Raw genomic sequence first — 71,860 nt, 5'->3', positions numbered from 1 at the left:
TAAAGAATAGGATCTTCAAAAAAGAAGAAATATAAATGTGGAATAAATGTCTATATAAATGTTTGTACTCACAGTCATTAAAGAAGTGCAGATTGGAAGCACACTGGAATGGTGATTATTAGCCACCATATTGTAACTGAAAATGCTAAGTCTATGATAGCATGGATGCCGTGGAAAGCCCACCTGCTCACTTGACTAGTGTTGAAATTATGAATTAGAGCAATGTGTTTGAAAATTTGAATTTAATAATGCATATCAAAAACATTAAAAATTCTAAAATCTCAGCTCATACTTCACCATTATACAATAGATTCATATACTAGAATTCAATTTATACCCCTTAATTCTACTTAAAAAGAAGGAGGGTAGAGCCAGGTAACATGGCTCATGCCTATAAGCCTAACAATTTGGTAAGCCAAGGCAGGAGGATCCCTTGAGGCCAGGAGTTCAAGACCAGACCGGGCAAGACCCCATCTCTACAAAAAAAAAAAAAAATTATCTGGGCATGGTGTCATGCGTATAGTCCTAGCTACTATAGAAGATGAGGCAGGAGGATCATTTGAGCTCAGAAATCTGAGATTGCAGTGAGCTATGATGACACCATCGCACTCTCCAGCTCAGGCAACAGAGTCAAGACCCTGTCTTTAAAAAGAAAACAAAGAAAATAAAATTCTTTAAATCCTCTGACCTAATAATTCCATTTCTAGCAATATATACAAAAGAAATTAAGTGAAAAGAGGCAAAATTATATCCACGCAGAAATTAGAAGAGTGTTGTTTTTAATGGTCAAAGACTGAGATCAGCCTAAGTAAACAGTAAACTATGGTTCAGTGATGGACTACTATGTAGCCATTAAAAAAGAATTTGTGTAAAGGGCTTTTGAAAGAGGAAACATTTGAGAAAAACTAAAAAGAAAAGCAAATAATTAACTGTGGTGGTTGTGGGAATATGGCTTGGTTTTATTTCTTGCACTTTGCAAAATTTTCCTTGAGGTATTCTTAACCTGGAGTTATGGGCCCCCTACTGGTTGGAGGGGGTCTCAAAAACATTCAGAGTCTGCATATAAAATATTGTGTGTATGCACAATTTTCCCACTTAGGAAACAAGAGCCTAAAATGATGAAATCACTGTTTCCTCTTGGCTCTGACCACTAGGAAAGCTGATACCTTTTTTTCACACACAAAAAAAAGAGCATAAGGAGCTAAGCATCCCTTTCCCTACCACAGGGGCAAAGGAGAGCCCATATGTCTCACCCATCAAGGATCTGCCCCACATAGCAGAGCCTGTAAGCTTGCAAACTGCTGACAAAGGAGAAAGCAGAGTTGCAAAGAAAGACCCACTTTATGTATTTATTTTTTTTTTAGAGACAGAGTCCCACTTTGTAGAGTGCTGTGTAGTCACAGCTCACAACCTCTAGCTCTTGGGCTTAAATGATTCTCTTACCTCAGCCTCCCAAGCAGCTGGGACTACAGGCGTCCACCACAATGCCCGGCTATTTTTTTGTTGCAGTTTGGCCAAGGCTGGTTCAAAACCACCACCCTCGGTATATGGGGCTGGTGCCCTACTCACTGAGCCACAGGCACCGCCCAGAAAGACCCACTTTCTATTTGGCATTCAAAACTCCTTGACACAAGTGTTGCGTGACCGGAGACGTGAACGAACAGCAGCTTTGCCATGGGTGTAAACTCGCTCCTGTAATTATTAAGTCAAGAAACAGACTACACGAAATGGGATGGTGTGTAGCGAAATTCTTTATTCAGGGTTTTGATTTTATACCTTTCTAGTCACGTACACACTTAATCTATCATCTGTTAGTTTCACCATTACCTCATTTTACCTATCTGAAATTAACTTGAAAGGAAATATCCTGTTACCATATCAACACAATCACTTTTGCAGTAAACATCTTCTTCTAGACACTGACTAATCTCTGGGCAGGTATCTAAATAAAGATCACAAAGAAGAAAGTAGCCACAGGGGAACAGAGTTAATGGAAGAGTATCTTCAAGCTTTCACTCAGTTTACTCAGTATGAAGTAACGACTGTGTCTTTATCTCAGGGCAGAGCACCTATAGACCTCTGACAATATGTTATTAACATACGTCAACCCTCTGGCCCGTATCTCTGAGGAAGGGCGGCATGCCCTTGGATCTCAGGCTTCACGGGGTGCACAGCTTCAGAGAATGGGCTTGTGGAATTTTTAACTCCAGGGAAGCCAACTCTACGTGTGTCCCAAGGGGGCCCAGGTCCCTTAAACCTCTGGAAAAAAAGCAAGCCATTGTAAACTCACACTGAGTTCACTTTGTGTGCTTGATGTAGGATATTTTAATTTCTAAATATTATCCTACACACAAGGGCCTGGTTTATCATTGGTTTTTTGTTTGGCTTCAGACTTTATACATTTTGTTTTTGTTTTTGTTTTGTTTTGTTTTGTTTTTGCATATTTTTCAGTAGCAGAGAATTAACTGGCTCATTCCCCTCTGCCTGAAGGAGAAATGAGAAAAGACACAGGTGGAATGTGTATCTGAATTCCTAGTGAAGATTCCTTCAGGGTCCTGACCCTGCAAAATAAATCTCTGCACCTCTTCCTGCTTCATGAAATCATAAGACTAAAGGCGTTAGCAGTCTTGTTTTCTCTATCTCTTTATGAGTTACTCTCAGAATGTCCTAGCAGAGCTTTTAGAGACCCTCCTGCCCTAGAGACCCCAACAGCAGAAGTACACTCCCCACACACCTCCACATTGCTCCTGCTGGGCTGACTGCTCTTGGCCTAGGAGCTCAGTGACCAGAAAAATCAATACAAACGAAAGGAATGAGGAGACACACAGCCTCCAGTGCCCAGCTATGGACTCCACAAAAAATGACCACCAGTAAGTCACTTTTAATCATGAATTTCAATTTTTCAGTGACAAAGTGCCTTACACACCCCAAGTCTTCCTATATGTGTATTTGGTTCTTGCAAGATTGCAGAGCTGCATGGGAAGAGGCTACTCTAGGGCTGTGCTGCCCCGACCACTGTCCTCCATGCTTTTCCGGAGATCAACTTTTTAGGGAGTCGGGTGAAACACATGCATCACTAACAGCAACACTCCTTTCTCTGTGTGCGTCTTCCTCCAGTGAGCAGCTGAGACCTGAGATGGAGTTTGAGAGTTTAAGAGCTGCCCTGTCACACAGGGTGTACTTTAATCTATACCAATACCTACTCCTCCTCCTGACCTCTTAGAGTTAGCATTCTGTCCTACATTGACAGAAATCATTCTGAAACATACCCCAAAATATCAGGACCTTGTCACCATTTGACACTTGGTTAAATCAGGGTTTTCTTTTTTTTTTTTCAGACAGAGCCTCAAGCTGTTGCCCTGGGTAAAGTGCCGTGACATCACAGCTCATAATAACCTCAGACTCTTGGGCTTAAGCAATTCTCTTGCCTCAGCCTCTCAGGTAGCTGAGACTACAGGTGCCTGCCACAACGCCCAGCTATTTTTTTGGTTGTAGTTGTCATTGTTGTTTGCCAGGCCTGGGCTGGATTTGAACCCACCAGCTCTGGTATATGTGGCTGGTGCCTTAGCCACTTGAGCCACAGGTGCTGAGTCTCCATTTTTAATTGTACCATGTGACTTGGTATTAAGTGGTTCCCTTTAAATGTGAGCCTGGCTTTTACCAGAGATATTACTGACTGGGAGACACTTGCCCCATAGGGGGTAAACGAAGTGCCCATCACCTGCTTCCAAAGTGCAGAGAGGCCTGTGGTATCTTTACTCAGCTGGTATGAAGCAATTTCCTCTGTAAAATCTGACTTTTAATTTATATAAATTATATAAATATATTTTATATATATAAATTATATAAATATATTTTATATATATAAATTATATATGCAATATATAATTTCCAACTTACAACAAAGTATAGCTGCCTGCTTTTATAGATGACTCTTGTGAAGTCATATTAAGTAAAAATGAAGAGCCCAAAGTGAAGCTTAAGTCCCACCATCTGGGACATTGCCCACCCCAGCACATAGCTGGTCCACGGCCACCTGCAAGTGCCACACACTTGGCAGTGACTGGGCATCTGAGCTCCCCGCTCTGCCTGGAATCAAGCAAGTCTATTTTGCTGCTAATGTAAGAGTCATTAGAGTAATAGAATTCTGTGTTAAGAACCAACAAGATACTTTTTCAAGACCGTGTGCATCTGCCAAAGGGTCTTCATTCACTGGCAGGCAGAACACGATGGCCCCATGTGGAATGGAGAATTTCTGTTTTTAATGGAATCTTCCAAGTAGCTGAAGGCCTGCATACCCTGTCCTATTCTCCACAGCAAACAGAGTCCTTCTGGAAGATTCATCAAGCTAGCAGCCAACACTCGGACAACAGAAATGTTGAGAGCTTCCCCTCTCCATTACGGCCTCTCTGCAGACTGCCTGGCCTCAGGTGGAGCTTCCTTGCTGGAAAAATCAATAGTGTACAGGACGGCCGCGACCTCTCAGTGGATCCATTATCTGTGTCTTTCTCATTTCCATTTGTAGAATGAAATGCTGCCTCAGTCTCAAATTAGAAAAAGAGACCGTGGCACCAACATAGTGTTGTGTCTGTTAAAATGGTCACTTTGGTGGGAACTCATCATGAAAAGTCTCTGACTCAAGTCACCCCAAAACTCCTAATTCACTTTCCCCTTCCCACCCCCAAGGTAGCAGCAGCACTGGGGGTGTGCACTCTTGAGGAATGTGATTGAGAAGAAACACTGAATTAAAGTGAGGCATGTGCCTCACTTTATATATGACTATAAAGCAGGGCACAGGCATGGGAGTGGGGCCAGCTGCTCCCCTGCTGGGCCCCGCCCTCAGGTGGCCACACAGCATGTCTCCCCAGGTGACCACACACTCTAAGGAACTCTGGAGCTCTTTCCCACTGCCTCTTATTTATTCTAGAGACAGTCTGTCAGCCTTCCTGCCCCTGAAGGGATGGTCCTCTGAGGCATGTGGAGAGAGGGTGATACTGTTAAAAGTGTGGGCCAGGGTGGCGCCTGTGGCTCAGTGGGTAGGGTGTCAGCCCCATATACTGAGGGTGGTGGGTTCGAACCTGTCCCAGCCAGCTAAAACAGCAGTGGCAACTGCCACAAAAATAGCCAGGCATTGTGGCAGGGGCCTATAGTCCCAGCAACTCGGGAGGCTGAGGCAAGAGAATCGCCTAAGCCCAAGAGCTGGAGGTTGCTGTAAGCTGTGATGCCACAGCACTCTACCAAGGGCAACAAAATGAGACTCTGTCTCTAAAAAAAGAAAAAAAGTGTGGACCATACTCAATACTACCCTTTGGCCAAGCTGACAAGTGCCTGATGGAGGTGGGGTACAAGACAGGATCCCCTACCACATACACACACATACCCCAGACATCAGGCCAGGCCAGCAGAGCTTTCTGGGGTGATAACAGGCATGCGTGGGGGCAAGGGGCACATTTAAAACTGGATTTTAGGGCCAGGCATGGTGTCTCACGTCTATAATCCTAACACTCTGGGAGGCCGAGGCGGGGGAATTGCCTGAGTTTACAGTCTTACCAGCCTGAGCAAGAGTGGCACCTTGTCTCTAAAAATAACCAGGTTTTGTGGTGGGCGCCTGTAGTCTCAGCTACTTCGGAAGCTGAGGCAAAAGAATTACTTAAGCCCAAGAGTTGGAGGTTGCTGTGAGCTGTGATGCTACAGCACTCTACTGAGGGCAACGAAGTGAGACTCTCTCAGAAAAAACAAACAGGGGGGAGGATGGATGGAGGGAGGGTAATTAGTGGGACCACACCTATGGTGCATCTTACAAGGGTACATGTGAAATTTACTAAATGTAGAATATTAATTTTTTTTTATTGTTCCCATTTTTTTTATTGTTAAATCACAGCTGTGTACATTAGTGCAATCGCCTGTACCCATGTCTTAACACAATAACTAAGAGGGTGCCGTGATGGCTATGTTAACCAGTTTCATGAAAATATTCCAGATTGTATATGAAACTGGCACATTGTACCCCATGATTGCATTAATGTACACAGCTATGATTTAATAATAAAAAAAAATACACAGAAAATTTGCATGGAACTTGATAAGCTCATTCTAAAGTTCATATAGATGAATAAATGCCAACCACAACCAAGGTGGTTTTGAAATAAATGGTAAAATAATACAATATAAGCCCAGATACACACAAATAGATCAAGGGAAGAGAATAGAAGACTCAGAAACAGTGAAGAACATAAAAAGAAATTTGATATTAGACAATGGTGGCATTGCAAATCTAGAGGGAAATAGATTATTCAATAAAAAAAAATGCTGGGATAATTGGCTATGCATTAGGCAAATTAGATCCCTATCTTTAAACAAAATAAAACTGATAAAGGAAAAAAAAGTACCCAATATGTGAAAAGAAAAATAAAATCAGAATTTCCAAAGGAAAAATAAAACAAATAAAACTGGATTCTACAGGGTATCCCCAAAGTCACCATACATAGGAAAAATTAACAAACTCATGTAAAGTTTTATGATACATTATAGTTCATATTTTTTATATTTATATGTCAACACAGAAATATTTTGTAAAGTTTTGTAATAAATATTTTATAAACAAAGGTACATTTAGCTACAATTTCCCCCATTTTCCCTGTTTATGCACGGCAACTTTCAGGACACCCTGTAGTTAAGAAGAGAAGGGGACCCGGAGCCCCTGCCAGGATCCTGAGTATGTACAGCCTTTCCTCTGTTCCCAGGAACGTTTCCTTTTTTAAACCCCTCTGTCTCCCTAAGTCTGGACCCCTCATCACACCAGAGCAAATCCTGGGATACAGGGTGTCCTAGCAGGACCTGGGCTCCGTGGGAGGAGGCTGCAAGCAGCAGAGCAAAGATCAGAGCTCCCCCCAGGTTCCCACCTGTGACTCTACAGCGGACACAGGCAGCCTCACCCACCGGCAGCCGCAGCCTCAGCCCTAGCCCAGCTCCCCTCGTGCTGCTGGTGTGATGCTGCACCCAACCCTGGCAAGCCACAAGAAAAACTGAGGGAAAACATCCCTGCTGCAGCAGAACCTCAGTTCTGTTCAGAAGTAGATAGGTGCAGTGGCTCACACCTCTAAGTCTAGCACTCTGGGAAGCCGAGGGGGTAGATTGCTTGAGTCAGGAATTGGAGACTAGCCTGAGCAAGAGAGAGACTCTATCTTTACTAAAAATAGAAAAACTAACTAGGCATTATGACAGGTGCCCGTAGTTCCAGCTACTTGGGAGGTTGAGGCAGGAGCATCACTTCAGCCCAGGAGTTTGAGGTTACTGTGAGGTGTGGCACCGTGGCACTCTACCCAGGGCAACAGAGTGAGATTCTGTCTCAAAAAAGAAAAGAAAGAAATGAAAAGAACAGCAACAACAGAAATAGACAAGTCATTCAAGTTAGAAGGAAGGACAATTATTGGGGGAGGGGAGGGCTATCTCTGTGGCTCAGTGAGTAGGGCACCCGCCCCATATACCGAGGGTGGTGGGTTCAAACCCGGCCCTGGCCAAACTGCCACAAAAAATAGCTGGGCATTGTGGCAGGCGCTGTAGTCCCAGCTACTTGGGAGACTGAGGCAAGAGAATCACCTAAGCCCAAAAGCTGGAGGTTGCTATGAGCTGTGTGACGTGACAGCACTCTACCCAGGGCGGCAAAGTGAAACTCTGCCTCAAAAAAAAATAATAATAAAATAAAAAATAAAAACTTGCTGAGAAAATGACAAAACACTATTTTTATAAAAGGAAAGACCTTTGGATATAAAGGTAGACAAACCATCTAGACAGAGAGTTATTTATCTATTTATTTAAAGACAGAGTTTTGCTCTGTTCCCCCTGCTAGAATGCAATTGCATCATCACAGCTCACTGCAACCTTGAACTCCTGGGTTCAAGTGATCCTCCTGCCTTAGCCTCACCAAGTAGCTGGGCCTCAGGTACAAGCCACTATGCCCCACTAAATTTTTTCTGATTTTTGTGGAGACAGGGGTCTCACTCTTGCTCAGGCTGATCTCAAACTCCTGGCTTCAAACAATCCTCCCTCCTTCGCCTCCCCAAGTGCTAGGATTACAGGCTTGAGCTACTGCCCCCTACTGCAGAAAGCTTTAAACTCATAAAGAATAACCACTCTCAAGCCCCAAAGGCTAGCTCCATGTAAAGCAGCCAGATGGATGAGTTGCATAAATGGGAGGAACTAGGAATATCTTTGAATCATTAACTCCAAAGCTCAGGCTTTTATTTACCAACTTGTAATCAGTGAAGACATTATACTACTTTATAGTGGCCTAAAGATACTAATACGTAAAAATTCTGAAAGAAAATTATTTTAAGCCTGAGATTACAGATTCATCAAGGTAAAGGTCATGTGTAAAGATAGACTAAAGACATTTTCATGTATATAAAGATTCATAAGGTAGCCCTTTCTTATACCTTCCTAAGGAACTATTAGAGATAATCTCCAGCAAAATTAGGAAGACAAGGGAGTAAAGAAACAGTGGGTCTAACCCAGGAGAGAAAGAAAAACCGGAACACAGGCCTGGAGAGAAAACAGCCCAGTTTCAATGAGTTTATAAAAGTGTCCAGAAGGGAAGAGTCTTGGCAAAAGGGAGAAATCTAATAGAACAAATGTTAAAAATTGAACATTTGGGGACAATATGAGAATATATGGTGAGAAAATTATACAAGTGAAAAAAAATGAGGCTCTGGGAAAAACAAAAAACTTCACGAGATGGGAAATGTGCACATTTTATATTTACCTCTTGAAGCCTCTATGAATAATGCATGAATAGTTATCCTAATAATGTAAATATAGATCATCAATTCAACTATACCAGAAGATGTAAGAAAACAGAAAAAAACGTGAGGCAAGAAAATATGTCATTACAGAAAGCCATTTGGCAATGTCTAAAATTGATCAAATCTCACAATAGAAAAATAGCCAGGCACCATAGCTGCTGCCTATAGTCCCAGCTACTCTGAGGCTGAGGCAAGATCACTTGAGCCCAAGAGGTTGAGGTTGCCGTGAGCTATGATGATGCCACAGCACCCTACTCCAGGTGACAGAGTGAGACTCTGTCTCAAAAAAATAAAAAGAACTAGGGCAGCAGTTGGAGGTAAAGGTGGTGTCATAAGTGACAGAGGCCACAGGGCAGGGCCTCCAGGGATGGGCACAGGCTAACGCTTAGAGACAGGCATGAGTCCAAGTAGGAGGGAGAGGGAAGGGCTACTTGGGACACCTGGGGAGGTATAATGTCAGATGTGATATCAATTTAGATAGGAAAGTCTTACCTTTAATTCCTTCTTTCTTTATTTTAATTTTTTTTTTGGGGGGGGGAGGGACAGAGCCTCAAGCTGTTGCCCTGGGTAGAGTGCTTTGGCATCACAGCTCACAGCAACCTCCAACTCCTGGGCTCAAGCAATTCTCCTGCCTCCACGTCCCAAGTAGCTGGGACTACAGGCGCCCGCCACAATGCCCAGCTATCCTTTGGTTGCAGCGGTCATTGTTGTTTGGTGGGCCCAGGCTGAATTTGAACCAGCCAGCTCAGGCATACATGGCTGGCGCCTTAGCCACTTGAGCCACAATTGCTGAGCCAATCCTTTCTTTATTCTCTTAAACACTCCTGGTAGATATTTGCTGTTGGTATTCATGGACCAGTGTTTTTCAACCTCTTTTATCTCACAGCACACTTGAACCTATATTAAACTTCCATAGCACACTTAAATTATGTTGATTTTAAAAAAGGGTTTTAAAAAAGAATATGTTAGGCCAGGCGCAGTGGCTCACGCCTATAATCCCAGCACGCTGGGAGGCTGGGGTGGGTAGATTGCTATAGCTCAGGAGTTGGAGACCAGCCTGAGCAAGAGCAAGACCTTTTCTCTAAAATTAGCTGGGCATTGTGGTAGGCGCTTATAGTCCCAGCTACGTGGGAGGTTGAGGCAAGAGAATCACTTGAGCCCAAGAGCTTGAGGTTGTTGTGAGCTATGATGCCATGGCACTCTACTGAGGGTGATAAAGTGAGACTCTGTCTATAAAAGGAAAAAAAAAAAAAGGAGAAGAATGTACTTACTGTGCTTTGAACTTCTTTTGAAAATAATTGAATTAATGATCTGTAAAATTTTTTGAGACACACCTAAGATCCTCTCATGGCATACCAGTTGAAAATCCCTATTCTAAACACCTGCCAGGAAGTAGAATTTGTTTGTAACGTGCTTCTGCTGCATTTATTCACATAATTAGGGAAACTGTGCCACAAAAGCCTGAGAAATATAATTCCCAGTGGTGCGAATAAACGTGGTTTCTGGAGAAAACACTCCATACAACCATCTCATGTTTGTCTGGATTCAAAAGAATGTTAACATAACTTCTCAGGAAAAGAAAAATCATCTAGGATAATTGCACAGAATTGACCTTTTCCAAGACAATGATGACAGAATTTCAGCTCTGTCCGGTTTTAAGTGGTGTGTCCGGCTCCAAAAAAAATTAAGGACATAATTTCTCCATGAGAAACTCAGTTAACATGCTGGGATATGTCTTAATTTCTAATGTACACACACTTGAGAAGAGACATATCTATGTAACACGTACAGGATAAAATGAAATGAGAATATGCTCTCTCATAGTTTTATCAGCAGTTTTGTGATTAATGCCATATAAACAGTGATTTTTGTGTATCTCGCCATTCAAGATTGGGACATCATGAGTTTACATAAAAGTCTTCAAATACAGCTGAAGTTGTTGTGGCAAATCTTTCACCTTTCAGCAGAGCCCACTCCTGAACTACTTTAGAAATGAACTGGAGAAAATACATACCCTTGAACAAACATAACTCCCACCTACAACTCACTGCAGCTCCAGAAACCAGTGCAAAGTGAGCTCCCTAGTCCTTAGAGCTTCTGGAAACTGGGGCTGAGAGCACAGATAACTCAGATTCAAAAGGATTGATCAGAGAGCCTCCCTGTGTGGATGGTGGTCTCTTAGCCTCAGACGTTGTTATTTCTCTCTAGATATTAAATGAGTGTATCAGTCTGTCGGGCTGCCACAACAAAATACCATACAATGGGTGGCTTAAATCACAGACACTCATTTCTCACAGTTCTGGAGGTAGAAGTACAAGATTAAGATGCCTGGAAGGAGGTGGCGCCTGTAGCTCAGTGGGCAGGGCGCCAGCCCCATATACCGAAGGTGGTGGGTTCAAACCCAGCCCCAGCCAAACTTCAACAAAAAAATAGCCAGGCATTGTGGCGGGCACGTATAGTCCCAGCTACTCGGGAGGCTGAGGCAAGAGAATCGTCTAAGCTCAAAAGTTGGAGGTTGCTGTGAGCAGTGCGACGCTCGGCACTCTACCAAGGGCAATAAAGTGAGACTCTGTCTCTACCAAACAAACAAACAAAAAAAGGCTTGGTGCCTGTAGCTCAAGCGGCTAAGGCGCCAGCCACATACACCAGAGCTGGCAGGTTCGAATCCAACCTGGGCCTGCCAAACGACAATGACAACTACAATCAAAAAAATAGCTGGGCATTATGGCAGGTGCCTATAGTCCCAGCTACTTGGGAGGCTGAGGCAAGAGAATCACTTGAACCCAGGAGTTGGAGATTGCTGTGAGTGGTGACGGCACAGCACTCTACACAGGGTGACGGCTTGAGGCAAGGCTCTCCAAAAAAAAGATGCCTGGAGATGCCTGGAAGGATTCATTTCTAGTCAGGGCTCTCTTCCTGGCTTGCAAACAGCCTCCTTCTCACTCACATGGCCTTTCTCCATATATGTACACAGATTTCTATTTCCCTCTTCCTTTTCTTATAAGGACACCAGTCCTTATTGGATTTGGGCTTCCTTATACTTCATTTAACCTTAATTCCTTCCTTACTCCAAACACGGTCAGTGATGAGCTGTGGGACCTCAGGCAAGTCACCCCAACAGGTCTTGGCTTCCTCTGAAATTACTTTATATTTACAAATACTAAAAACAGACTGGCTTTCAGACGAAAGAATTGCTTGGTAGTTCTACCAGCTTCTTCCCTGTGATACTTTCAGACAATTCTACAGGCAATTGAATTGCTTCCACCAGATGGCTTGGAATAGAAAGTGCACACATGGAGAAAAGATAGCAGCATGTCTTAGTTGGCTCAGGCTCCTAAAACAAAATTCTGAGTGCTTATGGATAACAGAAATTTATTTTCTCACAGTTCTGGAGGTAGAGAAGTCCAAGATCAAGGTGTCAGCTGAATTGGTTCCTGGCACTCTTCTTCTTATAAGGTCACAGTTCTGCCAGATTAGAACCCCCTTATGACCTCACTTAGCTATAAGTATCTCTTAAAGACTCTGTGTCCACATACAGTCACGCACACTGGGAGTTAGGGCTTTGACAAATGCATTTGGTAAGTTGGGGGTAGGGCCCAATTCACTTCATAGCAATGATCAAGCCACCAGCAACCCACCACTACCACTACCAAAGTCTAGCCTATTCCAAAGCATCAGAGCAGCTCCATCTCAGCACCATCCTGAAGTTGGATGCTCCCAAAGTGAGGCATGCATGTGTAGGCTGGGGGCCATTGGTGAGGAGTCAGACTCCTCAGTGATGTCAATCACAGCCTAGTGGGGTCCTGGAACTTAATTTAGGGCCAGATTAACATGCAGTTTCCAGTGCCATTACTCCTCCTTGGATCTAAACAAGTAAGCTCTGAACCGGGGAATACAGAGAACTTTCCTTCATGCCCTGCTAAAACAGTCATCCCTGATGTCCCAAGGGAACATAAGAAAATAACACTCAGTGAGTCTGTCAATATGCCAGGCAGTAGGGCTTTTGTACATATTTGTATTAGAGCAATAGCAAACATGATGCAAGCAGAAATTTTAGGGTTGCTGGATATGCTTGGACTCCCAAGACCATTGTGAGAATAAACCCAGCCAGGCCTGCTGCTAGAGGACAAGAGGCTACCAGAAACCAAACCAAGGTGTCCTGGCTGCCCATCTGCCACAGACATATGGGTTGTCCAGCAGAGGCTGTTGAGTTGGCCCAAACTAGAAGAAATGCCCAACCTACTCATAAATGAGTAAGCTGAAGAAATGAGTATTCTGGGCCAGGCATAGTGTCTCATACCTGTAATCCCAGCACTCTGGGAGGCCAAAGCAGGTGGATTGCCCGAGCTCACGGGTTGGAGACCAGCCTGAGCAAGAGTGAGACCCCCATCTCTAAAAATAGCTGGGTGTTGTTACAGGCGCCTGTAGTCCCAGCTACCCAGGAGACTGAGGCAAGAGAATTGCTTGAGCCCAAGGTTTTGAGGTTGCCTTTAGCTATGACACCACCACGGCATTCTACTGAGGGTGACAAATTGAGACTCTGTCTCAAAAAAAGAAAAAGAAAAAAAGAGAGGAAAGGAAAGGAAAGAAAAATGAATATTCTGGCTGGGCGCAGTGGCTCATGCCTGCAATCCTGGCACTCTGGCAGGCCAAGGCAGATGGATTACTTGAGCTCAGGGATTCAAGACCAGCCTGAGCAAGGGTGAGACCCTGTCTCTCCTAAAAACAGAAAAAAATAGCTGGGCATTAGAGTGGACATCTGCAGTCCCAGCTACTCCCGAGGCTAAGGCAGGAGAATTGCCCGAACCTCAGAGTTTGAGGTTGCTGTGAGCTCTGACACCAGTGTCAGTCTAGCCTGGGGCACCAGAGTGAGACTCTGTTTCAAAAAAAAAGAGTATTGTTTTAAGCCTTTAAGCTTTGGGATGTTTTGTTACACGGCAAAAGCTAACAACAGTGGCTTGGCGCCTGTAGGTTAGGCGCCAGGCACATACAACGGAGATCACAGATTCAAATCCAGCCAGGGCCTGCCAAAACAACAATGACAACTACAACAAAATAATAGCTGGGTGTTGTGGCAAGCACCTGTACTTGGAAGGCTGAGGCAAGAGAATCACTTAAGCCCAGGAGTTGGAAGTTGCTGTAAGCCGTGATCCATGGCACTCTACCCAGAACGACAGCCTGAGGCTCTGTCTCAAAAAAAAAAAGCTAACAGCAGTGTAATTGTCCACTGAGATGGCTTTTCTAATAAAGAACATCTTCCCCTTTATTAGAAAAGAAACAAAGAAACAAAAGAAACAAAAAGAAAATTCTGTTTTTTTTTTTTAACAAAGATGTGATAAGAGACTAGCAAAATCTTCTGCAATTCAAATTTTCTTCTAGAGCCCAGCTGAGGAACAAGAGAGGCAGTGAAGGAGAACTCAGAGGGAGCTCTGAGGAGGGGTCATGGTGACAGGAAAGGAAGCAGGACCTTCTATGAGGAGATGTGCCAAAATCCTGTCCTCTCCACAGGCTTGCCTCCACGGGTGCAAGCAACAGATGCTGTCGTCTTGCCCTTGGGTAGACTCATATTGAAAAACAGAAGCTTCTCAGCTATAGAGAAAAGCTTAGAAGACCAATTCAAAGCATGCTTCTATTGATCTGGAGACAATACAAACACAAATAAATGGGTTAATAATCAGTTACCCATTTAAAATCAGGCATGGGTGGCGCCTGTAGCTGAAAAGAGTAGGCACCGGCCCCATATACCGGAGATGGTGTGTTCAAACCTGGCCCTGGCCAAAAACTGCAAAAAATAAATAAATAAATAAAATAAAATGCAGGCATGCTCACCAATACCAAGTCCTCATCCCCCAAAACATGGTATATTTTGCTTTATCTTTGGGGATTGTTTGTTTGATTGTTTTTGAGACAGAGTCTCACTTTGTAACCCTCGGTAGAGTGCCGTGGTATCATCATAACTCACAGCAACTTGAAACTTCTGTGCCCAAGTGATCCTTTTGCCTCAGCCTCCCTAGTAGCTGGGAATACAGGCCCCTACCACAACCCCTGAATATTTTTTAAGGACCGGGTCTCGCTCTTCCTCAGGCTGGTCTCGACCTCCTGAGCTCAAGCAATCTACCTGCCTCGACTTCTCAGAGTGCTGGGATTACAGGCATGAGCCACTGCACCTGGCCCTGCTTTATCTTTGAACCACCTGGTGTTGGAGCTCATTAATTAGGAACTCCAGGATGATCCTCCACTTTGTCCTTTGTCCTTTGGCTTCCATGCAGTTCCAGCTGCACTTGCCCCTTTCCTGCTGGGGGCCTGAGCACAGAAGTTTCATCGGAGGGTCTGAGGGAGTAGTCAAGACAGCAGCTGAAAGACTAAACTTTCAGATATTGTAAATCAGTGCATCGAAAGGCCAGTGTTGCGATGCAAATTAATTACAAAGGGGAAAATAACAATACAGATGTTGCCAAACCAAGGAGTATGTCCACTTGTCACCCAAGCTAATCAATGGAAAAGTGGACGAGAGATCAACAGTTTCACTTTTATTTAGAGAAAAGCCAGCAAGTCTGGAGAACAGCTAGGATATCTCCTTAAAGAGGTGCTCTACCTTCCTATTTCTTTTTGTTATTTTTATACCCTCACAGTAATAGTATACATCAAGCAATGTTATTAATCAGCATAGTATACATTAAACACAAATTTCCCCCTTTATAGCTCACCAAGTCAAAATATCTCCTGCTTTCAAAGTGACTTTATCTTCAAAGTATTTCTAGTTAGACTAAATTTACAGCCAGTTAACACTTCCCTGAGTGCACAGAGTACCCTAGATCCTTGACTACCCTGTTTCCCCCAAAATAAGACATCCTCCGAAAATAAGACCTACTTACAGGAAAGATAAGACATCCCCTGAAAATAAGACCTAGCGCATCTTTGGGAGCACACCTTAAAATAAGACACTGTCTTATTTTCGGGGAAACAGGGTAGGACCACGGAGTTCCCAACTTATCTATGACAGTAGGCCTTAGACGTGCATAAACAATCTCCAGATGTTGACACGTAGGCTCACCCTGCCTTGTTAGGGCCTGACTGGCAGCACCCTACATGAAAGATTAACAGTACCTATTAACACAGAGAGAAACCTGAAGGCACCACCTTAACCAGGTAGTCGAGGTTAGCATCACCAGTCATACAACATATAGGCCTCATAAGCCTTGTGATATCATGCAATGAGAAGGACATAATATCACTTTTATGATATTCTTTCCAAAAATGTATAACATAAGTGTAATCAGGAGAAAACATCATACAAACCCAAACTGAGGGATGTGCTACAAAATCCTAGCCAGTACTCTTTAAAAGTCTAAAGGTAGGCTGGGCGCCTGTGGCTCAAGTGGCTAAGGCGCCAGCCACGTACACCTGAGCTGGTGGGTTCGAATCCAGCCCCGCCCGCCAAAAAACAATGATGGCTGCAACCAAAAAATAGCCGAGTGTTGTGGCGAGCACCTGTAGTCCCAGCTACCTGGGAGGTGGAGGCAGGAGACTCGCTTGAGCCCAGAAGTTGGAGGTTGCTGTGAGCTGTGATGCCACAGCACTCTACCCAGGGTGACAGCTTGAGGCTTTATCTCAAAATAAATAAATAAGTAAAAAATTTAAAGGTAATTGAAGACAGAAAAGTTTGGGAACCATTCCAAACTAAAAGAGACCAAGGACATTTGATGTCTTAAATGCAGCATAAGCTAGTAGACTAGGTCCTGACCCAAGAAAAGACATCAGTGGAACCCTAGACAACATTTTTATTTATTTATTTATTTATTTTTATTTTTTATTATTATTATTTATTATTTTTTTTTTTTTGCAGTTTTTGGCCAGGGATGGGTTTGAACCCACCACCTGCGGTTATAGGGCCAACGCCCTACTCCTTTGAGCCACAGGTGCCACCCTCTTATTTATTTTATTTTGAGACAGTCTCACTATGTCATCCTCTGTAGAGTGCTGTGTCATCGCAGCTGACAGCAACCTCAAACTCTTGGGCTTAGCAATTCTCTTGCCTCAGGCTCCCAAGTAGCTGTGACTACAGGTGCCTGCCATAACACCAGGCTATTTTTGGTTGGAGTTGTCATTGTTGTTTGGCAGGCCTGGGTTGGGTTCGAACCTGACAACTCTGGGGTATGTAGCTGGCACCCTAGCCACTGAGCTACAAGTGCCGAGCCCATGGATGACATTTGAATAAGGTGGGTGGATTCATTAATAGTATAGCATCAATGCTAATTCTCTGGGTTTGACTGTCATGATGTGATTATGTGAGGTACAAACATTAGGGAAACTGGGTTAAGGCATATGGGAATTCTTTGTACTATTTTTACAATGTTAAGTTCAAAGTTATTTTAAAATCAAAAGTCAAAAAAGTAAAATCTCTGCAAAAATTAACAAGAAATAAAAAGAAAAAGACAAGCCACCTCCATTGTTGACTGACATCTATTTCCTTTAAATTTAGTGAGAAGGGACAGCCATATAGTGAACATTTGGGGCCGCCTGCATCTAGTCTCCTTTTTGGTGTCTTGCCCTGAGTTTCCACTAAAGGATCCATTCTTCCCTTGACTTGCACTCCCTGGGACTTTGATGACAACCCTGCTGACAACAGCTATAGAAAAAAACGCCTGTGGCCCAACTCTACTCAGGGCACATTCTGCCTCCTTGACCCCAGGAACACTCCAGGAAGGGCATGTGACCCCAGGAAGGAGACTTGATTCTGGGAGTTTTGCATAAGCCATCAGGAAGCCACTCGTGCTCCCAGCCCCATCTCCACAGACTCGAATGTAAGATGTGAGTCTGTCCAGGGAAGGAGCTGGCCCTGAAGGTGCAGAAATCGGTCCTGCTGACTACACAGCAGACCACACCTGATGCTCATCCACCCCATGGACTTTAGTTATAGGAGCTAGTGAAGCCCCTCTGTCCCCTGGTCACTTTGGATTGCCATTGCCACCCATGACTCAGGGCTTGTTTAGCTGCCTCATCTACTGATGAGAAAGTACACACAGCTGAATGACACACCAAGACGTTCTGGGTCATAAAAGTCTGCATCAGTGAAGCGGCAAAAACAGGAGGAAGGGGCAAAGAGGCCACCTGTGTGTCCCCCAGCTCTGCCCTGGGAGAATAAATGTGCCCCATTGGCCAGCACGCCCCCCAAAACTTGATGTTCTGAGAACCCACCCACTTAATCAGCAGGAAATTCAGCTTTTCTGTGATCCACATATCCATTCTTCCTTTCCAAGTTCCCGGGTAGGGAGCAGGGTGTCTGTCACATAGACACAGATGCAGGTTGCCCACCTGCCACCATCTGCTGCATCTACTACTGTCTGGACAGCCTGGGGAGTGCTCCTCTGTCTGGGGCCCACGCTGATGCTCCTTGGAGAGGCCCCCAGGAAGCCCTCGGCGTGATAGCCTTTTTTCCCCATGGGTCAGAGTTCTGCATGGACTCGGTGGCCAAAAAGGCCCGTGGATCATGTCTGAGGTGCAAGACAGACTGAGCTCCTCGCCAAGCCCCTGCAAGGTCGGAGGTGCTGTCCCGCGGATGACCGCCAAGGGGCAGTGCGGCGCCCGGCTGAGCGCACCTCGCCCTCCGCCCTCCGCCCTCAAGCCTCTGAGACTGAGAAAGTTACAGCGCATTGTTGAGGCCGAGCAGACTTTGGTACCGTGCGTGGCAGCTGGAGCTGACTGAGACAGTTCTCTCAGCCCCTAATAGAGGCTCACGCTGTGTTGTGCGGGGCTGTCGCGCAGCCCCTGCCCCAGGATGTGCTGCAAACACCTGCAGCGCATCACAGTCCCGACACTCCCAGCCACGAACACGCAGACGCCCCTGTCCATTGACAGTAGAAATAAGCAAGGAGGAAAGGATTTGAGAGGTTAATTTCTCTTCCTAATGACAAGAATTGTTTGGAAATCCCTGCACTTCCAATCCCTTGCCCAGTTCACTGCTGACAGCTGACCTCCTCACTGCTTCTCTCTGTGAGCTTCAACAGGTTTCCGCATCAACCCCACCCCCACCCCCAGTGAGGACACCTAGCAGCTGACCCCGGACTCAGGATCCTCCCTCACCCTCTGCCACGAGGTCACAGCAGCAAGCGGTGGCCCAGGGCTTGAGCCATGGGAGCTGGAACTCCCCACCACCACAACATGGGAATGGCTAATCCCACTTGGTGAGGCTGCAGGGGACACACTGCTGGGGCCTTTAGACGTGGCCAAGGACAGGCGGTTCATGGAGACCCTCAGACAGAAGCATGGCAGGCTTCTGCCTCCCAGACAGCCCAGGAGTGCAGGGCAGATCTGGAAGATGGGGTCCTAGCTCCCAGCACTGGCTGCCTTTAGTCTTTCTACCCCACAGTCCCAGGAAAACAAAGCTCTGCATCTTCCCTTTAGGGGTGGAAAGGATGGGTTCCATCCAAGAAAACATTTGTTGAAAAGCATTCTCCAGGTCTGCAGGTTGCAAGGAAGAGGTGTGGCTGGCTCTCCTGCCTCTTCCTATTCTCCCCTAGCTGCACCAGCAGACGTGTCCCCCTTGTCACCTGCTGGCAAACTGGGAAGCCTCTCCCTCCATCAGTGACCAGCTCTTTGCTCACCCTGCAGGGTGAGAGTGTGGGAAACCCACCTGTCCCAGGTAGGATCGGGGACGGGGGGTGGGGGGGATGGCAGGGGCCAGGGCCACTGCACATCTCCAGCCCTGAAATGAGAAAGGAGAAGCCAGCTGCCAAAGTGGTACAAAAGCAGTTGGGAAACCTTGAAGACAATTCCAGGTCCATAGCTCTCAGTGCGCTTGTCAGGAGACTCCAGCGCATTATTTATTGAACATAAACTCCCAGGACGTAGGACAGGGACAGGCTGGGAGGGCACAGCTTCACTCTCAGGGTCCAACCCCCCTTGCATTTGGCATGAGAATAAAGGAAAGGGTGAGCTTAATGTCAAACCTTTCGGTTATCTTTTTTTAAGCTTAAAAATGTGGTTTCATTGCTGTGAGCTGTGTGACGCCACGGCACTCTCTAACGAGGGCGATAAAGTGAAACTGTCTCTACAAAAAAAAAAATAAAAAAATGTGGTTTCATGGCTCAGTGTCTGTAGCACAGTAGTCACAGCACCGGCCTCATACACTCAGGCAGCGGGTTCAAACCCAGCCCGAGCCAGCTAAACAACAATGACAACTGCAACAAAAAATAGCGGGGCATTGTGGCAGGCGCCTGTAGTCCCAGATACTTGGGAGGCTGAGGCAAAAGAATTGCGTAAGCCCAAGAATTTGAGGTTGTGAGCTGAGACGCCACGGTACTCTACCAAGGGCAACAGAGTGAGACCCTGTCTCAGAAAAAAAAACAAAAAAATTGGTTTCAGAATCAATTAAAAAAATCCTACAGGAAGAAATAATTTAAAGTAAGTTATCTGACATGTACCCTTTGGAGGGATATTTCTGTCTTTAGAGTTATGTCCTCAGGATGGCAGGGACACATATGCTCAGAGCTACTAGCCTCTGACAGGATCCCCAACTCTGGCCCTCAGCAAGCTTCCAGTCCTTGCAAAAATTCATTCAAGTCTGGAAAACATTCTCATTTCCACCTCCACCTCTCTTCATCCCTACCTCTTCCAGAAGCCTGGCTCCTTCCCTTCTAAAAATTTTCTTACTGGCTCAGTGGTTACAGTGCCAGCCACATACACCCAGCCTGGCTGGTTCAGACCCAACCCGGGCCAGCTAAACAACAATGACAACTGCAACAAAAAATTCCTGGACATTGTGGTGGGCGCCTGTAGTCCCAGCTACTTGGAAGGCTGAGGCAAGAGAATCGCTTATGCCCAAGAGTTGGAGTTTGCCATGAGCTGTGACACTACAGCATTCTACCGAGGGTGACATAGTAAGACTCTGTCTCCAAAAACAAACAAACAAAAAATTAATTAAAAAAATAAAATAAATTTAAAAAAAAATCCTCTTCCTAGGAAGCCAGCCCTGCCTATGCTATATGAGGAAAGTCCCCAGCTCAAAATTTATCATACCCTATTTCTTTCCCCTGTAATACTCAACACTGTTGAGCTTTTTTTTTTTTTTTTTAAGAGATAGAATCTTGCTCTGTCATCCAGGTTGAAGTGTAGTGGCCTGAATATAGCTCACTGCAGCTTCAAACTTCTGGCTCAAAAACTCCTCCTGTCTCCACCTCTCATGTAGTTGGAACTATACCACCACACCTGGCTAATTTTTTTTTTTTTTTTTTTTTGGTAGGGGCAGGGTCTTGCCCAGGCTGGTCTTGAACTCCTGACCTTGTAGGGCCAAAGGAAAATTACCCTTTCTTCTTGAAAGTTCACTGAAAAATCAACTCACAACTCAGGCAGATTAAAAAGAAAAATATTTATTTCCAAATACCATGTGCAAGGGGAGAATCACAAGAGTGATTACCTAATGTCTCAGTGATGGTCAGATACTTTATAGCTGCCTTTTTGAAGGGAGGGGAAAATGTGGAGTATAGTGCAGCAAGTGGTTGCTAGGGAGAGTGAGTAGATGGGGGAAACAGACTGATTTGTAAATTACCTGAGAGACAAGTATTGTGTGATTTGGGCCAGGTCTGCTAGCATTCTTGTTCTTTACTGCAAATACTGAGATAACAGAGAGAGGAAGGGAGGTCAGTTGCCCCATTTGACCTTTTGATCAGGTCAGTCAGGTTTTTTGTTTGTTTTTGCAGTTTTTGGCAGGGGCTGGGTTTCAGCATATGAGGCTGGAGCCCTACTCCTTTGAGCCACAGGCGCCACCCCAGGTGAGTCAGGTTTTATGTAGACAGGGTAAAGGTTCTTCCAAATGGTTTCTGTTCTCCGTCCTTTTTTTTTTTTTTTTTTAACTTTTTTTTTTTTATTGTTGGGGATTCATTGAGGGTACAATAAGCCAGGTTACACTGATTGCAATTGTTAGGTAAAGTCCCTCTTGCAATCACGTCTTGCCCCCATATGTTCTCCATCCTTTAATTCAAAATATTCTTCTTGGCTCGGTGCCTGTAGCTAAAGTTGCTAAGGCACCAGCCACATACACCTGAGCTGGTGGGTTCGAATCCAGCCCAGGCCTGCCAAACAACAATGATAACTGGAACCAAAAAATAGCCTGGCATTATGGCAGGCACGTGTAGTCCCAGCTACTTGGGAGGCTGAGGTGAGAGAATTGCTTAAGCCTAGGAGTTGGAAGTTGCTGTGAGCTTTGATACCATAGCACTCTACCCAGGGCAACAGCTTGAGGCTCTGTCTGAAAAATATATATATATATATTATTATTCTTTATAACAAGTAGTTATATTTTGGGATGGCATTTCCTTAGCAACTTCAACCTCAATTTATCCTCCTGCCTTGACCTTCCAAGGCATGAGTCACTGAGCTGGACCAGGGACGAGCCAACCCAAATGTGATGCATTCTATAGGAAAGTGAGGTAAAGAGGGCTGAGGGATAGGAGAAACCACCTTCCCTGGGCACACCTCCCCAGCCTCAGGACAGCTACTCTCTTTCTCCATTTGTTTGGGGACCAGAATCTACTTATGACTATAAGGAAGAATTGAACATAAACCCACATAGACTTCAAGTTGGACACTCTGTAATTGAGCTATATTCCACAGTCAGTACCATCTATTTTCAAATCCCTCCCAGAGCGCCCTCTGATGGTGAAAGGTTTTTACACCTGGTACTGGCCGGGCACAGTGACTCACGCCTGTAATCCTAGCACTCTGGGAGGCCAAGGCGGGTGGATTATTCACAGGTTCCAGACCAGCCTGTGCCAGAGTGAGATCCTCATCTCTAAAAATAGCCAGGCCTTCTGGCCAGTGCCTGTAATTCCAGCTCCTTGGGAGGCTAAGACAAGAGAATCACTTGAGGCCAAGAGTTTGAGGTTGCTGTGAGCTATGATGCCACAGCATTCTACCAAGGGTGACAAAATGAGGTTTTGTCTCAAAAAATAATTAATTAATTAATTAATTAATTGACATAGGCCTTATCTCCTGGCTGAAGGTCTCCACAGACATTTAATGTGCAAGGCACAATTGTGAAGAAGTCTGGCCTGTACGCCATCTTGCCTGGTGAGATGTCTCCATATGCTCAAGGCTTTGTGAATGATGTGGGACTGAACTAAAGCCACTGATGCAGAAGTTGGCCACTGAGTTTATTTAATTCAACCCTTGCTTGGAAACAGAGCTCTTGCCATAGCAACAGCCACATGGCAGGGTTCCCTGCCCACCCTCACACTTGCACTATGGTTAATAGTCCAAACTGGTAGGAGAGAAAGAGGATTTCAATTGAGAAAATAAAACACCAGGCTCCGCGCCTATGGCTCAAGCAGCTAAGGCGCCAGCCACATACACCTGAGCTGATGGGTTCGAATCCATCAACAATGGATTGCCAAACAACAATGACAACTGCAACCAAAAAATAGACAGGCATTGTGGCAGGTGCCTGTAGTCCCAGGTACTTGGGAGGCGGAGGCAAGAGAATCGCTTGAGCCCAGGAGTTGGAGGTTGCTGTGAGCTGTGATGCCACGACACTCTACCCAGGGCAATAGCTTGAGGCTCTGTCTCAAAAAAATAAATTAATTAATTAAACACTAGTTCTGATTCTGCCAGCCGGTGCTAAGATTTTTTAGGTCTTTAAGATTTTCCCCTCCACAGTCTTCAGTATTCAGGCCTAAAGAATGAAGGCATCTTCCAAGGCACCCACAGCTCCAAGCTCTGGTCATTTGAAGGCATCCAAATGATACTGGCAACTTCTAGTGCTTGGAATTCTCTGAGGCTAACCAAGTGAGTAACAGCTTTAATGATAATAGCATTATCATTAATTTCACTGGGTGCCAGTGAAATTCCCCTTACAAATTGATGAAGGCGTGCAAAGCTAGAGTAAGGGTCCTAAAACTCTATGAAGAAACAGGCCTAGCTAAAATAATGATAATAGTCAGCCACTGTCCTCTTATTTGCTTTCCTATAATTGCTACTCTAGAGGCCACAAGTGATAGCCTTAAATATTTTTAACTTTTCTCCATAGATAATATCACTCTCCCTGTTCTAAAAGTAGGGGTTTGGCTCAACACCTGTGGCTCAAGCGGCTAAGGCGCCAGCCACATACACCTGAGCTGGCGGGTTGGAATAAAGATCGAGCCCACCAAACAACAATGATGGCTGCAACAAAAAAATAGCCGGGCATTGTGGCAGGCACCTGTAGTCTCAACTACCTGGGAGGCAGAGGCAGGAGAATCGCATGAGCCCCGGAGTTGGAGGTTGCTATGAGCTGTGATGCCACGACACTCTACCCAGGGCAACAGCTTGAGGTTCTGTCTCAATTAAATAAATATAAATAAAAGTAGGGGTAATTTTTGAGATGCTTCATTCCAGTGCATTAGCTGACCCACCCAAATGGTGGCCCATAGCAAAGGACTGCTGATTCTGCCTGAAAACCAACCAATTAGCAGACTCTGATTGCCTAACCCTCAGCCCACCCAAGTGTCATTTAAAAACCCTGTTCTCACAGAGGCAGATTTGAGAAATTCTTCTTGTCTCCTGTCTCCCCACTTTGCACTTTGCTGTGTTGTGAATCCTGTTGTCTCTGGGTTTTGGCTTCCTCTTGGGCAGCGGGCAGATGAACCTGACTGGGTAGCAACACCAGACTGAGTACCAGCTTCCCGAGTAGCTGGGACCACAGGTGCCGGTGACAACACCTGGCTAGTATTTCTATTTTTAGTAGAGATGTGGTATTACTCTTGCTCAGGCTGGTCATGAACTCCTGATCTCAAGCATCCTTCTGAAAGCATGCTGAAAGTTTAAACCATGGGTTCTTGGGTACTCAGAAGAAAGAATTGAAAGACATACCACCAACAAACACTAAAACAGACCAGGGCGGGCAGAATAAACCCCTCCCTAGGCCTGGTCCCTGTTACAAGAATGACGGCCTCAGTAGGAAAAAGTACAGAGAAAAGCCTTGGTTGCCACCCTATCAGGCTACTGACCACTTGCCTTCTGCGAGGCACCATTTGAGAAATACCAGGGAGTACCCTGGACTCTGGCCACTGGAACCTTTCTTTGGAGCAGACAGGACAACCAGGATGAAATAGAAGACACTCACTACATTAAGACGTTCAGAGTTTATAGAAAGACAGAAAAGCTCTACAAAGTGAAAACAAAGCTCACCAGTAGAGGGGTGGCAGAAGGGGCTCATGACCTCCAGTCCAAATGCTTCTTACATATCCTATAAGTTACATCTATTTTTAGCATCTATTGTAACATTCTTACTTAATCTCTATTTTACATCTTCATTACTTCTTGTAGGGGGTGGTCAGTGCTAGCACCATCTGACCTGTGGTTCAGCCTCTTATCTCCATTCTTAGATAAATTCTTCCCTATGCTGAAATACCAGATTGTTCTTGCCTCAGCCTTCCAAATAGCTGAGATTACAGGCACCCACCATGCACCCAGCTAGTTTTTCTGTTTTTAGTAGAGATGGGGGTCTCACTTTTACTCAGGCTGGTCTTGAACCTCTGAGCTCAAGGGATCCTCCCATCTACACCTCCCAGAGTGCTGGAATTACAGGTGTAAGCCACCATGCCTGGCCCTAATGTGTATACTTTTTATTGTGTATAGTTCTGTTTGCGTGTGTCCTTTCCACGTATGTGGGGCTTTTTTGTATGTATATATATTTTTAATTGCAGAAATGATAATGTTGCATACCTACCCCTTATCTGTTTATTTCATTTCTTCTTCTTCTCCTTCTTCTTTGTTTTTTTTTTTTTGGCTTTCTTCTCTTAGCATGATGTTTCCAAAAGCCATCCCTGCTGCTGTGTGCTCAGGTTACTGGTGAAAACATGATGATAACTCAGCCCAGGGCTCCCTTCTCCAGTGGACACTGTGATTCTAGGGAGTGAACCTGCAATGACATCTCCAGGCTCCAGGCCAATGGCCTCCTCTGTCCTCCTTTTCTGTCCACCCTTCTGTGACCTGCTCAATCCAGATCCCTCTCTATGCTCATCTCTGACTGACACAGACAGGATGGTTTCCCCTTCATCATTGACTCTCACTCCATTAAACATCCAGTCCATTGTCTGGACTGCAGCCACCACAGGTGCCTTGGTGAGTACTAGGGTCTCTTCCCACTCCACGGAGACCTTTAGGATCCACTTCCCTGATGACCCATAAGGTTTAACATCCCCTCATGGGGTTGCCAACATTCCTGTCTCCTCTTCTGGGACTCACAGAGCCTGTCTTGTTGCTGGGCCAGAGCTCCACGTGTGACGTGGAGAGGAGCCCCTTGGTTTCCATTGTTATCAACATCTCTGTCTTTTGTGCTGTACGTTACTTGTGTCTCAGAAATACTCATTTTTTAAGCAGACCAGAGTCATGAAAGTCTTCTCAGTCCTCTCTGCTTTGGATAGGTGTTTGAGCAGTTCTTCTACACAGCCTGGGAAGGACATCCTGTGGTGTCCTGCCAGCCTATGGCTTTAGGCCATGGACCTGTTCCTTCTGCTATCCAGGGCTCTGCAGGAATCTGGGTCTCACACCTGAGGGGTCTGGGCCCTTCAGCAAGCACTGTGGTTGTGGTGTTGCCGCCCAACCAGGTTCATCTGCCCACTGTCCAAGAGAAAGACAATACCCAGAAACAGCAGAGAGCAAAGAAAGAGTGTATTCCCATAGCACTAAGTGGGAAGATAGAGGAATTTCTCAGATCTGCCTCCCTGAGAATTGGGGGAACAGGGCTTTTTGTTTCTTTGTTTGTTCGTTTGTTTTTAAGACAGAGTCTCAAGTTGTCACCCTTGAGCCTTGTATGCCACGGCATCATAGCTCACAGCAACCTCCAACTCTTGGGCTCAAGGGATCCTCTTGCCTCAATTTTTCTATTCTTGGTAGAGACAGGGTCTCACTCTTGCTCAGGCTGATCTCGAACTTGTAAGCTCCAACAATTCACCCATCTTGGCCTCCCAGAATGCTAGGATTATAGGCGTGAGCTACTACACCTGGCTGGGAACAGGATTTTTTGTTTGTTTGTTCATTTGTTTTGAGACAAGAGTCTTACTATATCACCTTCAGTAGAGTGCTATAGCGTCACAGCTCACAGCAACCTCCAGCTCTCGGGCTTAAGCCATTATCTTGCCTCAGCCTCCCAAGTAGCTGAGACTACAGGTGCCCATCACAATGCCTGGCTATTTTTTGTTGCAGTTGTCATTCTTGTTTAGCTGACCCCGTCTGGTTTCACATTCTTTTTTTTTTGGTTTCAAACCCACCAGCCTGGCTGGCGCCATAACCACTGCTACGGGCGCTGAGCCTGGGAACAGGGTTTTTATTTTTTATTTTATTTATTTTTCTTTTTTTAATTTTTTTTTATTAAATCATAGCTGTGTACATTAAGGCAATCATGGGGTACAATGTGCTGGTTTTATATACAATCTGAAATATTTTCATCAAATAATTTCATCATTCACTGCACCCTCTTAGTATTTGTTTTACTTTTTTTTGTGACGGAGTCTCACTATGTCACCCTCGGTAGAGTGTCATGGTGTCACAGCTCACGGCAACCTCCAACTCTTGGGCTTAAGCGATTCTTTTGCCTCAACCTCCCAAGTAGCTGGGACTACAGGCGCCGCCCCTACCCAGCTATTTTTTGTTGCAGTTGTCATTGTTGTTTAGCTGGCCAGGGCCAGGTTCCAACCTGCCAGCCTGGTTGTATGTGGCTGGCGCCATAACCACTGTGCTATGGGCGCCGAGCCTGGACCTTTTCTTTACATCATCTTCATTGAGGCCAGAATTTACTGAAAATTGTTTGAACTGCTGCCTGAGGACATACACGTGGTTCTTGATGATAAAAACCAAAAAGTGATTATTCCTGGAGAAAACTGCAGACTCCTCTCCTGCAAACCCCAGACAAGCCTTGTTCCCAAGGTTTCCACCAGTTGGGGCTTTTCCCAGTGGGGGTGATACAGGGTTCCCCCATTCAGGGCTAAACAGGGATCTCCCATTTTCTAGGCCTGGACAAACAGAGGTTCTCCAGAAGACGCTGGACGCAAACAGGATCAGAGAAAAGCAGCCTGACTAATATCTCATCTGGATGGCCCTTCCTGAAGAGAAAAACATACACCCGGTGGCTTTGCCTGGGATGGACATTCATTTGCTAATCAACGTGGGCAGGATGTTTTCTGCCTGCCAGCTCAAGACCAAGTGTTTCACACATTCCCAAGACTCCCCCCACCTCCCTTGTCCTGGTTGCAAGCATTATATGAACACCTAGACAAAAGACTTGTTGTGCTCAGGAGTTCCACAAAGACCACACTGCCAAACAAGCCAAATTTACAGCAGAGTCCTTTTATTGAAGAGCCAGCCAGCAACTGCCTCAGTGTCCCAACATGGGGTTTCTGAGAGCAGCCCGAGTGCTTAAGGGGTCGGGTTTTTAAGGCTTAATCTACATCCCTGTTGGCAGGCAGGCTGTCCAGGTGCATTCCGGTGGGGGGGAGTAGCAAGCAACCATTGCACAGAAGCAGAATTTTGCTGTTAGTTAGCCATATGTCATACACCTTTGTTTTAACATTTTCCCATACATCTTAGTTCCAGTACTTTTCCTCCATACGCTTTTGTCTCAGTATTTATACATCTTTGTCTCAGTATTCTCTCCACCTGGTATTGTCTACAGGTCAGTCTGGGGACAGTCGGTTGGTTTCCCAGGCCCGGGAGTTAGTCAAGCAAGAAGTTAGTGAGTACTTTCCCATCTACCTTGGGAGTGAACCACACTTACTCCGTTTTGTTGAGGGCATGCAGCCCAGGAATTTGTCGAGGGTTAACTGGTATTTTTCCATTTATAGCCTAGCCCTAACAGACTCATGTGGGGTTTCACATGTGGGAATCTCCCCTCCACTGCCAGAGGCTTTGTTGTTTTTGATTTTGGTTTTTTGAGACAGAGTCTCACTTTGTCACCCTCAAGTAGAGTGCTGTCACATCAGCCTAGCTCACAGCAACCTCCAACTCTTGGGCTCAAGCTATCCTCTTGCCTCAGCCTCCCAAGTAGCTGGGACTACAGGCACCTACCACAACATCTGGCTATTTTTAGAGATGGAGGGGGTCTTGCTCTTGCTCAGGCTGGTCTCAAACTCCAGAGCTCAAGTGATCCACCTGCCTCAGCCTCCCAGAGTGCTAGGATTACAGGCCTGAGCCACCTTGCCTGCCTTGCCACCAGCTTTGTTACCCTTCTGCTTATTCACGTGGTCTGCAGTTTCATTCCTGAATGTCCAAATCAAGTAACCACTGGAGAGAAAAATATAGGTAACAGGGGGTCCTTCTGCAGGTGTTCCACCTCCCTGCTGAGAGTCTGAGTGGAGTGAGCGGCTATGCCGCTCCAGAAGGAACACCAAGCAGCAGGCATTCAAGTTCACTTAGAAAGTTTCTAGAGCCTTCCCAGGCTGTAAAACAGCAAGTGTTTTATTTTAGCCAAACCCTTTATGTTCTGAGGACAGACTGACCACAAAACCCACATCACAGTAACTTTGTTCTGTGTGAGGAGTGAAGTGTCCAGAGAGCAGGAAGAGTGGGAGCCAGTCCATCTTAAAGGAGAGACACACATGGTCTTTCTACTGATTCTGTTTGCTTTGCAATTTCCAGTTTCAGGATAGAAGGACTCACTTATCATGGTGGTTGTTCTGATGTGTGGAATTTAAACAAACTGGGTGAGCTGAAGGAGGTTCAGACAGGCCAGCAGTGCATGGAGTATCCCAGGGGCCTGTGCAGTAGCTGGAGGCCCACAGCCATGAGTCCCCACTGGACATTACAAGACTCGAAGGCTTGTTGAGGGCAAGGATGGGCTCCAGCAAGTGAAAGTGCTTGAGAAGGAGGAGACCCCTTGCAATTATTGCAGCCAAATACCAATCATTGGTATTTCTGGGTCTCAAGAGGAAGAGCTCCTAGCACAGCCACTTTGGAATAACATCACTTTGAAAGCACATGTAGTAGAATAAAATGGAATCAGGCAGGCTGGAACCAACACAGCACAGCTAGTCTGGTCAGTTTAGGTCCTGCCTGACCTTCACCCCCTGTCTCCCATGCTTAGTTTTGTAAATTTAGCTCCCACCCTAAAAATGTCTATCTTGAATAGTTTAGGTAGGTCTGTTCTCATGCTTAGTTTTGTAAATTTAGCTCCTACCCTAAAGATGCCTACTTTGAGTAGTTTTGTTGCAGGAAGATGAGGCACAATGGAGAGAGAAGAGAGCACCCAAACACCGTATTTAAGAGGAAAACAGCTTTTATTTCAGCTGGGGAAGTTTAGGGCACAGAAGAATTCAAAATGATCACTCTCCCCTACTGGCTTGTTCTTTCCCTTTTTATCTCCATTCCAACCCACAGGTATCTTTCTCATTGGTCAGTTTGAATCAAGCGGGAGATGCTATTCCAGCCCCCACAGAACTACAAGATTTCACAGAAGTAGAAATTTCCAGGTATCAGGAAGTTTAGTCTACAAATTCCTAAGAGCTGAGTTACCATGCAGAGGACCCTGCAGGTATATCCTTGGGGTCCCCTTGAGAAGACCTCTGTTCTGGACTTCACCCTTCCCAGGTATCCTCTCTCAGTCTAGGTAGATTGATTGAGGAGATTAACTTCTAAATTGGAATGTTGTTTTGGGTCATGGGTTATATTGACTATTGTTTACTATGCGTCATGGGTTCTGCTGATTATTGTTTAAGAGAGGGTTAACATGGTTTTCACTTTGAACTTTAATGTATAAAATTGTAATTTTGAAAATGGAAGAACAGAACAGTCTTGGAGAGGCTACTCTCAACTGTTCCTCCAGAATCCTGGCCTTCTGACAAAGTTTGGCTGCATATTGGCTGACAGTGACAAGTGGGCAGACCCTCTTTGTCCAGTAACAACTTCCCTGGGATCTCATTAAAAAATGGCATCTTGAGTGCCTAAATCAGCCTCCAGAGGGCTGCTGCTGCTGCTCCTTCACTCTCCCATGTTACCTGCAGGCTGTGAGCAAGTTCTCCTCCTGGTTCCTGAGCAAACACCGTCCTAATGAGAGAGGATACCTGAGAAAGGTGAGGTCAAGAGAACAGGTCTTCCCAAGGAGACCACAAGGATACAGGGTCCTCTCCATGGACTCAGCTCTTGGGAATTTGTAAACTTAACTTGGAAATTTCCACTTCTGTGAAAACCTGTAATTAATTCTGGGGGGGCTGGAATAGCATCTCCTGCTTGATTCAAACTGGCCAATGAGAAAGATAACTGTGGGTTGGAACTTTTTGACGGGAGATAAAAAGGGAAAAACCAAGACAGTCGGGGAGCTCAGCCATTTGGAATTCTTCTATACTGTAAGCTCCCGGCCAGTGAATGGCCCTTCCTCTTACAAACATGGTATTTGGGTGCTGTTTCTCTCCATTGGGCCTTGTCTTCCTACAACACTAACAGATCAGAGGCACCAAGCCCCTTGTCCCTAAACCCTGAGAGACCACCTAGGGGAAAGGATAGGAGAGTAGGCAATGGTCCTGAGGGAAAGGTAGGCGGGGAGCCTGAAAACGCTCCAGACCCTGTCTTTTCTGTGTTGTCTGCATCTGTTGGGAAACACAGAAATGTGTCTATTTGCTCAGCACAGAGGGTGGGTGTGAGGGAGGTTGAGGCTGGGATGGGGACACCAGCCAGCACTGGGGGACCAGATCCTGGAACCAGAGGGAATTGTCTACACCTGCCATCTCTCTCCTTGGGACCTAAGTCCTGGAGGGCAGACGGAAGATAAAAGATAAAAACCAAGGTGTTTTTCCTACTTTCACATACCCTTGTCAACCTAAAGGAAGAAACTGAGGAACTAAATACAACCTAAAGGAAGAAACTGAGGGTAGAAGTTGAGGACTGCAGTTCCGGAGACATAAATTCAAATTGCCCTGAATATATATGCTTCCAATTAGCAATTGTTACAATCGGTGTTCATGTGTTTTGTTTTTGTTGTTGTTGTTTGTTTGTTTGTTATGAGACAGTTTCAAGCTGTCACTCTGGTTAGAATGCCATAGCATCATAGCTCACAGCAACCTCCAATTCTTGGGCTCAAGGGATCCTCTTGCTCCAGTTTTTCTATTTTTAGTACAGCCCAGGGGTCTTGCTTTTGCTCAGGCTGGTCTCAAACTCGCGAGTTTAAGCAATCCACCTGCCTCAGCCTCCCACAGCATTAGGATTACAGGCATGAGTGCCCCACCTACAACTGGGTTTTTAAAGGAAAAAGAAAGGGCAGTTCTTAAATTGCTTACCAAGAAGTTACATTGGTTCATTAAAATAACATCAGCTATTAATTGGCTATACATTGTTCTTTGTATCACCAATTCCAGGGTCATGAAGATCAGAGTCACACTGTACAACTTGTGGTAGGAATATACAAGTCTGGGAACTGCTGGGAAAGAAAAAAAGAACAAAGTGCCTTTAGACAATTACTCCTGGGCAGGGCTGCAGGACCTCCTGCTCCCTTCCCCCCCCTCCCGGGGCCTGATAACTTTCACATATCTCACATTCCTCAAGCTGCTCCTAGCCACATTTCTTTCTCACCACTCACTTTTTACACCACATGTAGGGGGCTCGGAGTTCTCCCCATTTAAACTATTCAGCAGTGGACACCAGCTAGGAATCCTATATATTAGGGGCCTAGGGCCTAGACACTTCCGTCACAACTCCTCCCAGAACAAAAGGCCTACCTGACCTCAAGAGGTCTGAGGGAAAGACCCTAGCCCACCAAAGCCCCCAACCACTCTCAGTGCAGCCGCCATCTTTACCCAAGCGAGTCTCAGTCCCCTTTCATTAAATTTTGCCCGACTCTGTCCTGATCTCCTTTCCGAGCACACTGCCAAACCCCTTTCACTGTAGTTCAATTTTGTTCTGACATCACCCACTTGGAGGTAGCCTCACATCCCACAGGTTAGGGATCAGTCCCACAGGACTGGCCAGCCCTCTTCAGACAAGACCCAGGCTGTTTTACCTGTGCTGCTGGCCAACCTGCTATGAATCAGAGTTCCCACCATGCCCTCCATAAATTTGTTTAATTTGCTAGGATGACTCACGAAACACAGAAAAACATTCCTTTTACTTTCACGCATTTATTATAAAGGACATTTGCAAAAGCTTCAGATGAACTGGCTGGCAGAGAGATGCACAGGAGGCATGGGGGAGGGGAGAGGAGCTCAGGGGCGGGGCCCTGGAGACCTCCACTGGCTCAGCAATCTGCAAACTCTGGAAAACTCAGTCCCAGAAGGCTTCCTCTTGCAAGCACGATTGATTAAAGATTAAATCTTTGGCCATTGTGGATGAGTAAAAACTCTCCCCTTCCCAGAGGTCTGGGGTGGGGCTGAAAGTTCCAATTCTCTACAGGGTTGGTTTCCTAGGCAACCAGCCCGGAGGGCTCCCAGCCTCTGGTCATCTCACTGGCACACAAAAGGACCCATCCGTGTGGAGGTTCCTAGTGTTTTCTGAGCCCTGTGCCAGGAAACGCATCTAGACAAAATGAATGCTGTGTACATTTCGCTGAGTCACACAGGCACAATCCTTTTCCCACTGAACAAGTTCTCAATGATGTCTGTCAAATGAAGCAAGGGCGGAAAAACTGCTGAAGGGGAAATTTCCTGGAATCAAGAGAAAGAAAGCCCTTCCTTGCAACAGTGTGTTCCCAAATCTGAGGGTGAGCTGATCCCTCCTGTGAATTAGACTCCCTCTAACCTGCAGGTTCTCTATGCCTGAGGGTCCTGCCGTGGGCGTGCTTGTCTGTGGGAGGGGTTCCTGACCGGCGAGTAGTGTGAAGGACAAAAATCACAGCTGTAAGTGAAGGTCGCCAGTCAATGTTCATTTCCTGACAAAGGCCAGCAGTCCAGAAATTAGATTATTCCTGCCGCCTGTCTCGGGCCATTGGTGGCTCCACTTCGCAGGAACGCTGCGGACAGGAAAGACATTCCCAGCCCATTGACTCTGCAGACTGGAGTGGAGACTGAAAGGTCACAGGTGAAGGTTTGCTGGGTCAGGTTGCTCTACCTTCGCCTGTGAGCGCTCCAGTCAACGCTGAGTCAACGGCGCAGGAACCTCCACTGTGAAAAGTTCTAAGGTCACTTTAATGTCCGGCCCGAAAAGGGAGACACCCAAGTCTACAGTTTCAAAGGATCTCGGAAGCTGATTTACCCTAAGTGTCCTGTAGGGGTGAGGGGCGGAGGGTACAGGCCCTTGATCTGGTGAGACTCATAATGGAGATAGTAGCCTGCAAAAGGAATTTGCTCCTGTTAAAGATGTTTCTCTTTTCCCATCATCCAGAATCCTGGTAAATCTTTTTCCCATAAAATTTGTTAACACGAACTGGAAACATTCCTACCCCAGCCCCTATTCTCCTGTCCACCTGGGGTTTTATTTAACCCATTGTTATGTTGATTATTTTGATTATTTCAGGGAAAACTCACCCAAGAGCCATACGTATGGCTTAGAGTCTCACTTTGGCACCCTCAATAGAGTGCTATCCCGTCACAGCTCACAGCAACCTCCAGCTCTTGGGCTTAGGCGATTCTCTTGCCTCAGCCTCCTGAGTAGCTGGGACTACAGGTGCCCACCACAATGCCTGGCTATTTTTTGTTGCAGTTTGGCAGAGGCCGGGTTTGAACCTGCCACCCTCATTATATGGGCCGGCACACTACTCACTGAGCCACAGGCGCCGCCCTAGTGCTGGTTTTGGGGTTTTGTTGTGTTTCTTTTTTTTTTTTTTTAAACAGTCTCACTTTGTCACCCTAGGTAGAATGCCATGGTGTCATAGCTCACAGAAACCTCTAACTCTTGGGCTCAAGTGATTCTCTTGTCTCAACCTCCCCAGTAGCTAGGAGTACAGGCACCTGCCACACAATGCCCGCTTTTGCTCATTCTGGTCTCAAACCTGTGATATCAAGCAATCCTCCCATCTCGGCCTCCCAGAGTAATGGGATTACAGGCACCATGCCAGGCTCATGCTGGGTTTTTGTAGTTTCTTTAGTGAATCTGTTTTGAGAACAGGTCAGGGAGCAAAACCTGTTTATAAAGGGAAAGAAAGTGGGGGGTGAAGTGGCTCACATTAGACTCCCTCTAACCTGCAGGTTCTCTAGCACTCTGGGAGGCTGAGGCAGGTGGATTGCTTGAGTTCAGGAGTTCAAGATCAGCCTGAGCAAGCCAGAACAGAACTGGTCTCTAAAGAAAAAAAAAAAAAAAAACCCAAGTGTGGCTCAGCACCCATAGGTAAGTGGTTAGGGCACTGGCCACATACACTAGGGCTGGCAGGCCTGCTAAACAATGACAACTACAACAAAAAAATAGCTGGGCATTGTGGTGGGCATCTGTAGTCCCAGCTACTTGGGAGGCTGAGGCAAGATAATCGCTTAAGCCCAAGAGTTTGAGGTTGCTGTGAGCCGTGACACCACGGCACTCTACCAAGGGCCATATAGTGAGACTTTGTCTAAAAAAAAAAAAAAATACCCAGGAGTTGCGGCGGGTGCCTGTAGTCCCATCAGGAGGCTGAGGCAAGAGGATGGCTTCAACCCAAATGCGTTTGGTTGTTGTGAGCTATGATGCCATGGCACTCTACTGGGGCCACAATGTGAAACTCTGTTTCTCAAAAGAGAGAGAGAGAGAGAAATCCAGAGCCTTGTCCTGCGTGACTCAGCTGTCCTTTAGCCTATGCCGCAATGTTGTCTCAAAAACTACTCCAGGTAAAGAAGCAAACAGAGGGAACAATGATTATTATCAAGCAAATGAGGGGACAGTGGCTGACTATCATCATTATTCATTTCACTCCTTCTCAGAGTCCTGGGGGCTTTTACTCTAGTTCTCATCTTGTACCCCTTCGTCAATTTGTAAGGGTGGTTTTGACAGTACGCGTAGTGAGAATACGATGGTGTCAGTCATGGTGGGGCCAAGATGACACAGCTTGTCTGGCCGGTTTAGGGCCTACATGACTTCCACCTCATGTCTTCCATCCTTGTTATCGAAAATTCAGCTTTAATTAAAAAAAAAAAGAAAAGAAAGAAAATTCAACTTTAACCTAAAAGTTGTCGACAGAAAAGAAGCCATACTCAGTAAAATAATTTAAGGAGGTTTATTCTGAGCCAAATTTGAGGACCATGAACCTAGATCACCCCCAAGAAATCTTGAAGTGGTGGGGTTACAGTTCAGTTTTATACATTTTAGGGAGACAGGAATTATAGGTGAAGTCATAAATCAATATGGAAAACACATTGGTTTGGCCCCAAAAGGTGGGACATTTGAAAGGGGAGAGGCTTACAGGTGATAGGTGGGTTTAAAGATTCTTTAGTTGAAAATTGGCTGAAAGAATTAGGTTTTGTCTAAAAGATCAGGAGTCAGTGAAAAGGAATGCTTAGGATAAAGGGTCTGTTAATCAAAGACAAACAAATTAAGTGGTTTATGTATGTTCAGGACCTGCAGGTAGGTCTTTCATAGCTAACTTACAGGTCTTGCATAGCTGTTAGTGAGTGGGAGGACTTCTCTAAAAAGGGGAGGGGACATGATGAGAAATGTCTGATTTCCTTTCTCAAAGCTAGCAAACTCAGTTTTAGAGATCCTCTTGGCCAAAAGGAGATACAGTCAGTCTCTGAAGGGGGAGCCTTAAAATTTTATTTTACTTTACCCAGTGTGTATCTTGAGAAGTTCAGGGTAATTGATTTAGAAGGTTAACTTTTAAATTAGAAATGTTATTTTGGGTCATGGGTTATGCTGATTATTGTTGTTTAAGATTGAGAGAGGATACCCGGGAAGTGTGAGATCTAGAACAGAGGTCTTCTCGAGGAGACCCAAGGATACACCTGCAGGGTCCTCTCCATGGTGACTCAGCTCTTAGGAATTTGTAGACTTAACTTCCTAATACCTGGAAATTTCCACTTCTGTGATATCTTGTAGTTCTGTGGGGGCTGGAACAGCATCTTCCACTTGATTCAAACTGAACAATTTGAAAGATACCTGTGGGTTGGAACTTTTTGAATGGAGATAAAAAGGGAAATACCAAGCCAGTAGGGAAGCATGACCAATTTGAATTCTTCTGTGCCACAAGTTCTGCTGGCTGAAATAAAAGCCTTTTTCCTCTTAAATACAGTGTTTGGGTGCTCTTTCTCTTCATTGGGCTGCATCTTCCTGCAGCAAGATAAGGGTTAATATGGTTTTTGCTTTGAACTTTTATGTATAAAACTGTGGTTTTATAAATAGAAGAAGAGCTCTTTTCCTCCCTTGAGTGCCTAAGGATCACTAGCCATCGTGAATGACACAGTAACTATCCGGACCAGGAAGTAAGTTCATGACCAACCGACTACTTCAGAGGAAACAAGTGATCATTGATGTCATTCACCCTGGGAAGGCTACAGTACCAGAGACAGAAATTAAGGGAGAACTAGCCAAAATGTACAAGACCACACCTGATGTCATCTTCCTATTTGGATTCAGAACTCATTTTGGGGGTTGCAAGACAATAGGTTTTGGCATGATTTACGGTTCCTTGGATTATGCAAAGAAAAATAAACCCATAGATTTGCAAATGGCCTGTATGAAAAGAGAAAGACCTCAAGAAAGCAGTGACAGGAACACAAGAATGGAACGAAGAAAGTCAGGGGGACTGCAAAGGCTCATGTTGGTCCCAGCAAAAAGTGAACTGGAGATTGGATAATAAGCCAAGGAGTAAGGACTCTACAATGACATTAACTGCAGCCATTGTGTAGATTTTTCGCAAGATTAAAAAGAAAAGAAAAGAAATGGAAGAACAGAACAATCCTGGAGAGGCCACTCTCACTGTTCCCCAGAGTTGCTGGCCTTCTACTAATAAAGATTGGTTAGAGGTGGCGCCTGTAGCTCAAGTGGCTAAGGCGCCAGCCACATATGCCAAAGCCTGTGGATTTGAACCCAGCCCAGGCCTGCCAAACAATGACAACTACAACCAAAAAATAGCCGGGCATTGTGGGAGGCACCTGTAATCCCACTACTCAGGAGGCTGAGGCAAGAGAATCACTTAAGCCCAGGAGTTGGAAGTTGCTGTGAGCTGTGACGCCATGGCACTCTACCCAGGGCGACAGCTTGAGGCTCTGTCTCAAAAAAAAAGATTAGTTGGATCCTCCATTCTTTATGTTTGTGTTGTCCTAACCCTATCTCTGCATATGCCAATATTGGCTGACAGTGACAGGAGGCTGGACCCTCTTCATCCCCTGACAGTTTGAATATCCACGACTCTGCAATACAGAAAAATCTTCCTAAATTATTTCTTTCAGTGCAGGCAATTCTCTGTCCAACTCACAGCATATGGTTGTTATTAACATAAAGACAAAAATCCCTCCCCTGGCAGTGGCCTCAGCCTTGCTATCTAAGGAGGGTCATCCAGATCTTCCTTAAGACTGCCACACTAGAAAAAAAATTTTTTTCCTTGGAGCCACAATGTTTTATTAGGTACATGTGAGTTATATATGTTTCACAAAGCCCAAGGCTCAAAACTAGCATAAGTTAAATACAACTCACATGGCAGTTAATGTGTTGAAGGGCCAAGGTGGCTGGGCAGTGGCTCACGCCTGTATTCCTAGCACTCTGGGAGGCCCAGGTGGATGGATTACTTGAGTTCATGAGTTCAAGATCAGCCTGAGCCACAGCGAGACCCCATCTCTAAAAATAGTGGAGTGTTGTGGTGAGCACTTGTAGTCCCAGCTACTTAGGAGACAGAAGATCACTTGAGCCCAAGAGTTTGAGGTTGCTGTGAGCTATGCCACCACCACACTGTACTCAGGGCAACAAAGTGAGACTCTGTCTCAAAAATAAATAAATAAAGGGCCAAGTTGTCAAAAGTAAGCATTTTTCCTTGCCTATCCTGTAAGGCCAAGCCTCCTCCCTTCCTCTCTGAGTCTTACTTCCTCTTCAGGCCCTGACTCCACCACCTCCTCACGTACCATTATAATGAAGAGACGACCACCAAATGTTTGTTGAATGAATGGATGAGTAAATGAATGAATGTCTGAAAATTTGTACTAATATAATACATTTTTCCAAAGATGATTATTTATAACAAATACAATTATGGCAACACATACATAAGGAAAGGAGGATAAGGATAATGACTTTCCTATTTCAGAAAGAGAAAATAGGAAAACAAAAGAATTAGGAAAGCAAAATGACATATCTTATGCCTTATCACTATAAAAGTTTACCCCCCCAAATCGTAAGGACTTAATCCTGGAAACTTATATTTACCTGGAATAATAAGAGACTTTTTATATGAAATATAAAGCTGTAAAGGAGGTTGGGTGTGCTGGCTCATACCTGTAATCCCAGCACTTAGGGAGGCTGAGGCAGGAGGATCACTCAAGACCAGCCTGGGCAACATAGCAAGACCCCTATCTACAAAAAAAAATTAAAAATTAGCCTGGTGTAGTGGTACTTGCATATAGTCCTGGCTACTCAGGAGTGTGAGGGAAGAGGATCATTTATTCCCAGGCCTCCAAAGTGCAGTGATCTATGATTGTGCCTGTGAATAGGCACTGTACTCTAGCCTGGGTGACAGAGCAAGACCCTGTCTGAAAAAAAAAAAAAAAAACAGGCAGCACCTGTGGCTCACTGAGTAGGGCACTGGCCCCATATACTGAGGTTGGTGGGTTCAAACCCGGCCCCAGCCTAACTGCAACAAAAAGTAGCCGGGCACTGTGGCAGGCGCCTGTAGTCCCAGCTACTCAAGAGGCTGAGGCAAGAGAATCGCCTAAGCCCAAGAGCTGGAGGTTGCTGTGAGCTGTGATGCCACAGCACTCTACCAAGGGCAACAAAGTGAGACTGTCTCTAAAAAAAAAAAAAATAGAGCCTCACCAAGAGAGAGAGCCTCACCAAGAGAGAAGGCTGAAGAACGCACATCAACACCGCTGAGGCAAGTTGTGATCACAAGGACGCAAACAAAAGCTGAGACTTCAAGCCAGAGTAGAAGTTGCAATAGGATCGAACAGAAACCAGCTGAAAACAAGACAGAACCACTTTGCTCCACCACACCAGACAGGGCCGCAGTTTCTCAGGCCACAACACTGTACGGGCCCTCGATAAAACCCCAGGGGAAAAACCAAAGGGAGTAAACCATGGGGCGGAATCAGCGGAAAAACTCTGGTAACATGAATAACCAGAATAGATCAACCCCCCCAAGAAAAGATACGGCAGATGTGATTGAAGATCCCATTCATAAACAACTGGCTGAGATGTCAGAAGTCGAATTCAGAATTTGGTTTGCAGACAAGATTAATAAAATGGAATTAGGAATTCGAGGAGAAATTCAAAAATTTTCTCAAGAATTTAACGAATTTAAAGACAAAACCACCAAAGACTTAGACACACTGAAACAAGAACTTACAGCCCTCAAAGATATGAAAAATACAGTAGAATCCCTCAGTAACAGACTGGAGCAAGCAGAAGAAAGGATTTCTGACATTGAAGATAAAGTCTTCGAACGCTCCCAATCTCTCAAAGAGGAAGAGAAATGGAGAGCAAAAACGGATCACTCACTCAGAGAGCTCTCAGATAATTCGAAAAAAAACAACATAAGGGTTATAGGAATTTCGGAGAATGATGAAGTAGCTGCCAAGGACACAGAGGCCCTTCTACATGAAATTATGAAAGAAAATTTTCCAGACATGCCTAGAGAATCTGAAATTCAGATAGCAGACAGCTTCAGAACCCCAGCACGATTCAACCCCAATAAGCCATCTCCCAGACATATCATAATTAGCTTCACTAAAGTTAACATGAAAGAGAAGATTCTCAAAGCAGCCCGGCGAAAGAAAACTATAACGTACAAAGGTAAGAATATTAGAATAACTGCAGATCTCTCTGCTGAAACTTTTCAAGCAAGAAGAGGCTGGTCATCAACTTTTAATCTCCTAAAGCAAAAAAACTTTCAACCCAGGATCTTGTATCCAGCTAAACTGAGTTTCATCTATGATGGAGAAATTAAATACTTCAATGACATTCATATGTTGAAAAAATTTGCCATAAGTAAACCAGCTCTTCAGGATGTTCTCAGACCTATCCTCCACAATGACCAACCCAATCCTATACCACAAAAGTAAACTCACTCAGAAACTTCGGATCAAACTCCAACTTCCACACTGGCGAAAGGATTAAAAATGTCCACTGGACCTTTGAAAAACTCGATACCCAAAATTCCACCAGACTTATCAATACTCTCCATCAATGTGAATGGCTTAAACTGTCCTCTAAAGAGGCATAGGTTAGCTGACTGGATACAAAAACTCAAGCCAGATATTTGTTGCATACAAGAGTCACATCTCAACTTAAAAGACAAATACAGACTCAGGGTGAAAGGATGGTCATCCATATTTCAGGCAAATGGTAATCAGAAAAAAGCAGGTGTTGCAATTTTATTTGCAGATACAGTAGGCTTTAAACCGTCAAAAGTAAGGAAGGACAAGAATGGTCACTTCATATTTGTTAAGGGTAATACTCAATATGACGAGATCTCAATTATTAATATCTATGCACCCAACCAGAATGCACCTCAATTTATAAGAGAAACTCTAACAGACATGAGTAACTTGATTTCCTCCAGCTCCATAATCGTTGGAGATTTCAACACTCCCTTGGCAGTGTTGGATTGATCCTCCAGAAAGAAGCTGAGCAAAGAAATCTTAGATTTAAACCTAACCATCCAATATTTAGATTTAGCAGACATCTACAGAACATTTCATCCCAACAAAACTGAATACACATACTTCTCATCAGCCCACGGAACTTACTCCAAAACTGATCACATTTTAGGTCACAAGTCTAACCTCAGTAAATTTAAAGGAATAGAAATTATTCCATGCATCTTCTCGGACCATCATGGAATAAAACTTGAATTGAGTAACAACAGGAATCTGCATACCCATACAAAAACATGGAAGTTAAATAACCTTATGCTGAATGATAGCTGGGTCAGAGATGAGATTAAGAAAGAAATCACCAATTTTTTGGAACAAAATGACAATGAAGACACAAGCTATCAGAACCTCTGGGACACTGCAAAGGCAGTTCTAAGAGGGAAATTTATAGCACTGCAAGCCTTCCTCAAGAGAACGGAAAGAGAGGAAGTTAACAACTTAATGGGACATCTCACGCAACTGGAAAAGGAAGAACATTCCAACCCCAAACCCAGTAGAAGAAAAGAAATAACCAAAATTAGAGCAGAATTAAATGAAATTGAAAACAAAAGAATAATACAACAGATCAATAAATCAAAAAGCTGGTTTTTTGAAAAGGTCAATAAAATAGATAAACCTCTGGCCAACCTAATCAGGAAAAAAAGAGTAAAATCTCTAATATCATCAATCAGAAACAACAAAGACGAAATAACCACAGACTCATCAGAAATCCAAAAAATCCTTAATGAATATTACAAGAAACTTTATTCTCAGAAATATGAAAATCTGAAGGAAATAGACCGATACTTGGAAGCACGCCACCTTCCAAGACTTAACCAGAATCAAGTGGAAATGTTGAACAGACCCATATCAAGTTCAGAAATAGCACCAACTATACAAAACCTCCCTAAAAAGAAAAGCCCGGGACCAGATGGTTTCACGTCAGAATTCTACCAAACCTTTAAAGAGGAATTAGTACCTATATTACTCAACCTGTTCCAAAATGTAGAAAAAGAAGGAAGACTACCCAACACGTTCTATGAAGCAAATATCACCCTGATCCCCAAACCAGGAAAAGACCCAACAAGAAAAGAAAATTATAGACCGATATCACTAATGAATATAGATGCAAAAATATTCAACAAGATCCTAACAAACAGAATCCAACAACACATCAAACAAATTATACATCATGACCAAGTTGGTTTTATCCCAGGGTCTCAAGGCTGGTTCAATATACGTAAATCTATAAATGTAATTCAGCACATAAACAAATTAAAAAACAAAGACCATATGATTCTCTCAATTGATGCAGAAAAAGCTTTTGATAATATCCAGCATCCCTTCATGATCAGAACACTCAAGAAAATTGGTCTAGAAGGGACTTTTCTTAAACTGATAGAGGCTATCTACAGCAAACCCACAGCCAATATCATATTGAATGGAGTTAAATTGGAATCGTTTCCACTCAGATCAGGAACCAGACAAGGCTGCCCATTGTCTCCATTGCTTTTCAACATTGTAATGGAAGTTTTAGCCACCGCAATTAGGGAAGAAAAGGCGATCAAGGGTATCCATATAGGGTCAGAAGAGATCAAACTCTCGCTCTTCGCAGATGATATGATTGTGTATCTGGAAAACACTAGGGACTCTACTACAAAACTCCTAGAAGTGATCAAGGAATACAGCAGCGTCTCAGGTTACAAAATCAACATTCATAAATCGGTAGCCTTTATATACACCAACAACAGTCAAATTGAAAAAGCAGTTAAGGACTCTATCCCATTCACAGTAGTGCCAAAGAAGATGAAATATTTGGGAATTTACCTAACAAAAGACGTGAAAGATCTCTATAAAGAGAACTATGAAACTCTAAGAAAAGAAATAGCTGAAAATGTTAACAAATGGAAAAACATACCATGCTCATGGCTAGGAAGAATCAACATTATCAAAATGTCCATACTACCCAAAGCAATATATAATTTCAACGCACTCCCTATTAAAGCTCCACTGTCATATTTTAAAGATCTTGAAAAAACATTACTTCGTTTTATATGGAATCAGAAAAAACCTCGAATAGCCAAGACATTACTCAGAAATAAAAACAAAACAGGAGGAATCACACTACCAGACCTCAGACTTTACTACAAATCGATAGTGATCAAAACAGCATGGTATTGGCACAAAAACAGAGAAGTAGATATCTGGAATAGAATAGAGAACCAAGAGATGAATCCAGCTACTTACCGCTATTTGATTTTTGACAAGCCAATTAAAAACATTCAGTGGGGAGAAGATTCCCTATTTAACAAATGGTGCTGGGTGAACTGGCTGGCAACCTGCAGAAGACTGAAATTGGACCCACACCTTTCACCATTAACTAAGATAGACTCTCATTGGATTAAAGATTTAAACTTAAGACATGAAACTATAAAAATACTAGAGGAGAATGCAGGGAAAACCCTTGAAGAAATTGGTCTGGGTGAGTATTTCATGAGGAGAACTCCCCGGGCAATTGAAGCAGCTTCAAAAATACACTACTGGGACTTGATCAAACTAAAAAGCTTCTGCACAGCTAAGAACACAGTAAGCAGAGCAAGCAGACAGCCCTCAGAATGGGAGAAGATATTTGCAGGGTATAACTCTGACAAAGGTTTAATAACCAGAATCCACAGAGAACTCAAACACATCAGCAAGAAAAAAACAAGGGATCCCATCGCAGGCTGGGCAAGGGATTTGAAGAGAAACTTCTCTGAAGAAGACAGGCGCACGGCCTTCAGACATATGAAAAAATGCTCATCATCTTTAATCATCAGAGAAATGCAAATCAAAACTACTTTGAGATATCATCTAACTCCAATGAGACTAGCCTATATCACAAAATCTCAAGACCAGAGATGTTGGCGTGGATGTGGAGAAAAGGGAACACTTCTGCACTGCTGGTGGGAATGCAAATTAATACATTCCTTTTGGAAAGATATATGGAGAACACTCAGAGATCTAAAAATAGATCTGCCATTCAATCCTGTAATTCCTCTGCTGGGCATATACCCAGAAGACCAAAAATCACAACATAACAAAGATATTTGTACCAGAATGTTTATTGCAGCCCAATTCATAATAGCTAAGTCATGGAAAAAGCCCAAGTGCCCATCGATCCACGAATGGATTAATAAATTGTGGTATATGTATACCATGGAATACTATGCAGCCTTAAAGAAAGATGGAGACTTTACCTCTTTCATGTTTACATGGATGGAGCTGGAACATATTCTTCTTAGTAAAGTATCCCAAGAATGGAAGAAAAAATACCCAATGTACACAGCCCTACTATGAAACTAATTTGGAACTCGCACATGAAAGCTATAACCCAGCTACAACTTAACAATAGGGGGAAGTGGGAAAGGGGGGGTGGGTAGAGGGAGGGGAATCGGTGGGATCACACCTGTGGTGCATATTACAGGGGTATTTGCGAAACTTGGTAAATGTAGAATGTAAATGTTTTGGCACAGTAACTGAGATAACGCCGGAAAGGCTATGTTAACCACTGTGATAAAAATGTGTCAAATGGTTTATGAAGTGAGTGTATGATGCCCCATAATCATATCATTGTATACAGTTATGATTTAATAAAAAAATTAAAAAAAAAATAGATAAAGGAAACATTCTTACTCAACGTATAGCAAAAAAGAAAAATTTTCTCTTTGCCTGGTAAGACTTTCTACTTCCCCTCTGCCCCCCTACTACCTTGTTTCCCCAAAAATAAGACGGTGTCTTATTTTAAGGTGTGCTCCCAAAGATGCGCTAGGTCTTATTTTCAGGGGATGTCTTATCTTTCCTGTAAGTAGGTCTTATTTTCGGAGGATGTCTTATTTTCGGGAAAACGGGGTAGGAAAATCCTCTGGGTCAGACCAGTCCAGCATTAGGAGAACAAGCGAAGCAGTGCAGATTCAACCAGATGTGCTACTTCTTGCTGTTGTAGCAAGGAGTCCAGTGAGAAGGGGAGCAGAGCCATGTGGGCTGGGCCTCAGGGATGAGTAGAAGACTCTGGAGAGAGATTTGGGGAAAAGACAGGAGAATTTTAGATAATGTAGCCATGAGTTGTTATTATTTTTCAACTGATGGAAGGAATAATTGGAATGTCTTTTTAATTACTATGGCCTACCAGGTTGTTTGAAGGCAGGACTGGGCCCCATGGGAGACTGGATTATAGGTGGATTTCACATGGAGTAGAGGGATTATCACCCAGGATTTTAGACTTTACAAGTCGTGGTACCCACATTAAAATTGTTCTTTGGGATCTTAGTTATGGGCAACTGTGCCACTCACTTACCACCTTTGATGTAAAGTAGTTGGGTTCAATTGGTACAATTATTCTCTCTCTCTATTTTTTTTTTTTTTTTGAGACAGAGCCTCAAGCTGTCACGCTGGGTAGAGTGCTATGCCATCACAGCTCACAGCAACCTCCAACTCCTGGGCTCAAGTGATTCTCCTGCCCCTACCTCCCAAGTAGCTGGGATTATAGGTGCCTGCTACAAGGCCCGGCTACTTTTTGGTTGCAGCCATCATTGTTGTTTGGCAGGCCCAGGCTGGATTCGAACCCGCCAGCTCAGGTGTATGTGGCTGGTGCCTTAGCTGCTTGAGCCACAGGCACCAAGTCTTTCTTTTTTTTTTTTTTTTTAGAGACAGAGTCTCACTTTGTCACCCTAGGTAAAGTGCCATGGCATCACAGCTCACAGCAACCTCCAGCTCTTGGGGGCTTAAGCGATTCTCTTATCTCAGCTTCCAGAGTAGCTGGGACCACAGGTGCCCACCACAACACCCAGCAATTTTTTGTTGAAGTTTGGCCAGGGCCGGGTTTGAACCCACTACCCTCGGTATATGGGGCCGGCGCCCTACTAACTGAGCCACAGGCACCACCCGGTGCAATTATTCTCATTCTTACACTCCAATGGCAAATTCAGATAGATACTATGGAAATAAACACTGAACTTGTCATCGCAATGTGGAGACATTGGGAAGGTTAGGCATGCACATTCAAAGCAGGAAAAGAGATTCATGTGGCATTTCATCAGTTCATTAAATTAAATAAAATTTTAAAAGAAATCTTCCTTGTGGCATTGCAAACATAAAATTAAATTTTCTCAACAATCAAGCAAATAGGCAGTTTGAACACATGCAAGTAATTTCACTCCTTAATAGAGCCATAAAAATAAAAACAGATTTTTTTTTTTTAAGTGATGGTAAAAACAAAAGAGGAAACAAGAACAAAAACATGTTTAGAGCTGACTCTACAGCCCCACAAGAGTGGTCCTGGCTGCCTGAGAAACGCAAGAACCAATTGGTTTATTCCAAGGAATCCTGAAAGGCATGGGCCAATTAGGGAGGTTGCTCATGAAGCTGCTAGATCACTAGGCTCCTTCCCACCTCCAGACCCTGAACGACTAGCATTTACCACCCTTGGGGAGACAAATGGGGCTGTCTTGGCTGGGAAATATGTAGCTGAAAGTTGAGAGGTTCTGGCATAGAACCAGGGTGGAGTGAGGGTCCATAAGAAAGGAGAGGAGGCCAGTGTAGAGACAAGGAAAGACTTTATTTATTATTTTATTTATTTATTTTGAGACAGAGTCTCACTATTTTTCCCTCAGTAGAATGCTCTGGCATCATAGCTCACAGCAACCTCAAACTCTTGGGCTTAAGTGATTCTCTTGCCTCAGCCTCCCAAGTAGCTGGGGCTACAGGTGCCCACCACAACACTTGCTATTTTCTTGTAGTTGTCATTGTTCTTTGGCAGGCCCAGGCCAGCTTCAGTGTATGTGACTGGCACTGTAACCACTGTGCTACGGGAGCTGAGCCACAAGGAAAGACTTTAATAGAGGGAAAAGGAGAATGAAGACTGACCAGGTGTTAGCTCAACTCCCACTCAGTTGCAAAAGGCTTTTATTACCCTTATCGATATAGCTGAAATGGGAAAGTGAGCCTGGAGTACCGCCCAGGGCTCTTCTCTAATTTGGGCCAGAATTATAGGCATAGCTTTAGGGTAAAGATTATGGGTAGAGGGCAGTGCCTGTGCCTCAAAGGAGTAGGGCCCCGGCCGCATATGCCAGAGGTGGCGGGTTCAAATCCAGCCCCAGCCAAAAAACTGCACACACACACAAAAATATTATGGGTAGGGTGTTTCCAAGAACTCTGGCCTTGCACTCCAGGAATCTGGGGAGGGGATTGCTGATTTCTGACCTGATTTTCTAAAATGCCTGTACTTCTATCTGGGTTTTGAGAATTCCTTACTCACAAAAGTAAGGATACCAAAGTAAAATCAGGATAATTTCATGAAAATGTGTGCTTCTAGCCAGCTCCCTGAATACTGGCAGCCAAAATAGGGAACCAGAAGGCACTGTTTAACACAGAGACAAAAGTCCATAACCACCCTGATCAAAAACAGGATATGGGCTCAGCACCCTGTAGCACAGTGAGTTACGGCATCAGGCATCAGCCACATACAACGAGGCTGTTGAGTTCGAACCCAGCCCTGGCCAGCTAAGCAATAATGACAACTGCAACAGAAAAATAGCCAGGCTTTGTGGCAGGTGCCTATAGTCCCAGCTACTTGGGAGGCTGACGCAAGAGAATCACTTAAGCCCAAGATTTGGAGGTTGCTGTGATTGTCGGCATACTACTGAGGGCGACATAGTGAGACTCTATGACAAAACAAAACAAAACAGGATGTGGTGAGAGAACAAGTGGAGACCCGGTAGAAACCAAGATGGCAAGGAAATTGACCTGCATCTCTTCATACCTTAGTCATAATATGTTAGCATGCTAAAGAAATCCCCATCAATGACACCATGACAGTTCCAGAAAGAACCTTCTAAAGAAAGGGAAGGGTTCCCAGTTCTAGGAAATCACTAGCCCCTTTAGAAATAATGTAAATAATCTTTCCCTGCTTAGCTTATAATTAAACCTTTGCTTAGTTTTTTTTTTAAGACAAAGTCTCACTTTCTTTGCCTTGGTGTCATAGCTCACAGCAACCTCAAACTCTTGAGCTCAAGTGATCCTCTTGCCTCAGCCTCCCGAGTAGCTGGAACCATAGGCGCCCGCACACCCCGGGCAATTTTTTTTTTTTTTTTTTTTTTAGAGATGGGGTGCCCTCTTGCTCAGACTGGTCTCCAACTTCTGAGCTCAAGCAATCCACCTGCCTCAGGCTACCAGTGTGCTGGGATTATAGGACTAAGCCACCATGCCCAGCCATCCTTAGCTTAAATAAAAAAAAAAAAAAAATGAAAAGAACCAAAGGAACTGTCCTTCCCAGCAGGGAGAACTAGCCTGTACTCTGTGGAGCAGATCACCTACCTTCTTGGATTTATTTATTTATATTTTTTGCAGTTTTGGTGGGGGCTGGGCTTGAACCTGCCACCACGAGTATATGGGGCCGGCACCCTACTCTTTGAGCCACAGGCACCACCCTAATCACCTACCTTTTGAATAAAACTTACTTTCACTTGAATTCTTTCTCACAGGAAGCCAAGGACCCAGTTGAATTCCAAATGGATCCCTTTTTGGTGAACCACTTTCCTGTAGCACCTCCTTATAGTGTTGCAGGAAGATGAGGCCCAATGGAGAGAAAGAGCACCCAAAACCATGTCTATAGAATGAAGGGCTCTATTTCAACTGGCAGAGCAAATGACATAGAATAATTTGAAACAGCCGCACTCCCAACTGGCTTGGTCTTTCCCGTTTGATCTCAAGTCAAAAAGTTTCAAGCCACAGGTACCTTTCTCATTGGTCAGTTTGAATTAAGGGGGGGATGCTGTTCTAGTCCCCACAGAACTACAGGATTTCACAGAAGTGGAAATTTCCAGGTTCCAGGAATTTAAGTCTACAAACTCCTAAGAGCTGAGTCACCATGGAGAGGACCCTGTAGGTGTATCCTCAGGGTCTCCTTGAGAAGATGTCTGCTGTCCTAGAACTCACCTTTCCCAGGTATCCTCTCTCAATAGAAGATAGGATTTTTTTTTTGAAGACAGAGCCTCAAGCTGTCACTCTGGGTAGAGTGCTATGACATCATAGCTCACAGCAACTTCCAACTCCTGGCGTAAGCGATTCTCTTGCCTCAGCCTCACAAGTAGCCAGGACCACCACAACGCCTGGCTAGTTTTTGGTTGTAGTTATCGTTGTTGGGCAGGCCCGGGCTGGATTCGAACCTGCCAGCTCTGGTATATGTGGCTGGCACCTTAGCTGCTTGAGCTACAGGTGCTGAGCCAGGATTTTTTTTTTTTTTCCTAATATGACCAGTCAGAAAGAGAAATCTCTGCCAATAAGAGGCCCTCAGCAAAATCACTAAGGACTAAGGATGTTGAGCACCTTTTATCATGCTATTGGACTTTTGCCTATCTCCTTTGGATAAATGTCTATTCAGATCTTTTGCTTACATTTAAATTATCATGTTATTTTTGAACTGTTTGAGCCTGAGCCAGAGTGAGACCATGTCTCTAAAAGTAGCTGGGCACTGTGGTCAGTGCCTGTAGTCCCAGCTACTTGGGAGGCTGAGGCAAGAGAATCACTTGAGCCCACGACTTTGAGGTTGCTGTGAGCTGTGACATCACAGCACACTACCTAGGGTGACAAAGTAAGATTTTGTGTCAAACAAAAAAAAAATCACTTTACGGGAGAGTTCAGAGTTACCAAACCCACTGAGTGACTCAGCCCCTCACAAAATAAATGGGAGGGAGAACAAAGGAGGAGAGGGAAGCAACTCAGGCTAACAGAAACTACGCTAACATAGTTAGCAAACAAAACATATTTAACAATATGGTTTTAACCCATAGCACAGTGGTTACAGCGCCAGCCACATACACAAGGGAGCCAGGTTTGAATCTGGCCCAGGCCAGCTAAATGACAATGACAACAACAAAAAATAGCTGGGTGTAGTGACGGCACTGTAGTCCCAGCTATCTGAGAGGCTGAGGCAAGAGAATCGCTTAAGCCAGGAGTTTGAGGTTGCTGTGAGCTGTGATGCTACAGCACTCTACCAAGCGTAACATAGCAAGACTGTGTCTCAAGTATGATGAAGAATCTTAGAGAGAAACAATATACTGCTTTCATAGAACTGGAACAGAATGCTATGAAAGAAAGGAAGAGAAAGAGGGAAAGAAGGGAGAGACAGAAACCACTCAGAAAACAACTCTTTTTTTTTTTTAATTTTTTTATAGAGACAGAGTCTCACTTTATCGCCCTCGGTAGAGTGCCGTGGCATCACAACTCACAGCAACCTCCAACTCCTAGGCTTAGGTGACTCTCTTGCTTCAGCCTCCTGAGTAGCTGGGACCACCGGTGCCCACACAACACCCAACTATTTTTTTGTTGCAGTTTGACCGGGGCTGGGTTCAAACCCACCACCCTCTATATATGGGGCTGGCACCCTGCCCACTGAGCCACAGGCGCTGCCCAGGAAACAACTCTTTATATTAAAATTGTGACAGCACTCTAGACTTAAAACCCCTAGATAAAAGAGTCCACGTGGAGACTCCTGAAGTTCTTTGGTTCTTCCCCCTTCCAGAAGCTCTGGTGCTTTCTACTTCTTCTGTATTCCTTTCTAACTTCTTTTTTTTGTAGAGACAGAGTCTCACTTTATGGTCCTCGGGTAGAGTGCCGTGGCATCACACAGCTCACAGCAACCTCCAACTCCTGGGCTTAAGCGATTCTCTTGCCTCAGCCTCCCGAGTAGCTGGGACTACAGGTGCCCGCCACAATACCCGGCTATTTTTTGGTTGCAGTTTGGCCGGGGCCGGGTTTGAACCCACCACCCTCGGTATATGGGGCCGGCACCTTACCGACTGAGCCACAGGCGCCGCCCCCTTTCTAACTTCTAATAAAAGTCCTACCTTACCACTAAAAAAAGAAAAAAAGAAAAAAAATTGTGATAGCAGATAAAAAGGCTGGTAGATAAATTTGAGGAAATCTCCCGCAAAGTAGAACAAAAATGAAAAGAGATGGCAGACAGAAAAGAAAAATTAAGGAAATTAGAAGACCAGTCTGGAAAGACGAACGTACAAATACCATGAGCTGCAGAAAGACAAAACCAAGAAACAGAAGAGGGAAAAACTAACGAAATACTTCTGTAACATTTCCTAGAGATAAAGTTGTGTGTTTCCAGATTGAATAACTCTCCAGAGCCAGGCACTAGGGTAAAAATAGAGGCTCCCTAAGGTATCATGAAAGTGTAGAACTTTCTCTCTTTTTGGAGAGAAGTATGGAGAATCCACAAAGATCTAAAAGTAGACCTTCCAACTTGGCACCTGTCGCTCAATGAGTAGGGCACTGGCCGCATGTATCGAGGCTGAAGGGTTCGAGCCTGGTCCAGGCCTGCTAAAGAACAATGACAACTGCAACAAAAAAAATAACAAGATGTTGTGGCGGGCGCCTGTAGTCCCAGCTACTTGGGAGGCTGAGTCAAGAGAATGGCTTAAGAGGAGTTGGAGATGGAACAGTGATGCCACGGCACTCTACCCAGGGGACATAGTGAGACTCTGTCTTAAAAAAATAAAATAAAATAAAATACAAAAAAAAAAAAAATAAAAGTAGATCTTCCATTTTATCCTGCAATCCCATTACTAGGTATCTACCCAGAAGAACAAAAATCATTTTAACACAAAGACATTTGTACCAGAATGTTTATCGTGGCTCAATTCATAATTGCCAAGTCATGGAAGCAACCTAAGTACCCATCAACTCATGAATGGATCAACAAACTGTGGTATATGTATGCCATGGAATATCATTCAGCCATTAAAAAAAGATGGAGACTTTATATCTTTTACATTTACCTGGATGGAGTTGAAATACGTTCTTAGACAGCACCTATGGCTCAAAGGGGTAGGGTGCCGGCCCCATATGCCGGAGGCAGCGGGTTCAAACCCAGCCCCGGCTGAAAAAAAAAAAAGAAAAGAAAAGAAATACATTCTTCTTAGTGAAGTATTGAAAGAATGGAAAAATAAATATCCAATGTACTCCATACTAATATGAAATCAATACATAAACAATCACACGCTCATAAGAACAATAAAACACAAATATAGTCTGATATGGGGGTAGAAGGAGGCGGGAAGGGGAGGGCGATTGGCAGAAGGAGGGAGGGCATGAGGTGGAATCTCACCTAATGTGCACACTGTGATGGTGTATAACACGTCCCCTGAATGAGAGGCTCTTTTACAAATGGAACTTTACCCTGGAAGTGAGAATGATGTAACCTAAATATTTGTACCCTCATATTAATTTGAAATAAAAAATATATTTTAAAAAATGGAAGTGCAGAACCACAGGCAGGAAAAAATCTGATGAGTTTGAACAGAGAGGAAAAGGCCACACTCACGGGGTCAGGGGTCTTGGTATAGCCAGACCTCTCACCCAGAACAAGGAAACAAGAAAACCATGGGAAAGTGCCTTCAAATCACTGAAGGAAAAGTACTATCAAGCTAGATTTGACACCAGCCGAGCATGCAATATGTATGTGTACATTGAAGGCATTTCAGATACTTAAGGCCTCAAAAAGTTTGCCTTGCCTATCACCTTCCTAGGAAGTTAATTAAAGGATGTATTCCAACAAAACAAGGGAATAAACCAAGAAAGAGAATAACAAGAACAAGGAACTCCAGGCAGGAGAGAGAGATGTGGAATAGCCCTGAGATAGTTCCAAAGGCCAGGTTGACAGCCAAGGCACCCAGCACATGTTCACCAGAACCACAGAGATGTCAAAAGACTCCAGAAGAGATTTGCTTAAGAAGGTGGAATAAGCAGACCACGTGATGTGTCTGAGTATCTCAAGAGGAGATTTAGATGACCAGTGGAAGGCTTGGCTTGGACTACTTATAGGTAGTGTCTTAGTTAGCAGTTCAGGCTGCTACATGTAGAATAATACTAAACAAGGATATTTATACTCATAGGAATTTATTGTTAATAGTCCAAGGTAAAGGTGCCAGCAGATTTAGTATCTGGTGAGGACCTGCTTTTGTTGTTGTTTTTCTTTTCTTTTTTGGGGGGAAGGGGGAGACAAAGTCTCAGTTGGTCACCCCTGATAGAGTGCCATGGTGTCACAGCTCACAGCAACCTCAAATTCTTGGGCTCAAGTGATTCTCTTGCCTCAGTCTCCCAAGTACCTGGGACTATGGGCGCCTGCCACAACACCCAGCTATTTTTAAAGACAAAGTCTTGCTCTCCCTCAGGCTGGTCTTGAACCCGTGAGTTCAGGCAATCTACCCAACTTGCCCTCCCAGAGTGCTAGGATGACAGGCATGAACCACCATGCCTGGCGCTAAAAGCCTGCTTTTGGTTCACAGATATTACCTTCTCATCTATGTTCTCAAACGGTGGAAGGAATGAGGGGTGTCTCAGGGGCATTTTTTTATATGGGCACTAATCTCATTCATGAGGGCTCCACTCTCCTGACCTTATCACCTCCTAATATCATCACCTTGGGGGTTAGGGCTTCAACATACAAATTATAGTGGATAGAAACACTCAGACCATAGCAGGCCCATAGAAAAGAAAAGAATTAAATAAAAAACAAAGCAAATAATCAGATAAGAAAATTCTTAACCAAAAATGCAGGTAAGGAAAGTAATCCCACTTTACAAAGTGACTCAAAAGCTCTGGACAGCTTATAAAGTGAAGATTGTTTAAAAAAAAATTGGCATAGGCTCGGCGCCTGTAGGTCAGCGGCTAGGGCGCTGGCCACACACACTGGGGCTGCTGGGTTCGAACTTGGCCCAGGACCTGCCAAACAACAATGACAACTACAACCAAAAAATAATAGCCGGGTGAGGGTGGTGCCTGTGGCTCAAAGGAGAAGGGTGCTGGCCCAATATACTGGAGGTGGTTGGGTTCAGACCCAGCGCCGGCCAAAAACTGCAAAAAAAGAAAAAAATAGCCGGGTGTTGTGGTGGGCACCTGTAGTCTCAGCTACTTGAGAGACTGAGGCAAGAGAATCACTTAAGCCCAGGAGTTGGAGGCTGCTGTGAGCTGTGTGAGGCCATGGCACTCTACCAATGGCCATAAAGTGAGACTCTGTCTCTACAAAAAAAAAAAAAAAAAAAAAATAGCATAAGATACCCTAATGGAAGGAGAGCATCTTAAGAAAAAACAGTATATTACTATGTTTGCAAGTCAGCCTAAGCCAGTCCAGCCCAGCAGAGTGTGGGTTCTCCTAATTACCAACCCTCTGTCATCCTTCTTCCTTCCTCTAGGGATGCCTATGTGATGTGTGTGTGATGGGGTTGTGTGTTTTCTCTCAATAGCTGCCCCCACCCCCGAAGTACACAGAGCCAGTCTTTCTGGGGTTTGCACGTGATCCCTCTGGGCCACCAGCAGCTGGGCCTCTCCTGAAAGAGAGAGATGGTCCGGCTGGGCATGGAGGCTAAAGATTGTAATCCCAGCACTTGGGAGGCCCAGAAGGTGGATTGCCTGAGCTCCTGGGTTCGAGACCAGCCTGAGCCAGAGCAAGACTCTGTCTCTAAAAAATAGCTGGGTGTTGTGGTGGGTGCCTATAGTACCAGCGCTACTTAGGAGGCTGAGGCAAGAGGATCACTTGAACCCAAGAGTTTGAGGTTGCTGTGAGTTAAGACACTAAGATGTCACATACCACTCTACCTAGGGTGACTGAGACTCTGTCTCAAAAAAAAAAAAAAAAAAGCAATGCACACAATGTGAAAAGGTACATGCCAGTAGTGGGACCTACAGATGCACTAAAACATGCCTAGCGGCTCTGGATGGTAGGATTGTTTTCTTTTTTCTTTCTTTCTTTTTTAGAGACAGAGTTTTACTTTGTCGCCCTTGATAGACTTCTGTGACGTCACAGCTCACAGAAACCTCCAGCTCTTGGGCTTAGGCCATGATCTTAGCTCAGCCTCCCGAGTAGCCAGGACTACAGGCGCCTGCCACAACACCCGGCTATTTTTTTGTTGCAGTTTGGCCATGCCGGGTTTGAACCCTCCACCCTCAGAATATGGGACCAGCGCCCTACTCACTGAGCCACCAGCACTGCCCGACCAATAGGACTGTTTTCTACAACAATCATGCACTGCTTTTGTAATACAAATGGCACAAGGGACCTGTAGAAATGGCCACAAGAGGGCGACTCTCTTCCTGTAGCGGAAGAAGGCTCAAATCCTCTTCCCTCCCTCCACACGCCCCAAAGTCAGATGCTCCAGTCCTCGGTAATCAGCATGGTTCTTGGATTCCGTGTGGTACTTACAAGCATATTTAACAGGAGAGATATTTCTCCACATGTGAAGAAAAGTCTGGGCATGTGGTTTACACACACACACAGTTTGTGGACATCCTACAGGCAAGCTATGTCTACCCATCCCCCAAGAACATATGACTAAAAAATGCTGAAATTAAATAAATAGGTTTTGGAAGAAAATTGAATTCCCACATAATTTATTCTTGAAGCAAGATGATTAAATTAGCTCAAATACATCTTTAGTCGTCAACCCACAGTGCCCCAGTGAGGTCAGATCTCAGTTTTCACTGGAGGGAAGTTAACCTAGGGTGGGGTGGGGGTGATTGTTCTAATTAACAGCTTATGTCTTTTTGTTTTGTTTTTTTTTTTGAGACAGAGTCTCGCTATGTCGCCCTTGGGTAGAGTGCTGTGGCATCACAGCTTACAGCAACCTCAAACTGTTGGGCTTAAGCGATTCTCTTGCCCCAGCCTTCCAAGTAGCTGGGATTACAGGCACCCGCCACAATACCTAGCTATTTTTTTATTGCAGTTGTCATCATTATTTAGTTGGCTTGGGCCAGGTTCGAACCCACCAGCCTGGGTGTAAGTGGCCGGCACCCTACCCACTGAGCTACTGGAGCCTCCAACAGCTTACGTCTTAACCAAAAATGCAGAGCAAAAGCTGCCACCACGGCATGGCCCAGCTCACAGAGTGCAAACCTTTCCACAGCCGCCTCATTTGAGGAACACTGCTATTCCTGGGCCCTACTGGGAGTCAGCTTTGCTCCACATTCCCAGCTGAGGGACCCAGAAAGCTGACCAGATCAGCAATTGGTAACTGGGCTAGAGGTGGCTATCCAGTATTCTTACAACCAGATCAGCGTGATGTTGGAAACCAGAATGACCAGCCAGCCAGCCAGCGAGGGGCCACAGAGGCGGCTGGTAATTTGAACTTTTGACAATTTTCCTCTTTCTATAGTAGAACTTCTGCAAGTTGACCAGCCAAGGGACTGTAATTAACTGGTCAATATACGGAGGTCATTAACATAAGGAACTAGGCCTACTGTGCTGATATGTACATATAGTGCATGTCTGATCTATGAAAATTAGGTCAAGTTAAAGAGGTGGTCAATGTAGGGAGGTAGCTAAGTACAGGGGCTCTACTGTGCTAGTAAAGATTGTGTATGGATGCAACGTACTACCTTTTAGGAAATGTTGAGGTTGGATCTTGAAGATGCAAATTTTTTTTCACATTTCATTACTTTCTAGGACATGGCAATGCTATTAAAAATAAGTACAAGAAAAGAAAACAAGGAGAAGAAAATTCCAAGACAACACATAATTAAAAACTACATAAATAAAACAAATAGTTTACACATGATACTTGTTGCCTAACTCTTTTTCCTCCTGTTGGCATTTTGTTTGGAATGAAAAAGAAGGCAATTAGGGCTGCTCAAGGTGGAAACAGACTTGTTTATTAGAGCGTACAATCTAAAAACTTTTTCAATACAGTAGTAAAAGCATACTATTAAAATAGATTATAAGAAATATATCAATAAATACATCATTTTACCTGAAGAGATCTGTACAAATAAATGTTTTGCATAGATTTCAGATAGCTCAGTGTAAAGACATGAGGGTCCTTCTTAAGCACAGGATAAAGCTATGCAAAGAATAAAGAAGTAACTACAAACAGGCTGTAGAATCAAAACAGGGAGGGCATTATTTCCTGAGCAACAGCTGACTTACTTTCTACCCCAGCTTGGTGTTTCTGCTCTGATACTACAATGGAGTAACGCAAACAGAGGAGGGGAAACCAACACGCTCCTCTGCAGCACCTGTCCTGGCCCTCTGAGATCCCTCCCAGTTCAGCTGGAGAAATTCTGAAAGATGTCGGCAGCCTCCACCCAGTTCTGGAAGCAAGCCAGCCCCCACTCCCGGATCTGCTTGCGCCCTTTGTTGGTGATGACCTCCCCATTCTGTTTCACAACCACAAGCTTGGGGATGGCCGTGATGTTGTACCTCTTCCTCAGCTCACTGCAGGAGAGAAGAGGGGCACCAGAGGGTTAGCACTTCGACACCCACCCTTGCCCCACCCACTGCTCCCCTCCCACCCCCCCACCCCCTCCACTCCCGTGTGGCTAGGGGACTCCTTTTCTTCTTGGTGCTGTCCTTTCTAACTGGGCCCTGCCCCTAGAGAACCGCCTGTAGTCATGAATTCACAGTAATCAGCCACCCACAGCCAGGGAGCACTCCAAATGAGGCACTCCAAATAAGGAACTGAAGCTTTCATTTTAATTAACTTTTTTTTTAAATTATTATTATTAATTTATTTCCATTTTAATTAACCTTTGATTTAAGTGTAATTGCTAACAAGTGATGAGTGGTTACCAGATTAGACAATACAGGTCTAAACCCAGAAATAAACCAATAATTTGTTATATCCTTCCCAACATTTTTTTTTTTGAGACAGTCTCACTATGTTGCCTTTGGTAGAGTGCTGTGGCGTCACAGCTTGCAGCAACCTCAAACTCCTGGGTAGCTGGGACTACAGGCACCCGCCACAACACCTGGCTACTTTTTGGTTGTAGTTGTCATTGCTGTTTGGTAGGCCTTGGCTGGGTTCAAACCCGCTAGCTCTGGTGTATGTGGCTGGCACCCTAGCTGCTGAGCTACAGGCACCGAGCCCTTTCCCAACATCTTAAGAGGTTGGAAAATATTGAGTACATATAATGGCAAAAGTTAAATTTCCTTAAGTTCTAAATGAATCCAAAGTCTTATTATCAGACTTTCTACTCTACAAATTCAATGATGCACCAAGTAGCATTATTATAGATGCTACATTTCTTAGCTACATTTTACCATCCTCTGTGAGTGGCCTCTTCAAAGAATTATCTGTATTCACTTAGAGAAAGGAGCATTTTCCATCTTAGTCTTGCAATTCACCCCATAAACTTTACAGGATTGCCTCCCTGAAAACAGGGCAGCTGAGGGAAAAATCCCTATCCTGTTTACCACGGCCAGGTCAAAAGGGCCTCAATGATTGGGGTAATCTGATTTCCCCAATCTGTGAACCTGATAACTGTGAAGCTGAGCACAGAAGGAAAAACATAGTTGAGACTCTCCTACTGCTAAATTTCCCCTTGATACATCCATCAAGGACTGCTTATATGGTCCCCTGCACTCAAGTAAGACAATATATTTTGTTTCCAAACAATCCATGAAGCTTTGACAAAACCAATCATGTTCTCAGTTACAAAGGAAATCTTTTTTTTTTTTTTTTTTGAGACAGTCTCATTTTGTTGCCCTGCTAGAATGCTGTGGCATCACAGCTCACAGCAACCTCAAACCCTTGGACTCAAGAGATCCTCTTGCCTCAGCCTCTCTAGTAGCTAGGACTAGAGGTGCTTGCTACAACGCCAGCTAATTTTTCTATTCTTAGTAGAGATGGGGTCTTGCTCTTACTCAGGTTATCCACCGACCTTGGCCTCTCAGAGTGCTAGGATTACAGGTGGGAGTCACTGCACCCCGCTACAAAGGAAATCTTTTTTTTTTTTTTTTTTTTTGTAGAGACAGAGTCTCACTTTATGGCCCTCGGTTGAGTGCCGTGGCCTCACCCAGCTCACAGCAACCTCCAACTCCTGGGCTTAAGCAATTCTCTTGCCTCAGCCTCCTGAGTAGCTGGGACCACAGGCGCCCACTACAACGCCCGGCTATTTTTTGGTTGCAGTTTGGCCGGGGCCGGGTTTGAACCCGCCACCCTCGGTATATGGGGCCGGCGCCTTACCGACTGAGCCACAGGCGCCGCTCACACAAAGGAAATCTTAATAAATAAATTTTAAGTGATCAATGATAAGCAGACCACTGAATAAGATCATAAAGTATAAAGGAACTGGAACCCAGTAAGAAATCATTTTTAAGGATTAGTTTAAAAACTAATTATATGGTATATGTTAAATGCCAATGTAGATGACAAAATATTTAAAATAAATAGAATAATGTGAGATATACTACAAATCCCAAAGTGTAAATTCATTTAAACACACTTATCTAAAACTCATCCATAGATGACTTATGAATTTAATTAAAAAGCCAGAAAAATAAAGGTGGAGCAAACACAAAGAAAGAAAGATATTGGGGGCGGGACACAATAATAAGAGGGACTTTATCTAACAAATGCAATCAGTGTAACCTAATTCTTTGTACCCTCAATGAATCCCAAACAATAATAAGAAAAAAAAAAGATAGCAAAATAAGATTGAGAACAGAAAGTACAGAAATAGGTAATGAACCAGTGAAAATCAACATGGGGTAAGGATGGTTCTTAAGAAAACTAAAATACAAAATAAATCTCTACTGAGATAGACCTAAGAAAAAAAGAGAAGGCACAAGGATGTCAGGAATCCAGCAGGGCTGGTTACTATACAGGCCCAGTGTAGACTGAACCCTCTTCAAAGGGACGCTGCAGGAGGGCCACAGCCTTTCACTGGACACACGACAGCTGACAGGACAGGCCCATTCCCAAAGAACCAGCATGCACGGCCCCCACCTGAGCAGCTCCAGAAGCTGTTTCCCATGGTGTCCAAGCACTCCCATGAGGAGGGAAAGAAAAAGTGGGATGAAGAAACATGTAAACTACTCTATAAAAACTGCCACACAAAATACAAAAGACACGTTTAGCAGTAGTAATAAACCAAAGCCTCAAACACAGAGCAGACACAAATTTGTATCAAATGGTAGGTTTAGGGGATACTGACCTATTCCTGAGCAGCCGCAAGAGCTCAAGATAGAGGTACTAGAAACCCAAGCCCAGGGATCTCAGCAGGGCGGAGCCTGCACAGGTCTGGCAACCACAGCAGTGGGCATGAGAGATATGGCAGAGATGATGTCCCCTTCTAGTTTTTTCGTTTGTTTGTCTGTCTGTTTGGAGACAGAGTCTCACTTTGTCACCCTCAGTAGAATGCCTTGGCCTCATAGCTCACAGCAACCTCAAACTCATGGGCTCAAGCAATCCTCTTGCCTCAGCCTCCCAAGTAATTGGGACTATAGGCGCCACCACAACACCTAGCTATTTTTAGAGATGGGTCTCACTCTTGCTCAGGCTGGTCTCAAACCTATGAATTCAGGCAATCCTCCCGCCTCAGCCTCCCAGAGTGCTGGGATTACAGGTGTGAGTCACTGTATCCAGCCTTCCTTCTAGTGTTTTAAGAATCCTGCACTGCACCTGAAATTTGAAATGCCAAAGAAATTAGCTTTCCCAAGGGCATAGGACAAAAATGTGAAAAAAAAAATTTAAACAAGCTAAAGTAGGTCTTTGTTGTTGTTGTTTTGCTTTTGAGACAGAGCCTCAAGCTGTTGTCCTGGGTAGAGTGCTGTGGCATCACAGCTCACAGCAACCTCAAACACTTGGACTTAAGCGATTCTCTTGCCTCTTGCCTCAGCTGAGACTATAGGCGCCCGCCACAATGCTCAGCTGTTTTTCTGTTGTTGCTGTTGTCACTGTTTAGCAAGCCCAGGCAGGGTTTGAACCCACCAGCCTTGGAGTTTTGGCCCGTGCCCTACCCACTGAGCTACAGGTGCCCCCCTAGGTAGCTCTTTGAATAAAGACCGCAACAAGGCTGGGTTTGGTGGCTCATGACTGTAACCCTAGCATTCTGGGAAGCTGAGGCCAAGAGGATTGCTTGAGCTCAGGAGCTCCAGATTAACCTGAGCAAGAGTGAGACCCCATCTCTAATAAAAACAGAAAAATTAGCTGGGTGCCGTGTTTAGGGCCTGTAGTCCGAACTACTTGTGAGGTTGAGGCAGGAGGACTGCTTGAACCCGGGAGTTTGAGGTTTATGTGAGCTAGGCTGACACCACGGGCACTCTACCCTGGGCAGCAAGTGAGGCTCTGTCTCAAAAAAAAAAAAAAAAAAAAAATCGCAACAAAATGGTCAATGACCTAATTTAAGCTCTTTATCTCATAGTTTCGCAAATCATTATTTGAGCTCCAGGATTTGGGCAGCCAGATAGGGCAAACAGAGCATGCTACATTTGAAAAAGGGAAGCTGATGGTCTGGTGGGGCTCTGTCATCCTAGGGACTTGGAAGCCCACCCCTGACATTGTGAGTAGCCTCTGGAGGGCCAATGGTGGGCACTGAGGGCATTGGGGTATCGTCGGCAGCAGCAGCTTTTAGGTCTGACTCAGCATCTGACTCCTGGCAGGTCCCTGGGAGATGCTGGTCCCCACAGCAGCCTTTGCTCAGCCCTGTCCAGAGCAATAGTGCTTCTCAGTGTGGGGCCCTGGGACCAGCAGCATCAGCATCAGCATCACCTGGGAACTCACCAGAAATGTGGTCTCCCAGCCTCACCCTGGGGTCAGCTGAGAGCCTGTGGGTGACGCTCAAGTTTACCGGCTCTGCAGGAAGCTCCAACAGCTGTCCACAGCCCCTGCACTGACCAGGAAGAGGGAAGGGAGAGAAGGCAGTGGTGCAAGGCTAAGCACAGTGCCCTCCACAGTAAGGGCCTGGGGTTTGCAGTTCATCAGACCCTCCTGTAGAAAAATGGAAGAGAAAAATGCTCTTCCATTTTTCAGCATGAATCAGCTATGAGGTTGGGGCAAGCTAGTTAACAACCTCTGTATCTGGATTCTTCATGTGCACCACAGGAATAATAGAATCCTCCTCCTGGGATTACTGTGAGGATTAAACTGATTAATACTTGAGGGCTTTATGAAAGATGGGGCCTGGCACCCAATAAGTACTCAATAAACACTGGCTGTTTTTACTAGGTGGGAAGGACTCACCTTTCATTCCAGCTGGGTTAGCTGTTCAGTTAGCATATCTCTTGGCCCTTGGCTACACTAGTCAGAAATGGGTAAATAGCAGACTCAGAACCAGTGAGGCCCCATAAGCTCTTGCTAGAAAAGAGGAATGTATGGGAATGTGCGGTCCAAGACACAGCAGCCATTCTGCAACTGTGAGAGACTGGATTTGCCAGGTAGCCATGGCCTGCAGTGCAACCATGACACAGACATGACAGGAGGCAAGCCAGAAAACTGCGTCCTGGGCAGCCTCAGCCTCCCTTGAGACCAGGCCTCGGCTACTGCATGTTTCAGTTAAGCCAGCCCATAACCTGCACCATTCAAGCTCTTTGAGCTACTGCTGCTGATGCTTTAAGCACTTGCAACATCAAATGGAGCCCTGACACAATCAGCAGGTGAGCTGCGAGCTGCATGCTGAGGAATAAGGAGGCTTAAGGCGGCCTTTAGTTGCTGTAGCTGATCCTCAGAGAGACATGCAGTGTCAGTCCTCAATCCCCACCTTGGCAGCCCCTGACGGGGGGGACACATGTGACCTTGGAGCTAAATAAGAGATGCAGGTAGCCACCCTCCTTCCTTGAAGTCATCTCGACCCCCTTTGGGCACTGACCTGTGCCCCCAGGGAATAGAATTTTTTTGGAATAAAGAGCATTATCAGGAGCATGTTAATGATTTCAGGAAAATTCAAGAGCCCAATTCCTCCTTGTCTTCACAAGCACTGTAACAATTAATGTTAGTCCCTGGCTTCACTGACCCAACCGCACCCTTGTCCCTGGCATAATTGTGCTTCTGGGTTGCCATGGCAACTTCTGACTCCAGTCTTTCCATCTCAGCCAGCAGCAGACTACTGCCAAGCAAATCTCTCTAAAGCACTGTCCTTTCCTCATTTGCTCCAACCACCACCCAAACATGCTCCCTGTTGTGTCCAGTACTGAACTATCCCTGGCTCTGTCCAGTGGGCAATGGGAACTCAGGAAACCCCTGTAGGCCTGGAGCAAGGCATGGCTGGCTCAGAGCGGTCTATGAATTGACAGCAAATTAGATGAGGACACCAAGGCCCTGGAGAGCACTTAGGGCAGTGGTTCTCAACCTTCCTAATGCTGCAACCCTTTAATATAGTTCCTCATGTTGTGGTGACCCCCAACCATAAAATTATTTTCATTGGCTACTTCATAACTGTAATTTTGCTACTGTTATGAATTGTAATGTAAATATCTGATATGCAGGATGGTCTCAGGTGACCCCTGTGAAAGGGTTGTTTGACCCCCAAAAAGGTCGCAACCCACACGTTGAGAACCGCTGACTTAGGGGAATGTTCTAACAGCCCAACGCCTGAGTGGAGCAAGCAGCAATGGGCAGAAGAACAGAGAAGGACCTGGGAGCTGCAGAATCAGAGGATTCAGTGGATGTGTTGAATCCAGAGGGCCCAAGAGGAGGTAGAAAACAAGGAGTGGAAAGACAGAGCTAAGAATCATTGGCTTGAGCACCAATTCTTCCCTACTGATCCTTTCCCTACCCAGGAAATGAAGTCCTGGCCAATTTTCTTTTCTTTTCTTTTCTTTCTTTCTTTTTGAGACAGAGTCTCACTTTGTGGCATTTGGTAGGGTGCCGTAGTGTCACAGCTCATAGCAACCTCAAACTCTTGGGCTCAAGCAATCCTCTTGTCTCAGCCTCCCAAGTACCTGGAATTATAGGCACCCACCACAGTACCCAGCTACTTTTAGAGATGGGGTCTCGCTCTGGCTCAGGCTGGTCTTGAACCCGTGAGCTCAGGCAATCCACCTGCCTCTGCCTCTCAGAGTGCTAGGCAAGAGCCACTACACCCAGCCTCCAATTTTCTTTTCTATCAAACACAAACTTGACTGCCTGGAAGATGATGTGTTTCAACACCAGCCATGGCCGGGGAGTCAGAGCCTGACCCAGCAGGAGAAGGGAAGACCCCCTCCAGTCCTCCTTGAGGTCCCCTGACACTCCAGAGGCCAAGTGAGGACAAGAGTTATTATGAGACAATTATGCTAAAATCATATAAAGTCACGACTGCTCTTGAATCTTGTGAATAGCAGCATTTGACAGGAATTACTGCTGGTGAACTTAGAACCTGCTATTTCGTTCTTGGGCAAATAGTGAGTTTTACCCAGAAACCCAGAAATGAAGGGGGAAAGGATGGGGCAAGAGAAACCTCATCCTGAAAACAGTGCAACCAGGTAGTGCTGGAATCTGTCTCCACATTAAGGCTTGAAAGACTCAGCCCCTCCTCTCAGTACTTGGGCACAGAATTGACAGCCCTGGCCAAACACCTGTCTCCAATTTCAGGGATGTCAATAAGCAGGTCTCTCTCTGGGGATTGAAGGTGGCACTGTGTTGTGTGTTTGGGACCAGGGAGACACCAGAAAAGCTGAGATCTGCACAACTCTGAGGACAAAGTGAGGGTCTAGCCACCTCCTTCCCACAGAGGTATCTGTAGCTGTCACCTGCCTTCAGCCATGCCAAGGGTGACCCCAAGGGTGCTACACAGTGATGTGTTTGAAAGCACCTGCTTTTTTTCTTCTCCCTTGACTCAGGTGGATCACCAAGAATTTAGTGCAGGGTGTGTGATGCCCTTAGGCCTCCGAGGGACAGCAGCATGAGGTCACTTCACCCTTCACCCACCCAAGACCCTCCAGTAACATCACTGTTTTCGGCTCTACCTCTCCACAACACCAACCACAAAGTCTTGTGGTCCGCACATATTAGCAATTTCCCAAAGTGCCTCTTGGATGCTTATTTTTGTTCTTACATATACTTTGTTTTTCTCAGAGATGGCTATTTCTATTTTGTTCATGATCTGATTCCATAAATCTAGGTTGGGATAAGTAGAATTTAGGGTGTAGCTCGTAAAATTCCACGACCCAGCTTACACATGACAATGAAAGGTTCACAAAGTTCACTCAGGAAAAGAGTAGTGACAAATAGCTAAGTTCACAAAAAGAAAATCCCCTCTGAGGACAAAAACTAGGCCAAGATCAGGCCAGCAAGGCTGAGATGCCCAGAACCCACTGCCACCCTGTGCCTATAAGCTGCTCTCTGGATCCACCTAGAACTCACAGACCCTGACCAGACCATCAGCGGAGATAAGTGTGTGTGCCCCAGGGGGCCTTGGCCTTCCCCTCAGAGAGGAAGGGGTCAGGGCAGAAAGGCAGCCCCCAGAACCAGGAGCACTAGACTCTGCACCTCAATGGCAGATCTGGAAGATGAGGCAGGAAATCAGCATGCAAAGTCCTTTGTGTGTCAGATCAACCCTGATGATGTATCATTATGTTCAAAAATAAAATAGCTTACCTGTCATCACCCAGAGGGTAAATCTTAGCTCTGTGCCTAATTGCTTACATCACCACCTGTCTGTCTCCCTTTCAAAACTAAGTGTGTTCCTTCAAAAGCTACCTATAACTTCTGCCCCTAAGCACTTGACGGGATTCTGAGTGAATCCTTTGCAAAGTAAATTACCTGTCACTTAGATTTATCACCAATAAGACTTTCATAGTTCTGGTGTGAGGCCTCCAGGAAGCAGGTCACCCATCTGGAGGGCTGAGCAGCTTGGCTTCCAACCTGCCTCATTCATAATCACCCGAATCATGTGGTAAGATCTCAGAGGCCAAGGTGGGTGGATCGCTTGAGAAGCTCAAGACCAGCCTGAGCAAGAGGGAGATCCCATCTCTAAAAAAAAAAATAGTAGGGTGTGTGGCAGGTGCCTATAGTGCCAGCTACTGGGAGGCTGAGGCAAGAAGATGGCTTGAGCCCAAGAGTTTGAGATTGCTGTGAGCTATGATGCCATCACACGTTCCTGGGTGCAAGAAAGCAAGACTCAGCTCGGTCCCCATAGCTCAGTGGTTAGGGCACCAGCCACATACAATGGGACTGGTGGGTTCAAAGCTAGCCAAGGCCTGTTAAACAAAAATGACAACGACAACAAAAAAATAGCCGGGCGTTGTGGTGGGTGCCTATAATCCCAGCTACTTGGGAGGCTGAAACAAGAGAATCAATTGCTTAAGCCCAAGAGTTTGAGGTTGCTGTGAGCTGTGATGCTAGGGCACTCTGAGAGGGTGACATAGTGAGACTCTGTCTCAAAAAGAGAGAGAGAGAGAGAAAGATCATGTGTAAGGAGAATAATCAGACTTGTTTTTATTTTTAGTTTTTAATTGAGACACTCCCACTTTGTCACCCTCAGTAGAGTGCCCTAGCATCACAGCTCACAGCAAACTCCAACTCTTGGGCTCAAGCAATTCTCTTGCCTCAGCCTCCCTAGTAGCTGGCACTATAGGTGCCCGCCACAATGCCCTGCTATTTTTTTTTGTTTGTTTGTTTAGTAGGCTTGGACTGGGCTTGAACCCACCAGCCCCAGAGCATGTGGCTGGCACCCTAACCACTGAGCTGTGGGGGCCCAACCAGAATAATCAGACTTCTTCCAGTTAATTAACTCTTCTAGAGATCTTTCCAAAGTTAGCTTCCTATTCTCATTTTCCAGAAGGGAAATGAGTAGCTGGGACTATAGGCACCCACCACCATAACAATTAATTTTAGGGCTAATGTACAACTGAATGATAATCTCCAGAGAAACGTGAAATTGGCCTCTGTAAAGTAAAATCCAGCCATACACATCCATACCTAAAGGCAGTGTTTTCAACCTTTTTAATCTCATGGCACACTTGAACCTACAGCTAAACTTTCGAGGCACACTTAAATTATTAGTTGATCAAAAAAAAAAAAAGTAGGGATGCACCTGTGGCTCAGTGGGTAGGTGCCGAACCCATATACCGAGGGTGGCGGGTTCAAACCCCACCCTGGCCAAACTGCAACAAAAAAATAGCTGGGCATTGTGGTGGGTACCTGTAGTCCCAGCTACTCATGAGGCTGAGGCAAGAGAATCTCCTAAGACCAGGAGGTTGCTGTGAGCTGTGATATCACAGCACTCTACCAAGGGCAATAAAGTGTGACTCTGTCTCTACAAAAAAAAAAAAAAGGAAAGAAAAAGAATATACTTACTGTGCTTTGAACTTCTTTCAAAAATATTTTAATTAATGATCTTTTAAAATCTTTGTGGCACACCTAAGATCCTCTCACCGCACACTGGTTGAAAATCACTGTCTTAAGGGGTTGATTGGGATGATGTATTTTTATGAAGTGTAATTTAAAACTAAGTCTGGACACTTACACCACAGGAGACCCCAGCGCCCAGAACAATGCATCCCCTGCCATACTTCCTCTCTGCCAATCCGTGCCCCTATCTGCTCCCCTCCTGGAACCAGTGAAGCACTATGTTCAACCTGTAGTTCATTCACAAAGTCTAAAATTTCCACACAGAGCTGAGGGTTCCCCACCTGAACACCTCTTTTCTAAAGGAGGGAAGGGGTCCAAGGTCCTTTCAGAGAAATTTTTGTCACCTCTGACCTCTGCCTCCTCCTAGTTCTTCCTACATTTACATTAATGAAATTAATAATGAAACTCCATCACTGCAGTAAGAATGAAACCCTAAAGGTGGCCAGCACCTGGGTTCTTTGCCCGTGGAGCTCTCGGCCCCTCTCTTCCAGCGGTGGCCTGGGCTGCGGGTGCCCGTCACACTGGCTATGACCTCCTGGTCACCCCCACCTGCTCCCAGACCCCAGGCAGTGGTCATCCCGGTGGCCCCCGTCCCCCAGACACATACAAATCAGGAGGAGGATGCAGCGGTGCGGCCCTGCTCCGGGTGGTTCCCGGAGACAGGTCCACCCACCCACAGCAACAGCACCACCCAGGACTCTGTGAAAATGCGGATCTCCGGAGCCCAGACAAGGGGAATTAGAAACTCGGGAGAGTCAGCGTTAGTGCTCCTCAAGTTCCGTGGGGATGCAGACGCTCTGGTTTTGCGAACCTAGTCTGGAACCTTCCCTGTCCTAAAAGGAAGTTGAAACAATCGGCTGAGCGTGATTAACCCGAGCAGACCAGACCCGGAAGGGGGAATCTGAAGGAGCTTCAGAGAGCTTTAGGGGGAAGCCTGAGGCGACACCGGGGCGACGCGCTCGGCGGCCCCCGCCCCCCCCGAGTCCCCACTCACTGCCGGTAGGGGTCGTGGAAAGGCAGCGCCAGCCAGGCGCCGTGCAGCTCCCGCATGAAGTCCAGCATCTCCTCGGCGCTGCCGTCGGCCGACACGAAGACCACCTCGAAGGGAGCGGGCCGCCGCGCCTCGCCCACCAGAGCCGTGTAGAAGTCGCAGAGCAGCGGCGTGAAGTCGCGGCTGGGCGCGCACCGGCCCGCGGCGAAGTACAGCGCCACCACCTTGTTCTGCAGCGCCGTCTCGGCCTCCACCGCCGCGCCCTCACGGGTCACCAGGCGCCGCCCGCCCAGTACATCCACCATGGCGAGGCTGCACGGCCACCTGTGGCCCGAAGACACCTGTATGATCACCTGCAGCCGGGCGGCCGTGAGCTCCACCGCCGGGCACTCGGGCAGCTCAGGAGATTCCCCAGCTGCGCCCGGACTTGGGGCCCCGCCCGGACCTCGGCCCAGGCCTAGCCTGGAGCTGGAGCAGGAGAGTTCGGTCTGGGAGAGGACTCTCGCAGACACCGCGACCCCAGATGCAGAGGCAGTGACCACAGCGCGGCACCCGCCTACAGAAGCCTAACCAGCAGTGCCACCGGCGCCCCGCCCTCGTTCCGCACCCCTCCGGGTCCGCACCCGCCCCTGTGCCCTCCTCCGGATGGGTCCCGCCCACGTGCTTGCACGGTACATCCGCGGAGTCCTCCAGCTTCGCGCGCTCCAGCTAGAGCCGCTCTCCACCTCCAGCCTGCTGGCCGCGAGCCCGGGTCCTGCCCCGCCCACCTACCCCCTTCCCAGCAGCTCCGAGCCCAACTTCCCCGCGAGCCTTGCTCTTGCCCTCTCTCCTGCACCCTCCCTCTCTGCACCCCTGTGAACCCTGCCCCAGAGCTCTGGCCCTAGCCCAGCACTGCTGAAGGGAGAATGGAGTAAGAGGAAGGGTGGTCGGGCTTGGAGCGGGCCTGGGCAGCGTGGTGGTGAACCTGAGCTCTTTTCTTTCTGGACATTTGCCCTCTGACATCTGCGTCCAGGTTAAGTGGATTCCTAGAGTTCTGGAAGAAATCGGAGCTGTTCTTAAAGAATGTTTTATTTGGAGAACAAGAGATTAATAATGCGGTTAACCCTAGAGATTCAGCATTGAGCAAAACAGGTCTAGGAAGAGGAGATAGGATGAGGCAAGCTGTGCCCTGGTCGAGAGATGCAACCAAAAAACCCCTCCAATAATCAAGGTAAGTAATGTTTTAATGCAATCTATTAAAGATTCAAAATTAATGTAAAGAAGTCCATGATGAACAAAATATCAAAAACTTAAAGAAATGAGGGAAACCAAAGTACACCCCAAGTATGTCGCTTTGGTATGCTGATTATTTTCAGCAGAAGGCAGTAAGCACTTGAAATTTAGCAAATGCTGGGGAATTGTTCTCTGAACTCCCTTTACCTGCCAAAAGAATCCGATTGTTGTAAATTCCCTCTGGGGAGTTTTATCAACAAGGGAAAGTAGACCCCCACCCCCTTTTTTTTTTTTGTGAGACAGAGCTTCACTATGTCGCCCTGGGTAGAGCGTCACAGCTCACAGCAACTTCAAACTCTTGGTCTTAAGCGATTCTCTTGCCTCAGCCTCCGGAGTAGCTAGGACTACAGGTGGCCGCCACAACGCCTGGCTATTTTTTTAGAGACGGGGTCTCACTCTTGCTCAGGCTGGTCTCAAACATATGAGCTCAGGCAGTCCACCCGCCTCAGCCTCCCAGAGTGCTGGGATTACAGGCCGTGAGCCACCATGCTGAAGGAGGCAGTTTTAATTAAGTGATCAGAGAAGTCAGGGAAGGTGTGAGCTTCCTCACGAGCCTCTTCCTAGTGCGGACTCCCTCTTGTTCCCTGTTAAATGAAACAAATAGGCCGATGTCTTTCACTACTGGCTGAACATGATGTTGGTTGTGTAAATGTACTTAGTAAGCCAAAGCTAGAAACCCTGACAGAGGATTGACTGATGCAGTTAAGTGATACAGGCTGCAGAGCCCAGATTCAATTGTCCTCATAGAAGATTGGGGAAAATGGATAGATAAATCTGAGAAAAAAATTGAGAGGAGATGTGAGGAGCATAAATCTTGCATGTGAAGGCCCCTGACTTTTGTCAAAATTCAGAAATAAGAGGAATGAAATGAAGCTAAGCTCTAAATATCATCCAGACTGTATTTTGATCTGTTTGGTTTTTTAATCTTTGAACACAACTGACAGCCAAGTTGCTAGCATTCCTTATTAGTTGACAGTGCCACCCACAGAGAAAACTCCCAATCCTTTGTATACAAACTTCCTTCCCTCATGTGCTGCTGGGAAGGGAAGGTGCCCATTCCTGGTGAAACCTAGTGGTAGTGGAGAGAGGCGAGGGAGGTGTGATCCTGTGATCCTGTGGGACAGGGTCAGTCCACCTCTCAACCTCCCCAAGGGAGGGCACCCGTAGCTCAGTGGTTAGGGCACCAGCTACATGCACCAGGGCTAGTGAGTTCGAACCTTGCCCTGGCCTGCTAAACAAAAACAAAACAAACAAAAAAAAAAATAGCCTGGTATTGTGGCTGGCGCCTGTAGTCCCAGCTATTAGGGAGGGTGAGGCAAGAGAATTGCTTGAGCCAGGAGTCTGAGGTTGCTGTGAGCTATGATGCTACTGCACTCTACCAAGGGAGACAAAGTGAGACTTCGTCTCAGAAAAACAAACAAACAAAAAAAACCTTCCCCAGGGCATTCTCCTTGGACTACAGTTTCTTTCCTTCCTTTCTTTCTTTTCTTTTTTCTTTTTTTGAGACAGTCTCACTCTGTTGCCCAGGTTACAGTGCCCTGTGGTGTCATCACAGCTTACAACCTCAAACTCTTAGACTCAAGCAATCCTCTTGCCTCAGCTTCCGGAGCAGCTGGGACTACATGTGCTTGCCACATGGCTTGGCTAATTTTTCTAATTTTAATAGAGAGGGGGGTCTTGCTCTTGCTCAGGCTGGTCTTGAACTCCTGAACTCAAGGAATCCACCCACCTCAGCCTCCCGTGAACCATCATGCCTAGGCCTGGACGGCTGCTTTGAGGGTCTGTGTGTACAACCAAGGAAGGATACTCAAACTCCGTGCAGGGGAGACTGAGGACAGCTTAGCCTGATTCTCTCAGCTTGACTTCTAAAAGGCATTCTCAAGGGTCATTGCTGACCTTTTCTGGGACAGCAAGTCTTCAAAGGGACTTTCCCAAGGCCCTCCCTGCTGCATGAAGCCACCCCTGTGACCTCCCCCTAAGGTGAGAGTGGCCTATAGGTGCTGTGGGATTCAGAACAACCCTGCTCTCTGTTCTGCTTCTTCTGGAGCCAAATTCTCCTTCAAGTTTCCCTCCAAGGGA

The 71,860-nt window shown here is 45.3% G+C and overlaps 1 protein-coding gene across 4 annotated transcripts; it reads right to left on the bottom strand.

The window, feature by feature from the left end:
• Positions 1-45,070: 45,070 nt before the first annotated feature.
• Positions 45,071-69,189, bottom strand: NXNL2 (nucleoredoxin like 2). Of its 4 annotated transcripts, none has more exons than XM_053578670.1 (2): positions 68,513-69,187; positions 45,071-45,478 (listed from the first exon to the last, which is right to left on the bottom strand). In XM_053578670.1, exons 1-2 carry the CDS (start codon positions 68,812-68,814, stop codon positions 45,382-45,384), a joined length of 399 nt encoding a protein of 132 aa, XP_053434645.1. In that variant the 5' UTR covers positions 68,815-69,187; the 3' UTR covers positions 45,071-45,381. The 4 variants fall into 4 exon arrangements, with proteins under 4 accessions (XP_053434645.1, XP_053434632.1, XP_053434640.1 ...); XM_053578657.1 differs by lacking the exon at positions 45,071-45,478 and adding an exon at positions 57,100-57,683 and having other exon boundaries at positions 68,513-69,109; XM_053578665.1 differs by lacking the exon at positions 45,071-45,478 and adding an exon at positions 65,123-66,138 and having other exon boundaries at positions 68,513-69,186.
• Between the last annotated feature and the right edge of the window lie 2,671 nt (positions 69,190-71,860).

Source organism: Nycticebus coucang, chromosome 2 (genome assembly GCF_027406575.1).
Source record: "Nycticebus coucang isolate mNycCou1 chromosome 2, mNycCou1.pri, whole genome shotgun sequence".
Lineage (NCBI taxonomy): Eukaryota > Metazoa > Chordata > Mammalia > Primates > Lorisidae > Nycticebus > Nycticebus coucang.
Note: the sequence above shows the minus strand (reverse complement) of the source record. Positions and strands in the feature narration are given on the sequence as shown.

Excerpts from the sequence above, each read along its gene's own strand:
- NXNL2 (XM_053578657.1), bottom strand. The coding sequence starts at position 68,814 with ATGGTGGATGTACTGGGCGGGCGGCGCCTGGTGACCCGTGAGGGCGCG. Across the intron at positions 57,684-68,512 it reads TTCCACGACCCCTACCGGCA|TGAGCTGAGGAAGAGGTACA; the intron begins GTGAGTGGGGAC and ends TCTCTCCTGCAG.